A 72,089-nucleotide genomic window follows, 5' to 3' on the forward strand; every position below is an offset into this window, starting at 1 on the left:
ACTTTGGTTAGAACACAAGCTGGAGCAATGCACAGAGTTTAGTTTTCTATATTTAAGGCAGGATTAACTTGCATTGAAGGTAATGCAGAAAAAGGTTACTCGGTTTATGCTTGTCATGAAGAGATTGGTATATCAAGAGAATTTGAGTAGATGTGCCTGGACATAGGAAATTAGAAGAATGGGATGTGGTCTTATTGAAACTTACATTCTGAGTGAATTATTACGGTAGATGTATTCTTCAAACTCCCCCTCATTAAGTTTCACACAAATACATTGCAGGTGTAATAAATGCAAGGGAGCCACACTTTTTAGCAGTGAGTGGAAAATCTGTCTGTTGATTATGAGAAAAGGAATCCTCTCCTGACACATTGCTGGTTTGTGAATGTAGCACAGAGCTCGGGATTTATTTACCCTACTGGTGGCCAAATAGTAAATGGAAAAGCCACCCTTAATGTTCTAGGTATGTTAACTCACATTATTTAATTGGTTTGAAAGTTAGCAGCATCAGCTCACACGGGAACAGTTTAATCTCCCTTCAAGTGGGGAATCACCTTCTGTGCTTTGGGATTTTTATGCAGAATCAAGTCATAAAATGCAAGACAATTGAAATAGTTAATGACCCAGCACAAGATTAAATTTCCAAATGACCTCACTATCAAATAACCCAATCAGAGTTTCTGCAGTTTGTCAGCATTTTAACATTTTGAGCCCTAAATGGAATAATATAATAATATATTTTATAATTCTGTCACTCTGGACATAAACATTTGCTGTTTGTTTCATTTTCATTTCACAGGCTTATTAATATTTGTCACTACATTTAGTATTTTGTGTATTTGTACTCCAAGATCATTTTGTTCCGCTACCCTATTTGGCTTTTCATTTTCCGAGCAATATGTGTCTTTTACTTGTTTATTACTGAATTGCAACCTCATCATTATGCTTGTTGACATTTATTTGTCAAGTATATGGTTACTCTGCACATTTGCTGCTGTCTTCTGGTAAACTTTTGCAACAGGATTATTACTTGAGCAAAATGCCAAATAGTGTAAAGACAAATTGATTGGGCTGATGTACAATTGGACAAAGGAGTTGCACTCCCAACAAGGTGAGCATCCCCAAATAAATAAAATACTAGAATAGGCCCCCAAATACATTCTCCTTCCAATCATTACTATAGATGACAAACAGCAATTAGTAAATTTGCAGATGACACCAAAATATAGGTGGTAGCATCGACAGTGAAGATGGTTATCAAGAATTACAATGGCATCTCGATATGCTGAGCAAGTACACAGAGGAATGGCTAATTGATAAGTGTGAAGTACTGCATATCAGGAAGACGACCAGAACCAAACCTTCTCAGTGAATGGTAGGGCCGTGGGGAGTGTTATAGAGCATAGGGATCTGAGAGTACGTACATATTTCCATGAAAATGTCACCATGGGTAGATAGAGTGGTGAAGCAGACAGTTGGCAAGTTGCCCCTTTAGAGTCAGGGAAATGGGTATGGAACTTGCAATGTTATGTTACAGTTGTAAAAGATGTTGGTGAGGTTGCACTTAGAGTATTAATTACCTTTCCAAGGAAAGATGCCGTCAAGCTGGAAAGGGTGCAAAAAATGTTTATGAGGATGTTGCCAGGACTTGAGGGCCTGAGCTATAGGGAAAGGTCGGAAGGAAAAGACAGTGTGAATACACAAATACCTTTACCCAGTGCAGGGAATCAAGAACTACTAGGTTTAAGGTAAGAGCGAAATGATTTAATAGGAACCAGAGGGGAAAAGGACAAGATGTGAGAACAGTGTGGTGGCAAGAGTTTCAATCGCATAATGAAAAAAAATTAGTTCAGGTCACATACAGTATTGTGATATAAATTGTTCAGCTGATTGGAATGCTAATTTTAACTTTTCCTATAAAAGTGTGATCAATTTGATCCTCGACTTCCTCATTCACAGCCACAGTCTGTCCATATTGGTGGAAATGTGTCATCCTCGATAACAATCAGCACAGGAGCACCTCAAGGCTGTTGCTCAGCCCCCTGCTCTACTCACTCTATACTCATGACAGCGTAGCCGGACATAGTGCGAACTCCATCATCAAGTTCGCCGATGACATCATGTGGGACGTATCTCTGATGGGGACGAGTCAGAGTATAGAAGTGAAATCAACCGATTGACCAAATGGTGCCAGCACAATAACCTGGCTCTCAACACCAGCAAAACCAAGGAACTGATTGTGGACTTCGGAAGGGGTAGGATGGGGACCCACAGTCCCGTTTATACCAACGGGTCGATGGTGGAAAGGGTCAAGAACTTCAAATTCCCGGCCGTGCATATTTCCGAAGATTTCTCCTGGTCCCAGAACACTGATGCAATCATAAATAAAGCACATCAACGCCTCTACTTCCTGAGAAGATTATGAAGAGTCGGTATGTCAAGGAGGACTCTCTCGAACTTCTACTGGTGTACAGTAGAGAGAATGCTGACCGGTTGCATCATGGCTTGGTACGGCAGCCTGAGCGTCCAGGAGTGGAAAAGTCTGCAAAACGTTGTAAACACTGCCTAGTCCATCATTGGCTCTTACCTCCCTAGCATCGAGGGGATTTATCGCAATCGCTGTCTCAAAAAGGCTGCCAGTATCATCAAGGACCCACACCATCTTGGCCACACTCATCTCTCCGCTGCCATCAGGTAGAAGGTACAGAAACCTGAAATCTGCAACATCCAGGTTTAGGAACAGCATCTTCCCCACAGCCATCAGATTATTAAACACAACTTCAAACAAATTCTGAACTATAACAGCCGATGCACATTATGTGTTTATTTATGTGTGTATATATATATTCTATGGCATATGGACTCACTGATCTGATCTGTATTCATGCCTACAATATTCTGTTGTGCTGCAGCAAGCAAGAATTCCATTGTCCTATCTGGGACACATGACAATAAACTCTCGTGACTTGACTTGACTTCAATTTGATAAGGTCCCACATAGGAGATTAGTGGGCAAAATTAGGGCACATGGTATTGGGGGTAGAGTGCTGACATGGATAGAAAATTGGTTGGCAGACAGGAAACAAAGAGTAGGGATTAACGGGTCCCTTTCAGAATGGCAGGCAGTGACTAGTGGGGTACCGCACGGCTCGGTGCTGGGACCGCAGCTATTTACAATACACATCAATGATTTAGATGAAGGGATTCAAAGTAACATTAGCAAATTTGCAGATGACACAAAGCTGGGTGGCAGTGTGAATTGTGAGGAGGATGCTATGAGAATGCAGGGTGACTTGGACAGGTTGGGGGAGTGGGCAGATGCATGGCAGATGAACTTTAATGCGGATAAATTTGAGGTTATCCACTTTGGTAGCAAAAACAGGAAGGCAGATTATCCACAGAGTCTGCGAGAGTGGGGGCGCAAGATGACTCATCGACTGACTACCCAGTAACCAACCTTGGAATGGACACGACATTGAATCAGGTAAGTGGCAAAACTCTTCAAAAACGAGCAGTTGGCACATTTTCAGACATGTAGGTGTGGCTGGACTAAATTAACATCGTGGTCTTAAAATTCATCAGGGACGGAAGAAATGCTTGAAAATCCCCAACCCAGGGCCCCGCATTGACCAGATTCTGTCAAGAGGAAGGTCAAATCAGTCGGATGAAACTCAGCGGCAGGAAGAAATCACAGTCCGCAGAGCATCAGCACCCTACAGGATGTGGCAGAAGTTTCAGGCAACAGTCCACGACGCAACCAGGCACATCATAAAGGGGATAACATGCAAGGACGTAAACCGTTGGTGAAATGGCCAAAGTCTAACAGCAAGGAGTGGGAAATCATCAATGCAGAGGTGAGCTTAATCTTAAGTGGAATCAAGGGATCAGCAGAAAAGAAGTTGGAGAAGATAAGTGATCTAGTCTACAGCTATGGAAACGAGAAATTTGGTGAGAAGGAACAACTCAGCAGAAAAGGTAGGCCTCCTCCCCCAAGTCCCGTCGACTCCAGGAAATCCAACCACTTGTTAAAGAAAGAAGAGGCCTGAGGAAGGTGTGGAAAAAAGCAACAGGAGAAGAAAGGGAGGGCATCAATCTCCTTCAAAAGGACCTAAAACAGAGGCTCTCAAAGCTGCGCAGAGCGGAGAATTTAAGGAAATTATGCAAAAAGAGGGAAAAAGCAAGAACTTCTACAAAGGTCCCATTATGTTTGTGAAAGGCATTTTCAGAAAAGAGAAAAGCGGTTCCCTGAAAGCATCAAAAAAGGAGGAAGGACACATCAGAACTATCTACACTGATGAGTTAAAAGATGAACTGATTTTTGTCCCCGCTGACATCCCAACAATCTCACCCCCACAACATCAATTTGGCAATGGAGCTCATTATCAGAGCATCAAAATGGGTTGTGGGAGAAAAACGGCGAAAGTGTGGTCAGCTATTGCCATCTACACAAGCCTATATGGACGATATAACAATATGTCCTCTGCACCATGAGACTTCTGGAAAAACTTCATCAAAACATCACATGCGCAAGGATGAAGATTAAACCCAGCAAGTGTAGAAGCATCTCCATTGTCAAAGGTCAAGTCCATGATCAAAGATTTCATATTGATGGAATAACTGTTCCAATGTTTCAGAAACGCCAGTGAAGAGTTTGAATCATTGAACAGAGGTAAAACTCAGTCTTCAGTGCAACTTGCTAATGATGATTCTAGTATTGCTTGCAAGATTCATTTCCTCCATGTGGTCAAGATTTTTCATCGAGCTGCAACAACCTCTAAGAAATATTGCATAATCACTCAATGCTTCCCCATCTTTTGGCTTGATACTTTTCCAAGCTTGGGCCTTCTCCGTGCATGCATTCGCAATCCTCTGTTCATTACCAAAACGTTCTTTAAGTAATCTTCTTGCCTCTTTATAGCTTTGGCTGTCAGGCACATTTTGACAACTTTCTACAAGTACCTGAACATCTCCGCTTGTGTACTTCATGAGAAATCATAAGCGCTCCTTTTCATCTGCACTTTTCATTTCTAATACTTCTTCTAATGCCCTTACGAAAGCTTCATACTGCAAAGGATCTCCATCATATGTAGGAATTTCCGCTGGTGGTAGAGTGAGAGAGGTATTTTGTCGAGCTATGATATGGTTGAATTCAGCTTGCCTTTTCGCCCATGCAAATAGTCCATCCTGATAACCTTGGCTTGGCACCAATGGACGATAGGCAGGCCTCTGTGACTCAAACTGGCTTGCTCGAGCCTGTGCATCAGGCCTTGGAAACGCATACTCAGCAGTTGGTTTGTCCCGAGCCTCTCCAGTGGCTCCATAAGTAGTTTGTTTCAATCTAGCACCCATTTGCTGAGATGATGTTTTACCCATCTTACTCTTTTGCAATGGGTGTTCAAAGCCATGAAATCTGGTGGACCTCGATTGTGGAATTTATCCAACTGCTGACGCACTTGGAGCAGTTTTTCCTCTTGGTCCAGAGTTCATTGACTTCGATGCTCTAGAGCTGCATCTTGTACCCTCACTTTCCAATTCAGAGACATCTGAATTTCTCCAGGCAGTGGAAAAACAATGTATTAGCTATCTTCCAAGCCAGCAGCACTAGCTTTCGGCATAAAGCTTCCCAACTTTAAAATTCAATGTACAATAGTCGATTTCTACTCATGATTTTCGTGATAATGTCTTCAATCTTCAGATAAGTCGTGTCACTGTCGATAAACCTCTAGGCCATCTATTGTCTTCAGTTCCTCTTCAGTAACCGGTCTTCTGGCCAAAACCTCTTTCTAAATCCCAGCCAAGTCCTTTGTCCCACTCTCTGGGACTGGCTCTCACCTCCTGTCAGAGGTATCCTTCGACTTTATGTAGCGGCAGATTTTTATATCATTCAAGAGATTACTCCCTCCAGCCACTAAAGAGACTACATGGTTTAAGGAGAATGTCGTAATACGCATGTGAGCTCTCCATGAGACCTTCAGAGCTTCTTCCCAGATAAATCTTCATAACTCAGTTTTTTGATTAATAGTTTCTTTATTGTTGAAGAAATACAATAAGAAACACATCCGACTTTCTTCTCCGAATCGTACACTTTAAACTTCGTCAAACTCCAGCATATTGCTTTAAATGTTAGAAAACCCCTCATGTCTTGGTTAATCTTCACATAGTCGAAGGGTATACCGCCATGTAAATCCGAGCTAAACTAAAAACTAAGCTTCTGCGTAAGAAACCCTTCTACGTAATAAATCCCACCCACATAATAATGGGCAGTCTAAAATTTAAAGACAAATGCCATAATTAAAGACACACAAAATAAGACTAATGGCCACTGCAGGCAGTGAAGAATGTGAATGGCATGTTGGCCTTTATAACAAGAGGAGTTGATTATAGGATCAAAGAGGTCCTTCTGCAGTTGTATAGGGCCTGAGTAAGTAAGTAAGTAAGTTTATTGGCCAAGTATTCACATACAAGGAAATTGCCTTGGTGCTCCACCCACAAGTAACAACATGACATACAGTAACAGTTACGAATGACTCAGAAAACACTAAACATTAATAATAATAAAACATTAATGATAAAACATCATTGATCAAGCATGTGAACCAGCAAAATACCAGATCAAAGGGAGGCTACAGATTTTTGGCTGTTGAGTAGAGCAACGACTCGTGAATAAAAGGTAGACAAAAGAGCTGGAGAAACTCAGTGGATGCAGCAGCATCTATGGAGCGAAGGAAATAGGCAACGTTTCGAGCCAAAATCCTTCTGTCGCACCTGGAACGACTGCTTGGGTCCTTGGATGGAGTCGAGGGGGGAGGTAAAGCAACAAGTGTAGCATCTCTTGCGGTTGCAAGGGAAAGTGCCCGGGGAGGGGGTGGTGCGGGAGGGAAGGGAAGAATTGACCAGGGAGTTACGGAGGGAGTGGTCTTTGCAGAAAGCAGACAGGGGAGGAGATGGGAAGATGTGGCGAGTGGTGGGGTCACGTTGGAGGTGGCGAAAATGACGGAGGACAATTTGTTGTATGTGATGGCTAGTGGGGTGAAAGGTGAGGACTAGGGAGACTCTGCCCTTGTTACGAGTGGGGGGATGGGGAGAGAGAGCAATGTTACGGGGTATGGAAGATACCCTGGTGAGAGCCTCATCTATAGTAGAGGAGGGGAACCCCCGTCCCCTGAAGAATGAGGACATTTCCGATGCCCTGGTGTGGAACACCTCATCCTGGGAGCAGGTGCGGCATAGACGGAGGAATTGGGAGTAGGGGACGGAGTTCTTACAGGAAGCAGGATGGGACAAAGAGTAGTCTAGATAGCCATGGGAGTCAGTGGGTTTATAGTGGATGTCGGTCAGAAGTCTATCACCTGCGATGGAGATAGTGAGGTCTAGAATTGGCAGGGAAATGTCGGAACTGGTCCAGGTGTATTTGAGTGCCGGATGGAAGTTAGTGGTGAAGTGGATGAAGTCAGTCAGTTGTGTGTGGGTGCAGGAGGTAGCACCGAAGCAATCGTCGATGCAGCAGTGTCTACCTTCGATTTTCCAGCATCTGCAGTTCCATCTTAAATCCTTAAATACTCGTGGATAAAAACTGTTTTTATGTCTGGCTATGGCAGCTTTGACAGTCCGGAGTTGCCTTCCAGAGGGAAGTGATTCAAAGAGTTTGTGGCCAGGGTGAGAGGGATCAGAGATGATCTTGCCCGTTTGCTTCCTGGCCCTTGCAGCGTACAGTTCATCAATGGAGGGAAGAGTGCAGCCAATAACCATCTCTGCTGATCGGACGATTTGCTGCAGCCTCCAGGTGTCGTGCTTGGTGGCTGAGCCAAACCAGACCATGATAGAGAAGGTGAGAACAGACTCTACGATGGCCGTATAGAATTGGACCATAATTGCCTGTGGCAGATTGTAGCTCTCCTAAAGTCTAAACCACACCTGCAGTATTGTATGCAGTTTTGGGTCCTCTAATTTGAGGAAGGACATTATTGCCATTGAGCGAGTGCAGCGTAGGTTTACAAGGTTAATTCCCAGGATGGCGGGACTGTCATATGCTGAGAGAATGGAGTGGCTGGGCTTGTATACTCTAAAGTTTAGAAGGATGAGAGGGCATCTTATTGAAACATATAAGATTATTAAGGGTTTGGACACACTAGAGGCAGGAAACATGTTCCCGATGTTGGGGGAGTCCAGAACCAGGTGCCACAGTTTAAGAATAAGGGGTAAGCCATTTAGAACAGACGAGGAAACACTTTTTCTCACAGAGAGTGGTGAGTCTGTGGATTTATCTGCCTCAGCGGTGGAGGCCGGTTCTCTGGATACTTTCAAGAGAGAGCTAGATAGGCGAGTCAGGGGATATGGGGAGAAGGCAGGAATAGGGTACTGAATGGGGTTGATCAGCCATGATCACATTGAACGGCGGTGCTGGCCATCGCCTCCTGCAGCCAACCTTGAGGGCGCAGAACAAAAGACCCCAATGGGGCTTCTTACCCGCCCCTTTGTGCAGCATCTGCGGCCATCTCCCTCAATCTTCATCACCACAGCTTCCCTCTTCGGGCAGGTTCCTGGTTCTGCGGTGGGCAAGCCAGGTCTGCCGTTGGTATATGGTCCTGGATCGCTGGGCTTCCCTTTCCATGTGTGCCCATCTCCGCGCAGGAAGGGCCTAGCCTGCCATCGGGATACGGCCATGGATCACTGGACTTCCCTCTCCAGCTGGGTTCCCGTCTCCATGGCAGACGGACCAGGCCGTGCCGTCGGGATGGGCTATGGCTCACTGGCAGCATCACAAGGGTCTCGACAAAGACAAGCACACAAAAATAAATTATACACAAATTACACAAAAATCTGAAAGAAAGAAGACTGCCAAAAAACAAGACATTAGTGCAAAAACATTATTAGAAAAACATGTCCATGGTAGTTCAAGGGGTGATCGTTGTTAAGGTAGGATTCATGTTGTGCATGTTGATGCCTCTTAAATGTTGTGCATTTCCAGATTGTGCATGTCCAGGTGCCTCTTAAATGTTCTGACTGTTCCTACCTCCACCACCCCACCTCTGGTTGCACATTCCAGATACCAGCCATGTAACCCTCAGATCTCATGTAAACCCTAAACCTCTCACATAACATTTCTTTAGATTTTTTTTGTCATTAAATTATTAGTGAACAGTGTGTGTGTGATATGTTCAAATTCAATGTTGGGCACAATAAAAGTTAACCATTGCAGCTACGAAGATTGCAGATTTTGACAAATTTTACTTCACCAGGATGAAACAAAATCTGAACTTTTTGGGGGCAAGATAAAGGTGAAAGCAGGTAGTTGTCAAAAAACTACCAATATGCCAAACCATACAAGGAACGATCCTTAATTATTGCATAAACCACTCAATTGATGAAAGGCATGAAGGAACTGGAAGAAAGAGATTATGAAAGTGCAAATAATTAAGTACATCGGGTAAGATATAAAAACGTTTTAAAAAGCATGAACTTCATAGGAAGAAGTTTGCATTTATGTAAAGTTGTACAATTATATTAGAAGTAAAATAATACTCAAGGGTAATATGGGAGCTTTGAAAAACAGATGGGATAATATTATAAATGATAGTATGAAATGGCAAACTTGTTGAATAATTACTTTATGAGAGTCTTCACAGCAGAAGAGTTGAATGATATACCTGACATTTTGGTATGAAAATATGGTTACTATACTTGGAAAATAAAATAAATCAAGGTCTGGAACTCAATAAGATCAATGTATATAACACAACTGAATTGAATAATACTGAATTGTTAGAAGTCCACAAATACAAAATACCAGATAATTTTTGTGCCGTAATTTCAAAGGGAAATATTGAGGAAACTGAAATGCTTTAGTCATAAATGTCCAAGGATTCGGGAGTTGGTTCTGGACATTACAAATACATCTTCATTATTTGAAATAGGTTTTGAGAATGGAACGTGGCAATTATAGATCTTTCAGCTGAGGAGGTTTAATTTAGAGAGTTTAGAGATACGGCATGCAAACATGCTCTTATACCCATCAAGTCCATGCAACCATTGATCACCCATTCACATAAGTTCTATGTTGTCCCACTTTCTCATCCACTCCTTATATACCAGGGGCAATTTTACAGAGGACAATTATCCTATAAACTCACATGACTTTGGGACGTGCGGTGATACTAGAGCACCCGGAGGAAACCTACGCAATCACAGGGAGAATGAGCAAATTCCAATGGACTGCACCCAAGGTCTGGACTGAACATGGGCCTCTGGTGCTTTTCTACCAGCTGTTCCACTGTGCTGCCCCCGTTAGGAGAATGTACAGTTAAAGTCAGAGAAACTGAGTGATGAGAGAAATCTGATATTATTAGAAAACACCAACATGGAATGGGTTTGTTGTGTTAAATGATACCAACATATTTTAAGAAAATAACTAGACGCAAAAGAGAATGGGAGTGGATATCATTCATTTGGGCTTCTGGATGGCGTTCAACAATTTACAGATCATGGAATCTATTTGTAATTATCAACCTGCTTTGAAAATTGGTCGGCAGTATTTGGTATAAAGGACAAGTAGCTTAATAGGAAGAAAGCAACTAAGGTGATATAATGGGATTAGGGTTGGACACCAAGCTGTTCTCCATCTTTATAATAACTGCTAATGCAAAAGAGAATCATCCATCAATTCATGGTCTAAAAAATAAATGTGCACAGAAGAGGAATCAATCAGTCTCTCAGTACACCAGAATTGAAGCAACTTTGAAATGTATCTGCATCAGCAGTCTGGAGTGTGGCGGCGCCTAATGGCAGTGGCTCGACTGCAGTCCATCTTTTTTTTATTTTTGTCTCGTTAAATGTATGTTTTTGATTCTAGTTTTAATTGTTTTTTAGCTGTGTATATGTTGGGGGTGGGGGTGGGGGTGGGGGAAATCGTTTAATATCTTCCCTGTACGGGGACACAACTTTTTCCCTGTCGGGTCTCCGATGTCGTTGGGCCTAACATCGTGGAGCCATCGGCGGCCTCCGGCCGGAACCAACCTGAGAGCTCCAGTCGTGGAGCCTGCGGACTCATCATTGTGGGGCTGGACGACTTTGGAACAGGAAGAGCTGTGGTGGCACAACCCGACTTCAGAACTTCGGAGGCTCCGGCCGCAGGCCCGATGGACAGGAACATCGGGAGCTCACAGGTCCCTGGTGGGAGACCGCTTTTCGGAGCTCCCATAACGGTAACTTCTCCCGCTGGAATCGCGGGGTTTAAATGACTCGGAGCGGGGGCCTAACATCGCCCGGCGCAGCTTAAATGGCCGCAGGACTTACCATCGCCCACCAGTCACCTCGATGTTGCAGTTGGACTGCTGGACCCCGGGAGAAGAACAAAGGGAAGAGATAAGACTTTTGCCTTCCATCACAGTGAGGAGGTGTTGGAGATTCACTGTGATGGATGGTTGTGTAAATTGTGTTAAGTGTGAGTCTTGGGTTTTATTGTAATGTTAAGACTGTAGAAATGCAATTTCGTTCAAACCAAGCTGTTTGAATGACAATAAAAGGCATTTTATTATATATTTTTATTTAATTTATTATCAAGATCAATTGACATTTAATGTTTTATTTGGACGAAAATATTACATGTTTAGGAACACTTAGTTTTTTTTAATGCTTGTTATTCATGATCTTTGCCATCTCCTTTGAGTAACAGAATGTCTGAAATACCTTCCTCACATATAATACAAAAGAAGTAGCATCCTGATGGTTTCTAAATGCCTGTAACAATATGTTTTCTCCCACAAATTGATTTTATTCTTCACTGTTCACTTGCCTCAATCCATCTCTGCTGCTGTACTTCAGTGGTATGGTGCTGAGTGCTGCCTATTAAAAAACAACACTAATTTCTCCCTATCGTCAAATCCTTTGGTGCAATGCAGGTTGAAATGGTATTTTAGCCGCAGTTAGTTGCCAACCTTGCTGTGAATTCCATCACGCTATCCACACACTGTGTGCACAGAGCAATGAATTCCACAGCTCGCATGTTTAACAGACATTGTGCAGATTGAGTGACTGCCTGTGCAGCAAAAAGAAATATTGATCCTCATGACTTCTGATGCATCTTTGCCTTCTTAAGTAGTGCATGTGGGCTGATTGAATAATCATTGGGATTACCCAGGGGGAATATACAGTACATCCCCTGATGCAGCCAGTCAGCAAAGAGGCTCACAACTTCAAAAGCAGTGTAACAGGGTTTTCAGTGTACAGGATTGCTCCAGGCAGAATAGCTACAGGCAAAGCAACCAAACGAGAAAACTACAGGGTTTTATTTAAGAAGTAACTAAGCATTCAAATCTATAAACAAAAATATTAAAAGCAGGTAGATATTTGTGAGAAGGGGCATTTTAACTGATTCTAGATGAATAGTAGTGTAATTTATATATCTGTGATCAGAAACAGTTGAATTTGAAGATGTTCCAACATATCGTCCAAGATTTAATTGCAGTATTTTTTGTTAAACAGAGAATAATTCTTCAAAGTATGTGGAAGAGAGAAATGTAATCAGGATAGGGATTGTTTGTGACTTTTCAAATAGATTTTCACCGGTTTTCATTCAGTAATGTTATGGGAATTTCATTTATTTTCTTCCAAAAATAAACGTATTCATAATTTTATGATATTTACAAAACAAGAAACAGTGCTAGAACTCTTCTGACAATCTCAGCGTTTATAGATTCATTGGTATTATATTCTGTAGGGTTCGCAAACTCTCCTTATAGCAAACACAATTGCCACTCATTTCACTTTCACTTGTTCAAGATGTGGCTCCACCAGACTTGCCTCCAATGTCCCACCATGAAAGGACCCTAGACTGGTTTTCCCCCACAGAACCTTGACATAGGATGCACCAAGCTTCAACGTGTTCCTCAGCATGTGCTACTGCAGTCTGTAATGGGCCAGTCGGCAACATTCCCTGACGAAATTATCCTGTATGCTATCTTGTAGCCTGTCTTTTATTGGTCTGTTTTGAAAACAGCCAATGACTCCTAGGCCTGATGCTCGTGTCACATTTGATACCCCATGACTCAGAGCTGCTGTGGATTTGGAAGCAACAGCAACAAAGAGCAGCAGGAGAAAACACTGATTGGCTCTAGCCCAAGTACGAGAAGTGAGTCAGAGGGGGGAAAACAGTTGAAAATGGAGGAATTTGGTTTGTAAATTGGTAAATTGGTAAATTAGGCAATTTATCAGTTAATACAAGCAAGACGGCTCTTAGCGAGCGGCAGTGAGTAAAGTGCCCTGTGAGTAAAGTGTGAGTCTTTGGCTCGAGAGTCTTCGGCGAGGAGAAGAGGCTACGCAAAACGCTGGAGAGGGAGAGACGAAAGAAGGAGATGTCAGGCAAGCTGATTCAGTGTGATGCTTGCAGTATGTGGGAGGTCAAGGACACTGCACAAGTCCTACAGTAAGATTGTTACACCTAAGGTACTGGAAGAGAGAAGGTGGGTGACGGTGAACAAGGGAGGGAAGCATGGAATGCAAACTTCCCCGGTTGTTGTACCTCTTGTGAACAGGTTCACCCACTCAGAAGCTGTCGGGTCAGAAGACGTTATCACACTGAGTGGCGGACTGGCTTGTGAAGCAAAAAGGGCTGTTGAGCCAAAACCAAAGAGGCCAACGTCAGGCAACGCCATTGTAGTGGGAGACTCCATTGTGAGAGGTACGGACAGGGGTTTCTGCGGCAACAGACGGGATTCGAGGATGGTGTGCTGCCTTCCTGATGCCAGGATCCAGGATGTCATGGACAGAGTGCAGAAAATCCTCAAGGGTGAAGGTGAACAGCCGGAAGTGGCAGTGCTTGTCGGCACAAACGATGTCGGAAAAAAGGGGATGAATATTCTGCAGCGTGACTTCAGAGAGCTCGGAAAAATGCTGAAAAGCAGGACCTCCAGGGTTGTTATCTCTGGTTTGCTTCCAGTTCCTCGTGCTAGCGAGAGCAGGAACAGGGAGATACCGGACCTGAATGTGTGGTTGAGGAACTGGTGCACGGGGCAGGGATTTAGATTCTTAGATCACTGGGATCTGTTTTGGAGTAAGGGGGAACTCTACAAAAGGGACGGATTGCATCTTAACAGGTGGGGGACCAGCATTCTGGCAGGCAGGTTTGCCACTGCTACACGGGTGGTTTTAAACTGAATAAGGGGGGTGGGGTTTCAAATGGGATAGTCGAGGATGGAGTTAAAGGGAAAGGGTTTCTTAAATGTGTGAGCATAGAAACAGAGGGGTGTAAAATGAGGGTAGAAGCAATAGGTAGCAAGGTGAAAAGTAAAAGTGTCAGGCAGGCAAATCCAGGGCAAAAATCAAAAAGGGCCACTTTACACCATAATTGTATAAGGGGTAAGAGTGTTGTAAAAACAAGCTTGAAGGCTTTGTGTCTCAATGCAAGGAGCATTCGTAATACGGTGGATGAGTTGAATGTGCAGATAGCTATTAATGACTATGATATAGTTGGGATCATGGAGACATGGCTCAAGGGTGACCAAGGCTGGGAGTTGAACATCCAGGGATATTCAATATTCAGGAGGGATAGACAGAAAGGAAAAGGAGGTGGGGTAGCGTTGCTGGTTAGAGAGGAGATTAACGCAATAGAAAGGAAGGACATTAGCTTGGAGGATGTGGAATCGATATGGGTAGAGCTGCGAAACACTAAGGGGCAGAAAACGCTAGTGGGAGTTGTGTACAGGCCACCTAACAGTAGTAGTGGAGTTGGGGATGGCATCAAACAGGAAATTAGAAATGCGTGCAACAAAGGTAAAACAGTTATAATGGGTGACTTCAATCTACAAATAGATTGGGTGAATCAAATTGGCAAGGGTGCTGAGGAAGAGGATTTCTTGGAATGTATGCGGGATAGTTTTCTAAACCAACATGTAGAGGAACCAACGAGAGAGCAGGCTATTCTAGACTGGGTATTGAGTAATGAGGAAGGGTTAGTTAGCAGTCTTGTTGTGCGTGGCCCCTTGGGCAAGAGTGACCATAATATGGTTGAGTTCTTCATTAGGATGGAGAGTGACATACTTAATTCAGAAACAAGGGTCCTGAACCTAAAGAAAGGTAACTTTGAGGGTATGAGACGTGAATTGGCTAAGATAGACTGGCAATATATTATTAAAGGGTTGACGGTGGATATGCAATGGAAGGCATTTAAAGACTGCATGGATGAGCTTCAACAATTGTTCATCCCAGTTTGGCAAAATAATAAATCAGGGAAGGTAGTGCATCCGTGGATAACAAGGGAAATCAGGGATAGTATCAAAACAAAAGATGAAGCATACACATTAGCCAGAAAAAGCAGCCTACCAGAGGACTGGGAGAAATTCAGAGTCCAGCAGTTGAGGACAAAGGGCTTAATTAGGAAAGGGAAAATAGATTATGAAAGAAAACTGGCAGGGAACATAAAAACTGACTGCAAATGTTTTTATAGATATGTGAAGAGAAAAAGATTAGTTAAAACAAATGTAGGTCCCTTGCAGTCAGAAACAGGTGAATTGATCATGGGGAACAAGGACATGGCAGACCAATTGAATAACTACTTTGGTTCAGTCTTCACTAAGGAAGACATAAATAATTTGCCAGAAATAGCGGGGGACCAGGGGTCAAATGAGATGGAGGAACTGAGTGAAATCCAGGTTAGCCGGGAAGTGGTGTTAGGTAAATTGAATGGATTAAAGGCCGATAAATCCCTTGGGCCAGATAGGCTGCATCCCAGAGTACTTAAGGAAGTAGCCCCAGAAAAAGTGGATGCATTAGTGATAATATTTCAAAACTCTTTAGAATCTGGAGTAGTTCCTGAGTATTGGAGGGTAGCTAATATAACCCCACTTTTTAAAAAAGGGAGGGAGAGAGAAAATGGGGAATTACAGACCAGTTAGTCTAACATCGGTAGTGGGGAAACTGCTAGAATCAGTTATTAAAGATGGGATAGCAGCACATTTGGAAAGTGGTGAAATCATTGGACAAAGTCAGCATGGATTTATGAAAGGTAAATCATGTCTGACGAATCTTATAGAATTTTTTGAGGATGTAACTAGTAGAGTGGATAAGGGAGAACCAGTGGATGTGTTATATCTGGACATTCAGAAGGCTTTCGACAAGGTCCCACACAAGAGATTTGTATACAAACTTAAAGCACATGGTATTGGGGGTTCAGTATTGATGTGGATAGAGAACTGGCTGGCAGACAGGAAGCAAAGAGTAGGAGTAAACGGGTCCTTTTCACAATGGCAGGCAGTGACTAGTGGGGTACCGCAAGGCTCAGTGCTGGGACCCCAGCTATTTACAATATATATTAATGAATTGGACGAGGGAATTGAATGCAACATCTCCAAGTTTGCGGATGACACGAATCTGGGGGGCAGTGTTAGCTGTGAGGAGGATGCTAGGAGGCTGCAAGGTGTCTTGGATAGGCTGGGTGAGTGGGCAAATGCATGGTAGATGCAGTATAATGTGGATAAATGTGAGGTTATCCACTTTGGTGGCAAAAACAGGAAAGCAGACTATTATCTGAATGGTGGCCGATTAGGAAAGGGGGAGATGCAACGAGACCTGGGTGTCATGGTACACCAGTCATTGAAAGTAGGCATGCAGGTTCAGCAGGCAGTGAAGAAAGCGAATGGTATGTTAGCATTCATAGCAAAAGGATTTGAGTATAGGAGCAGGGAGGTTCTACTGCAGTTGTACAGGGTCTTGGTGAGACCACACCTTGAGTATTGCGTACAGTTTTGGTCTCCTAATCTGAGGAAAGACATTCTTGCCATAGAGGGAGTACAGAGAAGGTTCACCAGACTGATTGCTGGGATGTCAGGACTTTCATATGAAGAAAGACTAGACCCGGCTTGTACTCGCTAGAATTTAGAAGATTGAGGGGGAATCTTATAGAAACTTACAACATTTTTAAGGGGTTGGACAGGCTAGATGCAGGAAGATTGTTCCCGATGTTGGGGAAGTCCAGAACAAGGGGTCACAGTTTAAGGATAAAGGGGAAATCTTTTAGGACTGAGATGAGAAAAAAAAATTTACACAGAGAGTGGTGAATCTCTGGAATGTTCTGCCACATAATGTAGTTGAGGCCAGTTCATTGGCTATATTTAAGAGGGAGTTAGATGTGGCCCTTGTGGCTAAAGAGGTCAGGAGGTATGGAGAGAAAGCAGGTACAGGATACTGAGTTGGATGATCAGCCATGATCATATTGAATGGCGGTGCAGGCTCGAAGGGCCGAATGGCCTACTCCTGCACCTATTTTCTATTTTTCTATGTTTCTATGATATATGCTTTTCATAAGGAACCTGCTTCATTGTGGTCACCAATGTAGAAAATATGATTCTCTTCATGCTACAATTCTCTCAGCCGACATAATTCACCAATATACAGCCAATACAGCCCAAATGACACATGTTAATATTTTACATTCTCCTTTGCTGGGCCACATGCACAAATCATCTCACATCAGTAAGCAAATCCCAGATCTCATTATTGAAGTGGTGGGGCACAGCTGTTTTCAGTGGTGTGCAGCTTATCCTGACATATCTTGAGAGGACACAACATTTATTTCTGCATTGCTTGAATGAATGGGGATTTTCACACCTGGAGGAGACAGCTGGAACCCTCCTCAGATTGGTGATAAGCAAATATTCTGCAGTTGCGTTCAGTTGAGTGTGGTTCCGTCCGGTGGATAAGAAGCAACTGAAGGTCAAGGCTAAATAGAAAACCCATGATTGAAGAATAAATGCAAGTTGGCAAATGTGCAGAAGATTTAGAAACGTGCACGATACAAAGATCACCTTCCAGACGGCCCCTCTGTGAACAGTAACACCCTTTGATAATAAAGATCTATAACGTAACCTTGAACAACGTGGGACAGTTCCCAATTTTTAGGTGTCCTCTGTCAACAGAGCGAGAGATTGATTATGAAATTAATTAAATTTACCATCAACTTCAATAGGCCAACACAGCTTTGGCAATCTGAGAAAGAGAGAGTTTGAAAATCAAGATCTCAAAACCAGCACTAAACACAGTCTACCCTAGAAGTGAGCCTGGCCTCCTGTAAGATTCAAAGGCATGAACCCTTGAGTGGGAAAAATGCACACTAGGTTTGTCCAAATAATCATCCAAATTCTTTGAGGAACAAGGGTAAAAATGTCACCATTCTCTCAAGGACCCACAGAACTCTAAAAACAAGTGTTTTTTTTTTTTGGAAACCACCATTCTATATTTTAGTATTTTTCTGGGGTCAACCAATTAAAGCCATGAAAAAACTATTTGCCCATTATTTTTTCTTTAATGTGATGGAAATAAATAAATCTTGATTTGAGGCAATAATATACACCTGTGATAGCACTGAATTAACTGATCTGTAATTTAACCCCTTTAAATGCCTTTGATATCTCTGAAGGCATGTCAAATAAAGATTTATTAACCTATTGCAGGTGCCAGAGTAGTAGCTTCTATGTTACAATCTGTTGGAGAATATTCAGGAGTTATAGAATTATGTGTCAGAGAGTCATACAGTGTGGAAACAGGCAGTTTGTCCCAACTTGCCCATGCTGACCAAAGTGCCCCATCTATACTCGTCCCAGCTGCCTTTGTTTGGCCTTATCCCTCCAAACATATCCTATCCATGTACCTGTCTAAATGTTTCTTAAACATTGTGGTAGTACCTGCCTCGACTACCTCCTCCGGAAGCTCGTTCCATTACCTACCACCCTCTGTATAAAAATATTGCCTCTTGACTTCCTTAAATCTTTCCCTCCCACCTCTGTGGATAGGAGAGATATATTAAAATAAGAACCAATCTTTAAAATCCCAAAACAATCTGTTCTTCAAGTTAACATGAAAGGATACTTTAAAGATATTGATACCAATTATCAGGTGTGGGGCATGCTGATCAGTACCATTGTGGACAATAAATTAATGAACAAATTAATTGGCCCTTGTAGAAGCTTCATGATGAGATGAGTAAAAACATTATGTTGCCATCTCATGTATGAACATATGATTAAAAGCATAACCCTGTTACTCAAGGCAGTTTAACTGGTCATTTAAAATTCTGCTGTTTGTATATCAAGGGAGGTCCCTCAATAATATAACAGAAAATCATATTTTGGGTGCTTAGGTTCTGTCCTCAGAAGCTTATTAACCATCTATTTGAATTAGTTTGTCCCTCAAAGGTGTTTGAATATTTAGAAGTGTATTGACAGCTATAGTATGCTCCCACTGTAAATATATAATTCTGCAAAGTTATCTGCCTGCACTGAAAATGTTAAAGCTAAGAAGGTAATCATAGCCATTGAAAATGTAGTTGTTTATTGTTGTTTTTAGCATTAAAAAAATATATAAAACTTAATGCACATTGAGTTTGGAGAATCTACCAAGAGGGTCTCCAGTAATGTTTGTTTCTCCTGAAGAATAAATACTCCTAATGAAGCAGTTTCTGAACTTAGTTGACAAGTCACATCATAGTCCTTGGAATTTCAATGCTGCTGATCCTACTGTTAGCCTTTGCCAGGTAAAGTAATATAATTCTGCACAAAATTTGGAATAGAACATAACTTGGGTGAATGGATGAATGGATATTAGGCCAAATATCAATATCCCATGAGACCCAGTTTAACAGCCATCGTGTCTCATTATCATCTCGTTAAAATCATCTGACATGCTTTATATGTATGCCCTATGCTAACAGTGGCCATTCTGATCTAAGATCTAGCCAGTGGCTTAGTGATTATTTTTACAGGCAGAATGGACAATGTGGCTACTTAACCACTTCAGAAGGCTTTCAATTCTGCAAACATCTCTAAATATCAGACATACAGGTGCACAACCTTTTATCCGAAAGCCTTGGGACCAGACACTTTTCGTAATTCAGAATTTGTCGGTCTTCGGAATGGAATTTGTTTAGCGTAGATTTTAATGGCTGGCTCAGTGGTAGAGTGCTCGGCTCATATCCGCAAGGTCGCGAGTTTGCGCCTTGATCCTGGCAGTTACTCGATCGCGAGTTTGAGTCTTCAATGTCGTTTTTTCTTGCAGAATAAATGTTTGTATGAAATACAGTGTAGGAGAAGTGTACTGACTGTGTGGGCAGAACTTTGGAAGTGATTGCCCACCAGTCTAAAAAGCCGCTGTGTCTCCCTGTCCCTGGGATAGCAGGGGGCGATCAAACAGCACAATACCCCCCTCCCCCTCCAACTCCAGAGGAATCCGCTCCCCGATGGGCCGCTACCAAAGATCATAGAGGAGCTCCTCTATGATCTTTGGCCGCTACAGCGACAAGTGGCAGTTCGCCCACAGCCCGAGCTGCGCCCCCTCATCCGCCACCCCAAGAACAAGACGTACCTTGCACACCATCAGCTTCTGCCCCTACGTGTTCCTCTGGAGTTGGAGCGGGGCTGGGCTGGAGTTGCTGCTGGCTGTGGGTCTCTGGGATCTCCGTGCTTGCAGTGGGCCTGGGGGTCGGTGGGAGCTGTGGACCTACGGACCTACCTCCGTGGAGCTAGCCAGCTTCGGAGCGTGGAGCGTTGCGGGGGCGAGCTGCTGCGACCCGACTCCGGTGGATGGTGACAACGGGAGCTCGCGGGTCTCCGGTGGGAGACTGCTTTGCGGGGCACCGGCAGCGGCGACTTCTCCCGCCCGAATTACGGGGTTGAGAGCAAACATCATAGAGGTTGAGAGTGACCTGGAGGGGGGCCTTACAACGCCCGGCGCGGCTGTAAATTGCCGCGGACTTGCTAGCGCCCGCCGGGGGCTCCAACATCAAGGCCGGGGCAGGGCCCTACATCTCCCGGCGTGGCTTTGAGTGGCCGCTCCCCGATGGGCCCCTACGACGCCCCGAGCTGCGCCCCGTCATCCGCAACCCAGGTTCCTCTGTAGTTGGAGCGGGGCTGGGCTGGGCTGCTGTTGGCTGTGGGTCTCTGGGATCTCCGTGCTTGCGGTGGGCCTGGTGGTCGGTGTCCAATTGGTCCTGACACGGTCCTGCGAAATCGCCGACGTGAAGACAGTGCAAAGCCCCCGTGCCGGTGCAATGGGCGGGGAGCTGGAGAGGGGAGGGAAGGGGTCACACACATGGCCGGGAAGCAGAGGGGTGTAGGTGGGGTGATACTGAAGCGAGCGACAATCTGCTGCTGCCTGCCCCGCTGAGTTAAAAAGTTCCCACGCAAGACTCACGAAACACTGTATATCGTGAGTCTACCGTGGGAACTTTTTAATTCAGCGGGCAGGCAGCAGCATATTGTCAATTATTAACCCTCCCGCGCAATATACCCTCATCTTCTCTTTTATGAATGGGGATTTAGTTCCCCTTTCTTCGAGGACCGACCGGAGGTTCTGCTGTCACCTCTGCGGGCCGCCCTCGGTGAACGTTTTCAAGGACCTTTCTTCAAGGACCGAAAAAATGGCCGCTATTCGGAGGTTTTCGTTATTTGGATCTTCGGATAAAAGGTTGTGCACCTGTATTTAGTAAACAAAAGGACACAAAATGCTGGAGTATCTCAACAGGCCAGGCGCTATCCCTGGAGAACATGGATAAGGTGATGTTTTGGGTCAATACCCTTCTCCAGACTGATTTTATGGAAGGAGAAGAAAGCTGAAAAAGGGGAGAGGCCGGTCAGTGCGTGGCAGGTAATAGGTTGACAAAGGCGAGCGTGTCATTTTGACAAGGGGATAATTGGTACAAAAGCCTGTGATAAGAACAGGAGGTGTGAGACATGTTTGAAGAGTTGCAAATAATGAAGCTGGGGGATGAAAGTAATAGGAGGGGGTTGGGAGGTGGGGGTGCATGGGAGAAATAGGTAGGCGTCCAGGTGGGGCTCATGGGAGAGAAGGGAGGGAAGAGAGGGGGGAGTGTGGGGAAGAACAGAGGGGAGCACAGTTACTTAAAGGTTACCTAGAATTGGAGAATTCAACATTCATACATTGGCTTGTAAGATACCCAAGCATAATATTTAGTAACTGTTCCGACCTCTTGTGCATTTCATGCTTCATGCTGCATTGAGAGATAAGGATAAGGGGCTCTCTGCTCTTACAAGTTAATATTTACTTATTAATCAATGTTACCTTAAATTATTGAACATCCCTAAACCTGCAGATGCTGGAAACACTCAGGAACTTGCTGTGAAAAGATCTCTGCCCTTAATCTATCACATATAATCCGTCAATTCTATTCACCCTTCCCACATCTCTACAACTTAAATCTTACTTGTTTTCTCTCTTTCCTAGTTCAATTGAATGCTTTTCGACTTGAAACATAACTTTGTTTTTCTTTCCACTGATGCTGATTTACCTGCTTATGTTTCCAACATCATCCATTCTTATTACAAACAGTTAATTTGATTAGATTATTATCATGGCTGTCAGCATATATCACAGAAACTTAATCAAATATTTGTTAACTGACTGGAAATTAAAATGCTCTCATCTGCCCTCATCTGCACCTCCTCCATTTCCCGCCTTCTCCAGACAAAATAGAGAAAGAGTGCCCTGGGTCTCACATTTCCCCCCCATTATTTTCACATCCAATATATCAATCTTTGACCCTTCTGCCAGCTACAATTCCACCACCTGTCACATCTTTCCCTCCCCACCACTTTATGCTTTCTACAAGGACTATTTCTCCCCAAACCTCCCTGGTTTGCCCATCACTCCCCACCCTGCCTTTGTCTCCCCAGGCACTTTCCCCTGCAACCTCCATCCTCATCAGCATCCAGTGGTCCAAACATTATAATAATATTAAAAATATTATTTAAGTTCAGAGGAAAGGTCTCAGTCTGAAATATAGACCGCCCATTTCTCTCCAAAGATGCTGCCTGACTCATTGATATCCTCCAGCAGATTATGTTTTGTTCAAGATTCCAGTATATCTGCAGCCTGTTGTGTCAATATATCCATACAGAGCATTTTCAAATTTTTTTTACATTTGAAGGACAGTCTTTGAAGAAGAAATTGAAATTCTATAACAGAATGTAATGTTTTTGTCGACTGCTGTAAAATAATGTTTACCAGAAAACAGATAGCAAAGAATGATCAGCAACACTGACTGTGAGAAACAATATTGCTGTTTTACATGCATATGATTTAGTTATTGGTGATGACCTTTGGGTGGGCAACAGTGACCTCAATCAATGTGCAATGTACGATTTACATCAGACACAAGAAGGTAAGAAATATCATGAATATGGAATGTTAGAGCAGATCTTCTTTGGAATATGAACGTCTGCTTCAATGTGAGTTAAAGGGCTAGAATCCCTTTAAACCACTGCCAAAGAGTATAACAGCAAATAAACCTTACGTGACAAGCATCAGTGATAAAGGCTAATTACTTGCAATGGGAAGTTTAAAATAAAAACCTATCCTTCTTGTAATGGATTGATGTGGAAGCAAATGTGTTACTTTGAGAGTTGTTGGTGGAGGGAATGGGGACATAACTTCCACCAGTTGAGGGAAGATCTGAGACGGACACCTGGAGCTGGTGCTGCAGGATTCACAGTGCTCACCCCTCTCCACATAGCAAATAGGATTCATCCATTAGATTGAAATTGTGGAAATGTGGATAGTTCAATGCAAATCAGCTCAGGCAGGGATGTCCACTTCAGCCTTGCCTGGGGCAGGATTTACCACTTCAGTTAACACCACCTCTTGCTTTCAGGACTTTCACCTCTCCTTTAAGTGCAAGGAATGCCATAATATTGCAGCAATTGTATTATACACCATCTGCTATTCCATTTCAAGTTACTGTTGCACTCTCAGATGCCATTATATTTAAGCGCATCATGCCCCTGGAGGGCTCTGAAACAACTCCCTACAATGGGTTATGCACATCCTGAGTTACTGCTTGTTTTCAGCAGTCAGTTTACAGATAAAAGAAAAAATATGTTGCACAGCAGATAAAAATGTAGTATTACAAATTAGAATTTGAGTCCAGTTTCCTAGAACCTCTTCAAAGGCAGTCACTTTGAAAACGTGGTTGTGAGAGCAGTGATGAATAATGTCAGGTAGTCAGTAGACTTAAACCCAAGTGACCTAACAAAATGTCCTAAAAACTTAAGTGCATTAAGTAATGTTTCAACATTCTTTGTGGTAGAATTGTGTAACTAATGTGATCACTAAATGAGAATGATACCAGCGGTGTACTTTTCGGTAATGAGAAAAAACTGCAGATGCTGGTTTGTACCAAAGATAGAGACAAAGTGCTGGAGTAACTCAACGGGTCAGACAGCATCTCTGAAAAAAAAATGGATAGCTGCTGTTTTGGGTCAGGATCCTTCTTCCTTTAAAAAACTCCATTGAGTCACTGCAACTTTGGTATTTTTTTGGATCATGTGCAGAGGTAAACTTGTTGTGCTCTACCTGATGAGCACATTTTGTACAAATTACTAAACAGAGTTGATACAATGTTCAAACAGGCATACACGTAACTGTAACTATGAAAACAGTCTATAAAATGCAAAGGAAGTTTGGCCAATGCATGATATTTATTCATCAACAGCAGGAATAATGGCTCAAGCTCTGATTCAAAGTGCAACTAATGTGATGATGAGTGGATTGAAAAATGCAGATTCTATGACATGGGGAAACATTTGACACAATTGTGTAACTTCAGGGCAGCAAGATGTTATAGAAAGTAAGATCACACATGGCTAAACAGAGCATAACAGCAAGCCAAAGTAGAAGCAAACAATCAGTTTCCAAACAGATGAGGAACAATAACAGGAGATGTAGTAGGCCAGTTCCATAGGCCATGTCTAATGTCTATGATGGGAAGAGGTAAATCAGACAGTACCCTAGCTTATGGAAGGACTATTCAGAAGCCTGATAAAGAAGACGCTTTTGAAGCAATATAAAGACATGTGTAATGATTTCAAAGGTTCAAAGGTTTCTTTATTAGTCATGTTAGGGGGCGCCGTCCTGTATGGTATGGCTGCCCAGCCTGCAGCTGTCCGTTTTTTCATCTCTTTTTTTATTTTTAGTTAGTTAAAGTGATTTGTTCTGGAGTTCTAGTCCTTTTTATGTGGGGGATGGGGTGGAGGGCGGCGGGGGGGGGGGGGGGGTTAGGGGGAAACTACTTTTCAGGGTCCCTACCTGGTCGGAGAGGCAGCTTTTCTCGGGGCTGCAATTTCGATCCGTCCTCGCGGCCTACCAGTGGGCCTGGAGTGGCGTTTCATGAGGGGACCGGCCAGAACCTCGGCTTCGGCAGCGCCACAGCGCTGGTGCGCTATCGCGGAGCGGGCAATGCCTTGCCCGAGTCGCTGCGCTGGAACTCCGGTGAGCTGGGACCGCCGATGAAACATTGCGGAGCTGCGGGTCTGTGGAGTGGCCAGCTGCGGGTGGCGGCGCTGATTTTAACATCGGGAGCCTGGGATCTCTCGCCGAGATCGCCAGTGGTGGAACTCCAGCCAGCGCGGCCTGTCGGCTTCGGCAGCCGCGGTCTCGAGTAAGGAGGTGGCCGTTCCAGGTGTCCAATGCCGCTGAGAGGATTCTCCCAACGCACCATCATCCGGCGAGAACGGCCTGGAACATCAGGCCTCCGTAGCGGCGACTGCGGAGGCATCAATAGGCCTGACTATGGGTGGACATGGGGATGGGACTGGACTTAGTGCCTTTTCTCATAATGGAAAAATTGTGGGGGGATGTTTTTTATGTTTCAATTTCTTTATTATTGTCATGTTTGTATTCTTTTTTTAATGTGCTGCATTGGCAACAAGCATGTTTACACATACACATTAAAGGACGCCAAGCAAACTAAAATCCAATACTTGACCAATAACACATTCAGTAAAATTGAGGTGGAAAAAGACAAATAACTGCAATGATGCACATGCAAGATATTATTGGAATAATACAGAATGTCATAGTCATAGAGAGAGTGATAGTGACATAGAGCACCAAAACAGTCCCTTCAGCCCCCATCTACCAAGAATCCACTTACACAAATCCTACATAATTCTTCATTTTTATTCTCCTCATATTCTTACACTCACCTACTTAATGGGACCAATCTATAGCAGCCACTTAATGTACATTATGTTTTTTGGGGAGATGCAGGAGAAAACCAGAGCACCTAGAAGGAACCTACAGTACGTGATCATTATTTATCAGTCGTTTGCCATCTCTCTGCCCTCAAGAATTCTCTTCACCGGGCCTGCCCCTAATTGTTTCCCAACCACCCCCATTCCTACGTTCCTTCTCAATCAGCACACTGCATCCACCCAAACATCTACTCTGAAGTTTTCACTTTCTTCCCTGTGACTTTTTCCCTATTATTCCAAAATTGATTTCCTGTCTCATTTCCTCATTGCATTCCTGTCTTTGCAAAGGCATAAGCTCAGGATCAAAGATCTCTGTGCAAGATTTAGAGGGTAAGTTCTGTTTAATTGTGCATGATTGTCTTATGCTTTATGTACAGTGGAATAAAAATGCAGTGGAATCTTGGGAAAACGTTTATGAGGCCATCTATGTAGTGGCTCAAATTCCTCGGCCATTAACGTTATAGTTTGTGCAGCAATATTGCATGTACTAAAGATCGACACAAAAAGCTGGAGTAACTCAGCGGGACAGGCAGCATCCCTGAGAGAAGGAATAGATTACATTTCGGGTCGAGACATGCAGTCTGAAGAAGGGTCTCGACCCGAAACGTCACCTATTCCTTCTCTCCAGAGATGCGACCTGTCCCGCTGAGTTACTCCAGCTTTTTGTGTCTATCTTCGGTTTAAACCAGCATCTGCAGTTCTTTCCTGCACAATATTGTGTGTACATTTATTACCATGATTTCTTACATTCCAAAACAGCTGAATTATTCTGAATTTGCATTAGATGAGCAGCAAACACAGATACATATTTTGCTCTTCCATCCTTCCTTCTCCTCCATCAATTCCATCCCAAGACTGGCTTCTAACCTATGCATAACAATGTTTTGGTCAGCACCAAAAGTCTGTAACAGATTAACTATTGCCCTGAATGCCACCAGGAATCTTCAAAAAACATCTATGCTATGTGTATTTTTATTGGTTTTGTTGGCATGACAGCGTTTCCTGACCAAGCAGTCACCATAACAGCGAGAAACAAACAAGAAGATATTTCCAATGATCGAGTAGATGTGCAGTGCCATTAAAATTCCAACAATGCCAACTAGACATATAATATGTTGATGTACATCTAGCCAGGTAATTATTTTGGAGAAGTGATTATTGTTGTTATGTAGGTAAGTAGAAATCTTTCTGTGCCCAAATGCCATTGAGATGAATGACTAATTAACCTACTTTTGATTAAAATGGTTGAGCGAGAAAACATGACACCAGGAGAACTCCAGACTTATAATATTTTACTGTGTACATGGACTGTTTTGAATTTATCACCTGTGAAGTGTCTTGGAATATTTTACAATGTTTTTGTTGAATATTATACAGATTAATCATCAGGCAGAATAAAGTATTCCTCTGTTGCATATGTATTCACAATAGATTTTTGGAATGTAAGCAAGGGAAGGATTATAGGATGTGGCCAAATATGACATTTGTCAAGATCTTATTGAATGGCAGAACAGGCTTAAGTCTCTGTATGATCTGCCCTATTCTTAGCAATAGAATACGTTCATAAAAATACATAGAGGCAAGGAGTTGGGTTGTAGAGAGAGAAAGTATAAAATAGTAATGAAGTTGCCATGATTGGGATTTTCATGTAGAACTGTTATTATATCCACCTGAAGTAATCAAGATCCCCATGGCATTTGGTTGACTGGCATAAAGCATGAGCTATCTACTGAGGATTATGCAGTGCCAATGACAGATAATAAACCTTTAATCATAGCTCCTTTACATTAATATATTCTCGTTCTTCATCTATGCATCAGTTAACCATCTAGTACTGAAATGAATGATGATTTTTATGGAATGTTTGGAAATAATGTAACACTAATTTTAATTAATATTTATGTGCATTCATAGCATACATCAGCAATACTGTGAAACCATCTTTGAGATTGAAATCGGTGATTAAATTTGGATTATCTTACAAGAATGCAGAAAGGATTGAAGACATCAATGTCTTCCAACTGATTAAACAGGAACAATTCATCTTGTGCTACTTCTCTCAACTTTACAGAAGACAGAGGCACAAGCTACAGATAACTTTGATATTAATCATCTGCATTCGTGTCAGATAATATATATTTTCCAAGCAGTGTTTATTTTTAACCTTTTGAAAGTTTGTATTTGATCTTGAGGCCTTGCGGGAAAAAAACAATTGTTATCTGGTTGTCTGCCAAGTAAAAATGGTGATGTTGACTGTAACAAACTTTCCATGTCATATGCTACAACAGACAACTAATTCTCAGCTGTGTTCAACCAGTTGTGTTCAACTGAACAACCTGTTCAGAATGTAATATCTTTGCACTGCTTCTAGTTCTACAGATAGCATTCAGATAGAAATAACTATTATAGCAGCACTGTCCACCGTTCCCCCTCACATTGCTGCAAAAGATGACCAATGTTAAATCAAAAGACAGGTGACAATGCTGGAAATCTGAATTTATAACATAAAATGTTTAACAAGCAACATCTGTGGAAAGAGTAAAACATGGTTCTCCCTCCACCATGCTATTCTCTCATAGAAACTGTTGTGTATTTGGGTGCTTTGAACAGACTTGAAATAAGGCTCAGACACGGGAGTAATCATACAAGCTTTTTTACTGCAGGACGCCACCTTGAGTCTCCCCGTGCACATGCGTACTTGCACAAGACATCACACGACATCACACAACATCACTAGACACTAATTACATATGCTAATTATCACATACATAACACTCCTCCCCCTTCAACTTGGAGGCAGGAAACACAATTTCTATTACATACCTAATACTCCTCCCCCTTTAAGTCCATTTCACCTGTACGGTATATGCTCTTTTCCTACCTATCATTGAATAATACACTGTTGCACAATGGTATTATACTTAAACCAATTACATTACCCCTTGCTTAATGAGTTACCATTTATACAGGACGCAATCCCCAAATCTGTTGGGTGGTCTTTTTATCCTCTCCGACCTGCGTCTCTCTGGCTGTGTCGGACTTTGTCGGTTATCTGAGACTCCGGCTCTGGCTGTGATGATGTACTATCACTAAGGGCTAGAGGTTCCCCGCTCTCCGACTTTCCTTCAGGATCTACCCTAGCTGTGGGAGCAGTCAAAACTATCAGCGGCTTTTCGATTGGTTGACCCTCTTCTCTTGGCTGGATGTTCACGTGCTCCTTACTGTCTGGCCAGTATGCTCTTATTTGATCGACATGACGACGCACGACTCTTCCGTCATTCAACTTTACATTGTACATTACCTCACCGATGACTTCTTCTATCATTCCATAAAGCCAAGTAGGGCCGGAAGTAAAGTTCTTGACCATGACATGGTCATTCACTTCAAAGACTCGTCCCTTGCTTCCTCGATCTGCTGTCTGTTTCATTGAAGCTTGCTTCCTTCGAACAAATTTGCTGAGATCGGGTCGCAGACTGTCTAGTTTAGTGCGTATTTTCCGTCTGAACATCAGTTCACTAGGTGACTTTCCCGTCGTTTCTTGAGGTGTGACTGTACATCAATAAGAACCTCTGGAGCTTTATTTCCAGATCCGATCCTTTCCCTTTTTTCACACCTGATTTCACCGTCTGTACACTTCTTTCGGCTAGTCCGTTGCTGGACGGGTGTTTAGGTGATGTTTGGATATGGCAGATGTTGTTACTGCTGAGGAACCGGGCAAACTCCTCCGACACGAACTGCATACCATTGTCTGTGACCACCGTTTCCGGTAGCCCATGAGTTGCAAACAACCGTCTCATGGCTCTTACTGTGGCTGCTGATGTTGCGTGTCTCACCCGAATGGCTTCAATTCATTTGCTGTGAGCATCGACCACAATCAGCAAATTCTCCTCGTCCAGGCTTGCATAGTCACAGTGAATCCTACTCCAGGGTTTCTCCGGGAACGCCCACGGGTGGATTTGGGCTGCCACTGGATTATGTTGACTCTGCTGACAGCCGGGACAACTTCTTACTTGTTCCAACTCTTTGTTGATCCCTGGCCACCAGGCATATGACCTGGCCAAGGCCTTCATTTTCACGATGCCCGGGTGCGTACTGTGCAGCTCTTCCAGGATCCTAGTCCGCATCTCCACGTTATCCGGTATTACCACTCGTGATCCCCACAGGATAACGTCATTCCACCGACAGCTCCTCTCTCCTGCTGGCAAAGGGCCTCACTTCCTCTGGTAGATTCCTTGACCCTGGCCACCCCTGCATGATGTGGCTCCTTACCCTTGAGAGGACTCTGTCCTTTCTGGTAGCCCTTCTCACTTCCCGTGCCTCAACGGGACGCGTGTCCAGATCGGTGAGCAAGTTGATGCATGCCTCTGGTGCTTCATAGAGCTCCGCAAGCTCAGGGTGGTTCCAAGAAGAGTCCTCTTTGTGGATTGGCAAGCGCGACAACGCGTCGGCATTCTGGTGTTTCCTGCCTTCCCGATGGACAATCTTATAACTGTAGGCAGACAGGATCATATGCCATCTTGCTACCCGGGCCGATGCCATTGGGCTTGCAGGCTTGTGGCCTCCAAATAGTCCCATCAGAGGCTTATGATCAGTTACAATGGTGAAAAACCTCCCATGTAGCTGCTTGTGGAACTTTTTTAGTCCGAAGATGATAGATAAACCCTCCTTCTCATATTGTGCGTAATTCACTTCGCTGGGCTTGAGAGTGCGTGAGGCAAATGCTATTGGACGTTCCTGTCCCTCTGCATCCACATGGCTTATCACAGCACCCAAGCCATAGGGGCTTGCATCTGTTTGGAGCAGGATTGTTTTGGCTGGATCATAATGCGTCAGCACACTGCCACTCTGCAGGAAACGCTTCGATCTCTGGAATGCCTGCTCTTGTTCCTTTCCCCATTTGAACCGGGGATCGGGCTTGACGCTTCTCTTCCCACTCTTTGACTCCGCTGACCGGTACTCTTCCTTTAGCATTAGAATCAACGGTGCAATCTGCTGTGACAGGTTGGGAATAAACTTCCTGTAATATCCCAGTAATCCCAGGTATGCCTGCAGTTGGCTTTGGTTCACCGGTCCCTTGGCTTCCCGCACCGCCTCAACTTTGTCTTGAAGCGGACGAAGGCCTTTCCGATTCAGTCAATGTCCGAGATAGTCGACGGACTCCTGCATCAGTGCACACTTCTCCCTCTTCAGGCGCAACCCACTGGTTTCTAGTCTTGATAGGGCCGTTTCCAGGTTCTTGAGGTGCTCTTCGTCAGTCCTTCCGTTGATGATGATATCATCCAGATAGGGCTTGCACATGGGAATGTCTGCTAGCAGGCTCTCCATTGTTCTTTGGAACATGGCTGGTGCGCTAGATATCCCAAAAGGTAATCTAGTATACTCAAAGAGTCCTTTGTGTGTATTAATGGTGGTGTACCTCCGAACGTCTGTGTCCAACTCTATCTGATGATAGGCATGGGAGAGGTCTAGTTTAGAGAACTTCTCTCCTCCTTCTAGTTCCTGCAGGAGATCCTCCAATGTTGGAAGTGGATACTGTTGTAACGGGTATAGCTTGGGCCCAATAGCAGCACAGAATCAGGCAGGTATAGTTGGTAACAAACTTTATTACGATACTGTAACACAGAGTAGTAACACAGGAATGGGTACACCGTACTCACACAGAGGCTCAGGATTGAGCGAGGGTTCCAAAGAGGGGCAGGCAGGAGACGTAGTCGGGGTAGCGGAAGGTCCGGTCACCAGGAGATCCAACACACGGTGCAAACAAACCAGCGAGGGACAGACGAAAGGAGAGTTGAAGCCAGGCAGGAAGTCGGGAAATCGCTGGAGAGTCTTGCACAACAATCTGGCATTGTGTGAACGGTGAGGAGAGTCTGTATACCGGGTTAATTGGTGATCAGAGGCAACTGAGTGCAACAGGTGAGGAGAGTTGGGCTGATGAGAGGGGAGTGGCAGGCAGGTGAAGTGGATGAGAATGATGAGAGGGCAGACTGTGACAACTGTTCCACTTTCAGCACCTTGTTTGCTGTGAGCTTATAATTTCCACAGATTCTCATGGCCCCATTCGGTTTCTTAACAGCTATGATAGGGCATACAACATCCGCAGTCTTCACTGGCTTGATAATGCCCTCCTGCAGCAAGTCATCTAATGTGGCATCTATTTGCTTCCTAGCTGCATATGACACCGGCACTGCTTTGTAAAATTTGGCCCCACTGTTTCCGTCTTGTGGGTACACTTTGGCTTGGTTCCCCTTCAGTACTCCATGGGTGCTGTTATCAAACAGCTTGGCGTGCTTGTTTAGTACTGAGCCCAAAGCCTCTCGCAAATTGTATATCCTACTTGGTGGCCTTAGACTTGAACCCGGCATCTGCTGGCTGGCCATATTTGACAGCACTTCAGGGTACCTCCCCAACCAATCTCTTCCCATTAGGCTTGCCCCTTTCTTGACCACCACTATGGTCAGCATTTCTGGCTTCCTGTGAGGATAGAGCCGTACCTGTACCGCTGCTTCCCCGATAATGTCCACCTTCTCTCCTGTGTAGGATTTTAGTTTAAGGCTACAGGCATCCAGTCTGGGTTTCGGACAGAGTTCTTTGAAGGCTTCCTCTGGTACTATAGTCTATGGACTTCCCGTGTCCACTTCCATTTGTACATCCTTGCCGTTTATTATCACCGTGGTCGTATACGGTTCAGCGTTCGACAATTTGTTAATTGATTCATCGTACAAGTGGCCTATATCATACTCTGATGAATCCGACTCAGTCTCCTCCAAGCGGTTTGCCTTTTTCCATAACCGTCTTCTCCCCTGCTGGAAGGCTCTAACAGCATCACACTGCCTTTTGGTGTGACCCATTCCCGAGCACCTGAAGCACCTACTATCTCGGAACCTACACATTGCCGGCTCATTGCTACCGCCACATCTCCAGCACCTCTTGGAGTTGGGAATCTTGTCTTCAGATGCCCTTGGTGGACTCCATGTCTTCTTCCGTCTTAGCCCCTTGTCTCTGGATGCCCTTGGAGGACTCCTTGTCCCTTTTAGTCTAGGTTCCTTCCTTTGGATCTGATGGACAGGATTAAAATCATCCTGGGACCTTCCAATCTTCCTGATTTGCTCGACATCCTGTCCCGCGACCTCCATTGCCGTCGCAATAGTGACTGCGGTCTCGAAGGTCAGATTCGTGGTACCCAACAGTTTCCTCTGGATGTTACTATCTGCACATCCTACCACCAACCTATCCCTTAGCATCTTTTCCAATTCCTGAAAATTACACCCCTCACTTAACTGACGAAGCTTTGCTAGGAATTGCGGGATAGTTTCACTTGCTTGTGTGCAGGTATAAAACCGATACCTTTGCACGATTTCTGTTGGTTTAGGTGAGAAGTGAGCAATTAATGCCTCTTTACATTCCTCTTACGTTTTAGTCGTGGGCTTTGCTGGCTGCAGCAACGCACGTAAGGTGTGATAACCCTTGCTTCCTAAGCCTGTGAGGAAAATTGCTCATTTCTTCTCTGCCGTAGTGACATCACTTGAACTGAACCAAGCCTCGAACACTTCAGTCCATTCATTAAAGTTTTGATCTGGATCAAACAGGGGCACATTCCCATACACTGTAGTAGCCATGGTATCTGTTGCTATCCAGGTGCACTTTTCAGGTGCTAACACTGATTACCTCAAGATAATAAAACACATATCTCCTGTACAGACAAAACACTGACTTTTCCAGGATAACAGTTACACTGTATTAATTAGCTTTAGCAACAATCACTGTCTCTTACTTAATCTTATAATAATAGATTTATACTATTAACTAACCCTTTTATATTCCTATTCCTTCTAGGCACACAGATTTACTTAAATTATTGTTAACAGTGACCCATACATTAAATCCAAACAGTCCTGCTTTTACTGTGACAATCTATTACATTCACAGAGGATTTTTATTATGAAGGCTTTCACTGCTCCAGCTTGCGGCCTGTGGACTGGTGCCTCCTCCACCCCTCGAGGTGTCCCCACCAGTACTTCTGCTGACGGCCTCACCGGACCTCCACTGCTGCTTTAGCTGGCACAGCCGTTACTGTTGCCTCCGCTGGCTCCACAGCCCTCCCGGCTGCTACTGGACCCGCTGCTCGGCTCCCGTGGACACCCTGCGGAAGGTGAGTCGCTACTAATTTCTGCTGCTGGTCCCCGCTGCTCCAAGCGTCAGGACTGTGCCTCTCTCGTGGTCGGCTTTCTCCACTCTCTTCCCCCGACTGTGCTGACTGTTCCCGGTTGGGCTGAAGACTCAGCTTCTGTCGGTGGCTCTCTGGACCTGTCTGTGGCCTACACGGCATGAAGCCCTCACCCAATGTCTGGCCCTGAAACGTTCCAGGTAAGCTGACACCGTCGCTCCTACCTGTGCTCGGTGAGCCTTACTGCCCTGCTTGTTTTCCTTCACTCTTCCCTGAGCTATTGCTTCCCGTTCCCCTTTTTTTTTCTTTTTGGCGCCAATTCAAAACCTTTTGGCTTGGTGCTGTTTCCAACTTGTTTCCAAATACTACTATTTTTAAACTTGTTTTCAATTCTTCTTGCTGGCCTTGTTCTTATCTTCGTTCTTTTATCCTCGTCGCCAATTGTTGTGTATTTGGGTGCTTTGAACAGACTTGAAATAAGGCTCGGACACGGGGCTAATCATGCAAGCTTCTTTTATGCAGGACGCCACCTTGAGTCTCCCCGTGCACATGCATACTTGCACCAGACATCACCAGACATCACCAGACATCACCAGACATCACCAGACATCACCAGACACTAATTACATATGCTAATTATCACATACCTAACAGAAACATAGAAAATAGGTGCAGCAGTAGGCCATTTGGCCCTTCGAGCCTGCACCGCCATTCAATATGATCATGGCTGATCATCCAACCCAGTATCCTGTACCTGCCTTCTCTCCATACCCTCTGATCCCTTTAGCCACAAAGGCCACATCTAACTCCCTCTTAAATATAGCCAATGAACTGGCCTCAACTACCTTCTGTGGCAGAGAATTCCACAGATTCACTTAAATTTCCCTGTGTGAAAAATGTTTTTCTCATCTCGGTCCTAAAAGACTTCCCCCTTATCCTTAAACTGTGACCCCTTGTTCTGGACTTCCCCAACATCGGGAACAATCTTCCTGCATCTTGCCTGTCCAACCCCTTAAGAATTTTGTAAGTTTCTATAAGACCCACCCTCAATCTTCTAAATTCTAGCGAGCACAAGCCGAATCTATCCAGTCTTTCTTCATATGAAAGTCCTGCCATCCCAGGAATCAGTCTGGTGAACCTTCTATGTACTCCCTCTATGGCAAGAATGTCTTTCCTCAGATTAGGAGACCAAAACTGCACACAATACTCCAGGTGTGGTCTCACCAAGGCCCTGTACAACTGCAGTAGAACCTCCCTGCTCCTGTACTAAAATCCTTTTGCTATGAATGCTAACATACCATTCACTTTCTTCACTGCCTGCTGCACCTGCATGCCTACTTTCAATGACTGGTGTACCATGACACCCAGGTCTCGTTACATCTCCCCTTTTCCTAATCGGCCACCATTCAGATAATAGTCTACTTTCCTGTTCTTGCCACCAAAGTGGATAACCTCACATTTATCCACATTATACTGCATCTGCCATGCATTTGCCCACTCACACAACCTATCCAAGTCACCTGGCAGCCTCCTAGCATCCTCCTCACAGCTAACACTGCCCCCCAGCTTTGTGTCATCTGCAAACTTGGAGATGTTGCATTCAATTCCCTCGTCCAAATCATTAATATATATTGTAAATAGCTGGGGTCCCAGCACTGAGCCTTGCGGTACCCCACTAGTCACGGCATCTCCATCATGGTTGATGGGGATCTCAATTGTATTCACTCTATTTCCTGTAGTTTTGCTCTCACTTTTGTTCCTCTCACCAATATCCACCCTTTCTCAATGCAATTTCCCATGTGACAGTGAGAAATGCAACAAATGCCCTATTTGCTTTTCATTTCCAGATTCTTCCAATTTTGTATCTCTAAATTTTACAATATGTACTTGTCTTCATTGGAGAAATCAAATGCAGATTACATGACCTACTTACAGATCACCCACTCAGTTGATAAGCATGCCCTTGAGCCTCCAGTTGCGTATTACTTTGACTCTTCATCCCATTCCCACTCTGACCTCTCTGACCTTACCCTCTTAGGTTGCTCCAATAAGACCCAGTGCAAACTTGTGGGATGGCATCTCATCTTCTGAGTAGCCATGTTACAGCACTCAGTGAATCAACATTGAATTCAATAGTTTCAGATAACCAACAACATTATTTTTTTCTCCAGAGATGCTGCCTGCTGAGTTACTCCAGCATTTTGTGTAGGTCTTCGGTATAAACCAGCATCTGCAGTTTCATTGTTTCAACATTTTCAACTCCCAGTTGCAGCATTGTTTTTTCTATCTTTCACTCACCTTTGTCCTAATTCATCTCATTCATCTCCTGCAGATGAATCAGCTGAAGTTTACCAGCCGTCATCAACTTCGGCTTGCGTCATGAAATCTTTCCTGGTCTTCATCACAGACATTTCCCCTTCTCTGCAACTTAAAACATATTTGATTTCTAGAAGTTGTAGTGCTGATGAAAGTTCTCCACGGATGTTGCCGGACCTGCTGAATATTTCAAGCATATTCAGTTTTATTTAAAATTAAAATAATTTTTAAATTAATTTTCTGTCCATGTTAGAAAAACAAAACAAATCCTCAATCATAAACTAGTGTTTGATGATTGTTGAGATATTTGAATGCCACTAATTCTGTGACAACTAGGGGTTTTAACCAGATTAATATACATAGTATAGTAAACAAGCATTGTGACAAGCATTTATATCTATCTTTATTGCTTCTACAAGTTATGTCACGTGTAGCATGCCTGTCTTGAACGTGAATTATGCAGAAACTGTGAGGGCAATTCCTGAAATTGCCATAATGTTTACTTTTAAATCAACATCACATCACAAGTTTAGGCTCATTAGGCACTCATTATTTTATGTTTGACGGTACTATTAACAGAGTGGGCTCTCACTTTCAATTCACTAATATATGCAGATATTTCTGATAACTTAAATTGAGTAGTGTTTTAAGTGTTTCCCAGATTGTTTATGCCATTTGATTGTCAATGAAGGTTGTCCACGGTCTTGGCACATTTATCTCAACAGTATGTATAGGTCTTCATTTTCCTTGCACTTAAATCTCTCATGTGGCAGGCACCACAATTAACCTTTGTAATTCACAACCATAGATGTACATTGGTTTAGATGTGGGATACCCTAAAAAATATTCGAAGCGTTGTACACACCAAATCAGTAAAGATTGGGATGCCTACATTTGATTCATTTCCTTCAAATAATTTACTATACCATGCTGATGCACATCAATCAATGTGATATTCTCCATTTGGGTTAAAGGAGAAAACTAACAGAGAAAAAAATACATTAAATTCTTCCATCTGATTCATTACTGGGCACTGTCAAATATTTTGTACCATTGCATAAACTATTTTGCTAATGGACAGCATCACACTTTTCGTCATTAACCTCTGCTATAATATTCTGTGGCCATTTACTGTGTTCATTGAGGGAAGCAGAATCCAGGTAAATCATGTAGGGAGGATCTGAAGATGCTTGTTTAAACTGAAGACAGACACAAAAAGCCAGAATAACTCAGTGGGTCAGGCAGCATCTCTGGGGAAATGTGTAGGTGATATTTCAGGTATAAACGTTGTGAGCAAATGCAATCACTGGAGAACAAGAAAAAAAATGGATGGAAGTTATACTGCAACCACACACACACCTGGGAAACTATGTACAGTTCTGAGCATCAGAATTTAAGTCAAGTCAAGAATGTTTGATATGCACTGGGAGCAGAATAATGAAATTCATCAAAGATTATATTATGAGACAAGAATTTACACACCACTGGTACTCATTTTCTGTTAAATTGTTAAATGAACTACATTCAAACTTCTTGAGAATGAATATTGACTGTACCTTTTGGGTGGAAGATTGCAACCTTCACGTGGTCCGCCCTGTTTCGACGAATACAATCAACCCGGCGTGCACAATCAAATAAGATCAAATAGAACAAATGGTCCTACAACTTTAGGCTGTGCACGCCATACGCAAGAAGAAGAAGGCTATACCTTTCATGAATAGACAGATAATCCACGACACTTAATTGCGCAGTCCAAAAATCTATCAATAGCCATGAACTTATTCAAGACAAGAGCATCCACGGCTCGAGATAAACAATTGTATTGTAGCGGGGACTCGCAAAGAATTAAACAGGACACAAAGTTGCGTGATCAAATGGTATTTAATAGGTTAACAGTGCTGCTCCATATTCCTCTCTGGGCACGGGCGTTGCCCGACATTAAATACCCCCCAAGGATAAACCCCGTGACCTACGCCTCCCACACCGACACTTAACTCCTCCCTCCAGAACCAAGGGTTCGCTCTGCCTGTGCCGTCACAGTATAGACTATAGATATTCATCTCAGTCTCAAAGTGACCAATGTCTTTTTGTATCTTTACAATAAGTCTGACAGAAAGTGCTTATCCAAATCTTAAACATATCTTTCTCTATCTGTTATCTTTTCTCATTTGTGTATTTCCCATTTCCTTTCTCTCAGTGTTTTAGTTTTGTTTAGTTTAGTTCAGTTTCATTTAGTACAGTTTGGTTTAGTTTAATTGAGTGATACTGCATTGAAATTGGCCCTTCGGTCCATGTCCACGCTGACAATCAATCACCCGTTCATGATTGATCCTGGCTGGATTTTAACTTCTGGTCATGCGAGGGATTGAGTGGGATTGGCAGAGGATAGGAACCTCAATATTTCTATGGCAAATTTCTGCAGACAGTTTGCCCAACCACAGGGGACAATCTCTCACCAAGTACTTTTGCAATCCTATGTATTACAATAAGATCACACTTCATTCTTCTGAATACAAATTGAACGTAGACAAATTTTGATTACCAACTCTAGACAAAACAAGTTCCAAAATTAAAGGTAGACAAAAAATGCTGGAGAAGATTCAAGAGATTCAAGATTCAAGAGAGTTTATTGTCATGTGTCCCAGATAGGACAATGAAATTCTTGCTTTGCTTCAGCACAACAGAATATAGTAAGCATAAATAAATACAGAACAGAATTGATCAGTGTGACCGTATACCAATGAATATACATATACACACACATAAATAAACAAATAACGTGCAATGGGCTATCAATGATCAGAGTTTTGTTTGAGTTGAGTTTAATAGCTTGATGGCTGTGGGGAAGCAGCTATTCCTGAACCTGGGTGTTGCAGATTTCAGGCTCCTGTACCTTCTACCTGAAGGCAGCGGGGAGATGAGTGAGTGGCCAGGATGGTGTGGGTCCTTGATGATGCTGGCAGCCTTTTTGAGGCAGCAACTGCGATAGATTCTCTCGATGAGAAACTCAGCAGTTGAGGCAGCATCTATGGAGAAAAGGAGTAGGCGACATTTCGGGTCTAGAACCTTCTTCAGACTGATGTCGGGGTGGGGTGGGAAAAAGAAAAGAAGAGGTGGAGACATTAGGCTAAGTTGGAGAGCTGGGAAGGGGGAGGGGAAGGAGGGAGAAAGCAAGGACTACCTGAAATTCGAGAAGTCAATGTTCATACCGCTGGGGTGTAAACTACCCAAGCGAAATATGAGGTGTTATCCCTCCAATTTACACTGGGCCTCACTCTGGCAATGGAGGAGGCCGAGGACAGAAAGGTCAGATTCAGAATGGCAGGGAGAGTTGAAATGCTGGGCAACTGGGAGATCAGGTTGACCAGTACGGACTGAGCGGAGGTGTTCAGCGAAGCGGTCAGCGAGCCTGCGCTTGGTCTCGCCGATGTAGGGAAAGTGACACCTATGACAGTGGATGCAGTAGAGGAGGTTGGAGGAGGTGCAGGTGAACCTCTGCCTCACCTGGAAAGACTGTTTGGGTCCTTGGATGGAGTCGAGGGGGGAGGTAAAGCGACAAGTGTGGTATTTCCTGTGGTTGCAGGGGAAAGTACCAGGGGAGCAGGTGGCCTGGGTGGGAAGGGACGAATTGACCAGGGAGTTACAGAGGGAAAGGTCTCTATGGAAAGCAGAAAGGTGAGGAGATGGGAAGATGTGGCCAGTGGTAGATCTCGCTGGAGGTGGCGAAAGTGTTGGAGGATTATATTTTGTATGCGTCGGCTGATGGGGTGGAAAGTGAGGACAAGGGGGACTCTGTCCTTGTTACGAGTAGGGGGATGGGGAGTAAGAGCGGAGCTGCGGGATATAGAGGAGACATTAGTGAAAGCCTCATCTATAATAGAAGAGGGGAACCCACGTTTCCTGAAGAATGAGGACATCTCCGACGCCCTAACCATATAACCATATAACAATTACAGCACGGAAACAGGCCATCTCGACCCTTCTAGTCCGTGCCGAACACATAATCTCCCCTAGTCCCATATACCTGCGCTCAGACCACAACCCTCCATTCCTTTCCCATCCATATAACTATCCAATTTATTTTTAAATGATAAAAACGAACCTGCCTCCACCACCTTCACTGGAAGCTCATTCCACACAGCTACCACTCTCTGAGTAAAGAAGTTCCCCCTCATGTTACCCCTAAACTTCAGTCCCTTAATTCTCAAGTCATGTCCCCTTGTTTGAATCTTCCCTGCTCTCAGTGGGAAAAGCTTTTCCACGTCAACTCTGTCTATCCCTCTCATCATTTTAAAAACCTCTATCAAGTCCCCCCTTAACCTTCTGCGCTCCAAAGAATAAAGCCCTAACTTGTTCAACCTTTCTCTGTAACTTAGTTGCTGAAACCCAGGCAACATTCTAGTAAATCTCCTCTGTACTCTCTCTATTTTGTTGACATCCTTCCTATAATTAGGCGACCAAAATTGTACACCATACTCCAGAATTGGCCTCACCAATGCCTTGTACAATTTTAACATTACATCCCAACTTCTATACTCAATGCTCTGATTTATAAAGGCCAGCACACCAAAAGCTTTCTTTACCACCCTATCTACATGAGATTCCACTTTCAGGGAACTGTGCACAGTTATTCCCAAATCCCTCTGTTCACCTACATTCTTCAATTCCCTACCATTTACCATGTACGTCCTATTTTGATTTGTCCTGCCAAGATGTAGCACCTCACACTTATCAGCATTAAACTCCATCTGCCATCTTTCAGCCCACTCTTCCAACTGGCATAAATCTCTCTGTAGACTTTGAAACTCTACTTCATTACCCGCAACCCCACCTATCTTAGTATCATCTGCATACTTACTAATCCAATTTACCACACCATCGTCCAGATCATTGATGTACATGACAAACAACAGTGGACCCAACACAGATCCCTGTGGCACCCCACTCGTCACTGGCCTCCAACCTGACAAACAACCATCCACCATTACTCTCTGGCATCTCCCATTCAGCCACTGTTGAATCCATCTTGCTACTCCACCATTAATACCCAACCATTGAACCTTCTTAACCAACCTTCTATGAGGAACCTTGTCAAAGGCCTTACTGAAGTCCATATACACAACATCCACTGCTTTACCCTCATCAATTTCCCGAGTAACATCTTCAAAAAATTCAAGAAGATTAGTTAAACATGACCTTCCAGGCACAAATCCATGTTGACTGTTCCTAATCAGACCCTGTTTATCCAGATGCTTATATATATTATCTCTAAGTATTCTTTCCATTAATTTGCCCACCACTGACGTCAAACTAACAGGTCTATAATTGCTAGGTTTACTCTTAGACTCCTTTTTAAACAATGGAACAACATGCGCAGTACGCCAATCCTCCGGCACTATTCCCGTTTCTAATGACATTTGAAATATTTCTGCCATAGCCCCTGCTATTTCTACACTAACTTCCCTCAATGTCCTAGGGAATATCCTGTCCGGACCTGGAGACTTATCCACTTTTATATTTCTCAAAAGTGTCAGTACTTCCTCTTCTTTGATCCTCATAGTTTCCATAGCTACTCTACTTGTTTCCCTTACCTCACATAATTCAATATCCTTCTCCTTGGTGAATACCGAAGAAAAGAAACTGTTCAATATCTCCCCCATCTCTTTTGGCTCTGCAGATAGTTGGCCACTCTGACTCTCTAATGGACCAATTTTATCCCTCGTTATCCTTTTGCTATTAATATAGCGGTAGAAACCCTTCGGATTTACTTTTACCTTACTTGCCAAATGTGGCATAGACGAAGGAATTGGGAGTCCTTACAGGGAGTAGGGTGGGAAGAAGTGTAATCAAGATAACTGTGGGAGTCAGTGGTTTGTAGTAGATGTCAGTCAGTAGTCTGTTACCTGCGATGGAGATGGTGAGATCAAGGAACGGTAGGGAGATTTTGGATATGGTCCAGGTGAATTTGAGTGCCGGATGGAAATTGGTGGTGAAATGGATGGTCAGTGAGTTCTGCATGGGTGCAGGAGGTAGCCCCAATGCAGTTGTCAATGTGAAAATTACCAAAATTAAATTGTGTAATTGCTACTATAGTATCTACAAACCACATACATTCTTCCCCGCCTATGAAGATCAAAATTGGGTTCATACTCAAGGTGTGTCTCACCACAACCATATGTACAATTGCAGAAATTATTTTATTTAAATACCTCTATCGCTTTGCAATAAAGGTTGACACATACAAATAGTCTTTCCTAATTGCTATCTTTGAAAATGTTCAGTTCTTCTTATTAACATACACAATCTCATAGTTCCCCATATTTTCTGCCTTCTTGCACAATCACAACCTGTTGATATAATTTTTCAAACACTTTAATTCACCTTTATGTCTCACTTTTTATTAGCAGCATCCTTGGTTATGATACAGTGGCTTGCAAAAGTTTTCATACCCCTTGAACTTTTCCACATTTTATCACGTTACAACCACAAACGTAAATGTATTTTATTGGGATTTTATGTGATAGACCAACACAAAGTGGTGCATAATTGTGAAGTGGAAAGAAAATGATACATGGTTTTCAAATTTTTTACAAATAAAAAACTGAAAAGTGTGGCGTGCAAAAGTATTCAGCCCCCCTGAGTCAATACTTTGTAGAACCACCTTTCGCTGCAATTACAGCTGCAAGTCTTTTGGGGTATGTCTCTACCAGCTTTGCACATCTAGAGACTGAAATTTTTGCCCATTCTTCTTTGCAAAATAGCTCAGTCAGATTGGATGGAGAGCGTCTGTTAACAGCAATTTTCAAGTCTTGCCAGAGATTCTCAATTGGATTTAGGTCTGGACTTTGACTGGGCCATTTTAGCACATGAATATGCTTTGATCTAAACCATTCCATTGTAGCTCTGGCTGTATGTTTAGGGTCGTTGTCCTGCTGGAAGGTGAACCTCCGCCCCAGTCTCAAGTCTTTTGCAGAATCTAACAGGTTTTCTTCCAAGATTGCCCTGTATTTGGCTCCATCCATCTTCCCATCAACTCTGACCAGCTTCCCTGTCCCTGCTGAAGAAAAGCATCCCCACAGCATGTTGCTGCCACCACCATGTTTCACAGTGGGGATGGTGTGTTCAGGGTGATGTGCAGTGTTAGTTTTCCGCCACTCATAGCGTTTTGCATTTAGGCCAAAAACTTCAATTTTGGTCCCATCTGACTAGAGCACCTTCCTCCACATTTTTGCTGTGTCCCCCACATGGCTTGTGGCAAACTGCAAACGGGACTTCTTATGGCTTTTTTTCAACAATGGCTTTCTTCTTGCCACTCTTCCATAAAGGCCCGATTTATGGAGTGCACGACTAATAGTTGTCCTGTGGACAGATTCTCCCACCTGAGCTGTGGATCTCTGCAGCTGCTCCAGAGTTACCATGGGCCTCTTGGCTGCTTCTCTGATTAATGCTCTCCTTGCCCGGCCTGTCAGTTTAGGTGGACGGCCATGTCTTGGTAGGTTTGCAGTTGTGCCATACTCTTTCCATTTTCGGATGATGGATTGAACAGTGCTCCGTGAGATGTTCAAAGCTTGGGATATTTTTTTATAACCTAACCCTGCTTTAAACTTCTCCACAACTTTATCCCTGACCTGTCTGGTGTGTTCCTTGGGCTTCATGATGCTGTTTGTTCACTAATGTTCTCTAACAAACCTCTGAGGCCTTCACAGAACAGCTGTATTTATACTGAGATTAGATTACACACAAGTGGACTCTATTTACTAATTAGGTGACTTCTGAAGGCAATTGGTTGCACTGGATTTTATTCAGGGGTTCAGAGTAAAGGGGGCTGAATACTTTTGCACGCCTCACTTTTCAGTTTTTTATTTGTAAAAAAATTTGAAAACTATGTATCATTTTCCTTCCACTTCACAATTATGCACCACTTTGTGTTGGTCTATCACATTAAATCCCAATAAAATACATTTACGTTTGTGGTTGTAACGTGACAAAATGTGGAAACGTTCAAGGGGTATGAATACTTTTGCAAGCCACTGTACATGCAGCTCTTTTATTGAAATAATTAATATAGATTGCAGATAACTAATACCCAAATACATCCATGTGGGATCTTAACAGTGAAACCTGCCAATATGAAAGTGAATAATGAGTGATTTATTCCAAATATCTGGATTCTATCCTTTCACCAAACCTCTAACCCATATTAATCCATTGGGCCAAATATTAATGACTATGGCAGACGGATCTTCAATGGACACTGGCATTAAACCACATAATCTGAAATTAATCCCAGATTTGCACACATATCCCCTGAATCTGTTTTTTCCCCAGTAGATATAGTGGGCTAAATCTAGTGTGGGATTCTATGTTTAGATCCTATTTCACATCAGACCTTGTGCTGAGTCAAAGGCCCTGCTGCTTTCAGCTAGGTTTCTTGGCTTGTCGACTCAAAGCTAAATGGGAAGCTATAGAGTTATACAGTCATAGAGTCATACATCATGGAAACAGGCTATTTTGGTCCAACTCGTTCATGCTGACCAAGGTGTCCCATCTACGCAAGTCCCATTTTCCCATGTTTGGCCCTATCCCTCTGAACGTTCCCTATCCATGTACCTATCCAAATGTAGTTGAAATTTTGTCATTGAACCTGACTCAACTCCTGCCTCTGACAGCTCGTTCCACATGCCCACATGTGTAAAACATTTTAAGGTTCCTATTAAATCTTTCCCTTCTCACCTTAAACCTTTGCCCTCCAGTTCTTGATTTCTTGATCCTGGGGAAAATACTCTGTGCATTCAATTTACCTGTAAACCTAATGAGTTTATGTACCTCTGTAAGGTCATTCCCACAGTCCTCTGTGAACCAAGGATTAAAGTCCTAGCCTGACCAACCTCTAGAACTCAGGGAGTAATTGAGTCCTGGTGAGATGCTCATCTATTGTTTCTCCACTCTTTCCAGTTTAATAGCATCTTTCCTATAGCCAGGTGACAAAAACTGAACACAATATTCCAAGTGCAACCTCACCAATGTATCATACAACAGCGTCCTAACTTCTTTACTCAATGCCCTGACTATGAAAAGCCTTTTTCTTAGCACCCTCTCCTCCAGCGAATCATTTTCAGGGAACTGTGTACTTTTACTCCTGGGTTCTGTTCAACAACACTGACCAGGTCCCAACTATTCATTGTGAAAGTCCTATCTTGGTTTTACTTCACAAACGGCAGTCAGAGAGTCATAGTCAGAGTCACACAGTGTGGAAACAGGCTCTTTGGTCCAAATTGCCCACCGACCAATGTGGCTCCTCTACACTTATCCCACTTGTCTGTAAAGGACCCCTATCCCTCTACTCTATGCCTATACCAACTACACTGAACGTATACTAGAGAGCATGCTGTCAGAAAGAATTGCAGATGGTTGTTTAAATTGAAGGTAGACACAAAATACAGGCAAAAAAAAATAGCATTTTGGGTCTACCTAGAAAGCATGCTGGTTGGTTGCATCATGGCCTGTTTTAGAAATTAGAAGTTTCAGGCATGAAGGAGCCTGAAATGTTCGACATTGCCCAGGTACTGACCTCCCCAGTATTGAAGTGATCTACAGGAAATGTTGCCTCAAGAAGGCGAGTGACATGATAAAAGGCACACACCACATTGGCCACACACTCTTCTTGCTGCTGCCATCAGGAAGAAGGTACAGGAGCCTGAGAACACTTACCTTTCGGTAGTAGAATAGCTTTTTCCCTTCTACCATCAGTTTTTATATAACTGTGCACAACTCTATATCAGCATTGAAACAATACCGGCCTTGTACAACTATGGTTGCTTTATGTAGTTTCGTTTTTGATTCAACGATAATTCATAAATGAATCATCCAAGTTATTTTGATAATTTATCATCTATTTATTGTTGTTTTGCCCTAAAAAACATTTCCATCGACAGCAATTAGATAATGAGGAGATAATTCGTCCTGTGATATTGATTGAGAAAGAAGCACTGTTCAGGAAAATTGCCAAAGTCTCCTTTATGACTGCTTGGAAGGGAAGTTTTATAATAGACAGCAATTCCCATAGTGCAGTAATTCCTGCGCTGCAAATTATGTCTACAAATCTTTCAGTTGATGGTTGAACCCACAATTCTAATCAGAGACAGAACTAAAATATACCAAATGTTTCTGGCTATTGTGAAGATTGTGAACAGAAAAGGGACAAAATAATTTCTTTCAGATGATGGTATTTGTCCTTGTTCAAAGATCAGTGGAATCAGTGAAAGACACAAATTTCAAAGATCAGTTGAAACAGAATATTTGAGTATGTTTAAGGCAGAGGGAGATATAACCTTGATATGTAAGGGGGTCAGATATTAAAATGGGTAACAGGAATGGTGAGTTGAAGTTACAATCAGATCAGCCATCATTTTATTGAAAGGCAGAGAGGCTGAAGGAGAGACTGATGGCCTATCCTGATTCTAATTTGTCTAAAGAAGGATCCTGATCTGGGAACGTCATTTGTCTATTCCATGTCAGACGCTGTCCGACCTGCTGAATTCCTCCAGCACTTTGTGTTTTGTTGTAATTTGCATGTATGCAAAACTGGAGTGCACACTTGCACATTGTTGTACAAGCAATATCTTGGTTTAAAATCAGGGTAAAATTTCTGTGTACAAATTCTATCCCATTATAAAGTCCTTCCTCTAATCTTACATTTTCTTTTCAATATCCATAATAATAATATATTTTATTGTCATTGCACATCAGTGCAACGAGATTTAGTATGCAGCTTCCAACCGATGTAAAAGAAAAGTAAAATAAATAAATAAGATGTGTGACGTGACCATCCGAGGGAGACAGTCCAGAGGGGATGGGGGGGCACTCTGCAGGGCCGTTTCAGAGCCGCTATAGCTCTGGGAATAAAGCTGTTTCTGAGTCTGGAGGTTCGGGCGTAGAAGGCCTTGTAACGTCTGCCGGAGGGTAGTCCGAACAGTCCGTTACAAGGGTGTGAGGTGTCTTTATGGATGCTGACGGCCTTCCTGAGGCACCATGTGTGGTAGATGCCCTCCAAGGCTGGTAGCTGTGTCCCAATAATACCATAGGAAAAATATTCTATCTAACCAATCTATGCCTCTTACAATTACATATAGATCTATTGGGTCACCACTCAGCCTCCTTTACTCCAGGGAAAACAAACCCAAATTGTCCAATCTCTACTCATAACTAAAGTCCTCCAAATGAGGTAACATCCTGGTGAATCTCTTCTGTGCTTTTCCCAGCATTACCTCCTCCTTCCCTGTGTGACTCAAACAGAACTGCAGACTGTACTCCAAGTTTGGTCAACTTTTGTAAAGTTGAAACACAATATCCTAATTATTTTATTGTATGCCCTGACCTGTGCTCCATACCCGTCTCAGGGAACTGTGGTATTTGACCCCTCAGCCTCTCCGTTCATCAGTATTCTCCAGTGTTATATAATTTACTAAATATGTCCTACCCCTATTTAGCTTCACAAAATACATCTTCCAACACTTGTTGGGATTAAATTCCATCGGCCACTGCTCCCAAATTTCCATCTGACTTACATATATATTGCTACAGCCTTGGACAAGCCTCCTTAATATTCGGAACGCCATGAGCTTTCATGTCATCCACATACTTAGTAATCATACCTTCTATAGTCACATCAGACCTCAGTAATTCGTAGTGTCATACCCTTTAAATATTTAGTTCATAATTCATTGCATTCATAGCTATACCATTTTCATGGTGATGGTTGATTTTACTCATTTATGGGTAAAAGACAGGAAATCCCACTCTGCATTGACCTATAATGCAAGATTCAGACTTGTATTCTTGTAAAAGACTAGTCACAGCAAAGGGAACAAATCATAGGAAAAATAACCTGCCGAGAAAAGAAGAACCTGAATATCACAATGATAATAGTTTCACGATGAAACATGGCATAATATATCTTATAACCGAGTAACAGTATTAAAAGTGGATGCTTTGACATTCATCCCAGTTGATAGAGTTAAATGTATATATTGTAGCATTAGTGTTGCCAGTCTGGATATTCATTCTAGATTATATTGCATTTTAGCCCACGATTCAATAGAGAGCAAGCTGCAGTGCAGTGATTGGCTCTTCTTTCTGCCCAGCAAACACAATTCTAGCATTTATATCAAGAGGGCTTGTATACAAAACCAGGCATTATAAGGCGCTGGGTAAGGCTGCATTTGGAATATTGTGAGCTATTTTGGGCACCATATCTGAGGATGGATGTCTTGGCGCTGGAGAGGGTCCAGACGAGGTTTACAAGAATGACCCCAGGAATGAGTAGGTTAACAAATGATGAGCGTTTGACAGCACTGGGCCTGTATTCACTGGAGTTTCAAAGAATGAGGAGGGGGATCTCATTGAAACTTACCGAACAGTGAAAGATTTGGATAGAGTGGATGTAGAGAGGATGTTTCCACTAGTGGAATAGTCTAGGACTAAAGGTCATAGCCTAAGAATTAAAGGACGTTCTTTTTAAGAAGGAGAAGAGGAGGAATTTATTTAGTCAGAGGGTGGTGAATCTGTGGAATTCTTTGCCACACAAGGCTGCAGAGGGCAAGTCAGTGGATATTTTTAAGAGGCAAAGATAGATAGATTCTTGATTAGTAGGAGTGGCAGAGGTTATGGGGAGAAGGCAGGAGATTGGGGTTAGGAGGGAGTGATAGATCAACCATGATTGAATGGCAGAGTAGATTGATGGGCCAAATGGCCTAATTCTGCCCCAATTACATGATTTTATGATGACTTCCACACCTGCATGTTGCAGCTGGGAAATCAGGGATAAGCTGGTGGTCTGATACCAGTGAGCCTGATTTCCTCCACTGCCCTTCGACTCAGCACTCAAGCAAGGTGCAGAGCCTAGATGTGCTGCACATTAATCATACTGACTTTTGAACAAGCCCTCATTCCTATTACCTTGTTGCTAACAATGTTTTCATTGTTTCATCTCAATGATTTTTAAAAATAATTTCTATCATTTAAATCTTCTATTAAGTGAATTTTGTTTCCCTTTTTGAATATTTTCTTTGGTTTAATCATACAGCGTGGAAACAAATCCTTCAGTCCAATTTGCCCACGCCAACCAACATGCCCCATCTACACTAGTCCCACCTGCCTTTGTTTGACCCATATCCTTCCAAACCTTTCCTATCCATGTACCTGTCAAAATGCTTCTTAAATATTGTGATAATACCTGCTGCAACTGCCCCCTCTGACAACTTCTTCTATATACCTACCACTCATTATGTTAAAAAAAAACTTTCCCCTCAGGTACCTATCTTTCACCCTCTCAACTTAAACCTATGTCATCTGGTTCTTGATTCCCTTGCTCTGGGTAAACGACTGGCTGAAATAAAGATAACAGCTCGCTCTCTGCATAAATCATTAGGCAACATAATTAATTACTTGTAAAATTAATTTTTTAAAGTATTAGAAGTATTCATGTAATTAAATCTATCATCTTTCAAGAAAGAAGCATGACCTGACTTTGGTAAATTACCACAATGAAGCAAAAAATCAATATTACTATTCTGCAATATCATTTACGTTTTCAACAACTTTATCACAATTTTTTGAAATTCATCCTGCAATGTAGGACGGGCTTAGTGATCCTTAAAATAAGTGGCTGCGTTCCTCTCCGAAGGAAACTGGAACCTTGTTAGATCAATCACATTCCTAATATATGGGTAGGGTTAATATATGTTAGTGTCCCGGTATAGCATGGAGAACAAATGTTTGCCTCAAACTGAAAGCAGCCAAGCTAACACCTTTTCTGATTATCGGTAAGAATTTGAGAAACTGGCAACAGTGCGCTGCAAATCAAAAATCAGAAGTGCCAGTTAAATTATTTATTTCAAGTGAGTCTGACCATGAACATATTGTAGTCTTCTTGAATGCAATGGTGGAATCATTCTACTTTCCATTTATTTTTTGAACTTCAAAAATCACCTCTGACATTTCAATTACAATTTCCTGTGTCTGTGCGTATAAACAAGGTTTATTTCATTCTTCATCCAAATCATTATTTTTTCATTCCTCTGCGCTAATCAGCATAGAATTAAAGTTTCTGCTTAGAATAAAGAGCTCACTTTGCAAAAAGAAAAATATTCTTCATGTAAAATTATTTTCACAAAAAAAGTATTTCAAAGCATATGATTTCATCACCCTGCCAGTTATCCTTTCTGTTTTTACTTGCAAACAAAGCTTGTGCAGATATTTATAGATTAATGATCATACAGATGCCAGGAGTTCATTATGGTTTACACTACGATGGCTCAACAGCTGAACATCTGCGACATTCGAAACGACCAGATGCAAGATGTCTGAAACTTCTTGCATCAATTTCTGTCATAGATCTGATCTGCTTCAATAATATGGAATTATCTTCTGTCACAAGAGAATGAAAATAAAATATTATTTACAATCTGTTGCACTGTTGCATCAAAAATTGCTATCCTTTGCAAAATTCTGATATGCACATTGATGTCCCTTAAAATATATTTCATCGTGAAAAATAAATACACTACATTGATGGGACAGACTGAAGACTCATGATAAATATTTATTGAGAATGAATCTTGCAAGGCCTGCCTGTGATCAGCATTACATAAGATTTTTATGTTTACTTTAATGCTGATAGAATATTTTATCATCCTAAAAATAGACCCGGTCTAACTGAAGTTATGCAGAAATCAATAATAACTAATGATAAAATATTGTCATTGTTTATAGTAGGCTGTGAAATAAACTGAAGACTGTTCTTGTTTTATATAGTATCATGTTAATAGAATGTAGAATAGTACAGCACAGGAATGGGCCCATCAGCACACAATGTTCATGTCGAAGATCATGCCAAGTTAATCTCCTTTCCCTGCACGTGTTTCATATTAGTCCATTCTCTGCACTTCGGTCCTGTTCAAAACCCTCTAAAATGCCGCTAACATGTCAGCCTCCACCACCACTATTAGCAGTGCGTTCCAGGCACCTAGCACTCTGCAACAAACGTACTCTGCACCTTCAAATATTGCTCCTCTGACCTTAAAGCTATGCTCTTTAGTCTTTGCTATTTTGACCCCAGAGGAAAGGTTCTGACTGTCTACCCTACGTACACCTCACATAATTTATTATACTTTCATCAGGTCTCTCCTCAACCTTTGACTGTCCAGAAAAAACAAGCCAAGTTTGTCCCAACTCCTCCTTATTCCTAATACCCTATAATCCAGGCATTATTCTCATAAACCTCTCCTGTACCTTCTTTAAAGCCTCACTGGTCACTGCTATCTTCTCTCTCGCCTCCCTCAATAACCTGAGATAGATCCTCACAGGCCCTGGTAATTTTCCACTTTAATAATCTTCAAGAGCCCCAACACTATCTCCATCTTGATCTCAAATTGTCCTAGCACATTAGTATTCCCCACAGTGCTCTCACTGTCCACCTTGCCTTTCTCCTTGGTTAATACAGATGGAAAACACTCATTTAGTACTTTACCAACATCCTCAACATCCTCCTTTATCCTTGAGTGTCCCTATCATCTCCCTACCTTCTCTCTGGTTACTTTCTTCCTTTCAATGAAGGTATAAAAAGTATTGGAATTGTCTTTAATCACACTCACCAATTACATTTCCGACCCTTCTTTGGCCCTAGAGTTTCTTCTTGCTTGCTTTATGTTCCTCAAAGGCACGGCCTGACTTATCATCGTAATCATTACATACACTTCGTTACATGTATGGCTAAAAGTAAATGGTGGAAGAATATGATAGGTAAAAGCCTCTCACTGTAATAATGCCTAATATATGTAATAACATACTGTTCATGGCAAGAAAGCACATATTCACATGATACTCCACAGCTTACAGTCTTTATGAAGATTTTACAAAAGTCATAATACATTAGAACTTTACAATATCTGTAAAATAAATGTAGCATTTAAAGAATTTCACTTTACTCGAGATTGACTGACAGGCTAACAATAAATCAAAAGACTTTAACTGGAGTAAAGATGAATCAGTATTTGAAAATGAATGCAAATAATTTGGATAGTGCTGCCGAACTTGAACGGTAGTTACAATTGAATGTTACCCTGCCTCCAAGCATTTCAATGCAGAATGTACTCTTATTCTGTACTGGCAAGTTATTTCCAAGATGTTAAAATAAACTACACCGACAGTGCACCTTCATGGGGCACACTTTTACATGGTTAGCACATTCGTTGGTGGAGACTAAATAGAGCTGCCTGCAACTGCCTGAGACTGAAGAAGGTCCATCTGTCTCCTCAGATCCTGGTGAACTTCTACCACTGCACCATCGAGAGCATCCTTACCAACTGCATCACAGTATGGCATGGCCACTGCTCTGTCTCCGACCGGAAGGCATTGCAGAGGGTGGTGAAAATTGCCCAACGCATCACCGGTTCCACTCTCCCCTCCATTGAGTCTGTCCAAAGCAAGCGTTGTCTGCGGTGGGCGCTCAGCATCGCCAAGGACTGCTCTCACCCCAACCATGGACTGTTTACCCTCCTACCATCCGGGAGGCGCTACAGGTCTCTCCATTGCCGAACCAGCAGGTCCAGGAACAGCTTCTTCCCGGCGGCTGTCACTCTACTCAACAACGTACCTCGGTGACTGCCAATCACCCCCCCCCCCCCCGGACACTTATTATTATTTATTCAAATCATTTGCTATGTCGCTCTTCCAGGGAGATGCTAAATGCATTTCGTTGAATCTGAACTTTCAAGGAGACAGTATTTTGTGGATTGTGCAAATGGTGGAAGTCATTCTGCAGATATTTGGAAAATGGTAGACCAAGTCCAAGCTTCCTGGATAGCAAATTCCTCACGTGTCAGTTGAGAAGTTCAACGGGTGTCCAATGGTAGAAGGCTGTTGGTATATGAAATGGGTAATGCATAAGAAATGTGTACAACTGCAAGAAGAATAAGGAAGCCACCCTTCCCAGACCACCTGCTCATATCAGTCACTCGAGTAAATGCTTGAAAAGCTTAGAACAAGGCTGCTGTTTTAAGGTGAGATCAGAGACTGCTGTGTTTTTTGTTTCACTGAAACTTGGCTCACACCTGACCTTGGTAATACAGCCTGAGGATTTCTCCATTTATTGTATGCACTGTACGGAATCCTCAGGCAAGAAGAAAGGTGGTGACATCTGTGTTATGATCAAACTTCATGGTGCAAACCTTTAATTCCAAAGAGGGGCAGAAGGACTTAAAAAAAACATTTACATTTGAATGCAGACTCAAATCCACATCAGTTATATGGTCAGGCAAGCAAACCACATCTGAAATAGTGGAGGGGGGGGGGTGCATAGGATGGGGCTATAGTGAGGCTGCAAACCTCAGAGTTAACAACTCTGTTAAACTATTATCCTGACTATTTATGATTCCAGAACCTTATAGAACCTGTCACTTGAAGATTCAGGGGGTAAATTAAGAATGATTTGCTAATTTTTCCTGTTTTGATTTAATTTCGTGATTTCCAGCGTTAGCAGTATTTTGCCTTTCAATTTTGCTTATTTAAATCTAATTCAATCAAGTCACCTCCTTCACATACTTCCAAAGTTGGACAGATAATGGTGAAGACACAACAGACTGCAGATACTGGGACATTGAGCAAAACACAAAGTGCTGGAGGCACTCAGCAGGCCTCAGTTTATTCTGACCTCCCCACAAATGCTAATTTCAATCTTTCCTTTGGATTCCAATCCTAGAGCAAGAAAAACTGAACTCTTCTGCCTCCAGTTGCTGGATGTAGTTGATTGATTTTCAAAAGTCAGAATGCCTCTCGACATATCTTCAAGTTCATAAATTCATAAGTTGTAGCAGCAGAATTAGGTAATTCAGCTCATCAAGTGCACTCCACCATTCAATCATGGCTTCAAAGAGCTGCATATTTCCTGACCCATTCTCAATGATTCAAAATGGACCAGATACTCCAAGGAAGATTGATACTTGAGACTCCTGGGATTATATCATGCTCCAGCACATGGTAGTTACCTTAGACCTGTGCCATTAATAGAGAATTATTTTTGTCTTTGAAAAGTGTTTAGAATTACTTTAATCTGATCTGAGAGATTTGAGTTATGTAAATTCATCACAATTACATGATGAATATATTGTGCCAGATTTCACTGTTAACTGGAGACTAATGTTTTATTAAAACACATTGAGTAGAAAATGTTCCTCTCTAGAAGTCTTTCAAACTTAATTCTATTATATATGTACTTTAGATGCACATATCTGTTAACTGAACTTTCTTAATTAACCTCTTGGTCCCTCCTCTGCCATCTTTAAGATGAATTTCTCCATTTTAACCTTCTTTCGTTGCTCTCTACTGGTATTTTATGTGACATTAATTTGTTTTCTTTGTTGTCTGCAATTTAAGATTGCAGTTGGCCAGTTTAAGATGAAACCATGAAGTAAAACTGAATGTGTAGAAAAGAATTGCAAATGCTGATTTAAATCGAAGGTGGACACAAAATGCTGGAGTAACTTAACGGGACAGGCAGCATCTCTGGAGAGAAGGAATGGGTGACGTTTCGGGTCGAGACCCTTCTTCAGACTGATGTCATGGCAGTGGGTGGTACAGAGATAAAATGTAATCGGAGACAGTAAAACTGGTATGAGAACTGTGAAGGGAGAGGGGATGGAGAGAGAGGGAAAGCAAGAGCTACTTGAAGGTAGAGAAGTCAATGTTCATGTCACTGAGGTGCAAGGAACCCAAGCAAAATATGAGGTGCTGTTCCTCCAATTTTCACTGGGCCTAACTCTGACAATGGAGAAGGCCAAGGACAGAAAGGTCAGTGTGGGAATGGGAGGGAAAGTGTTGAGCAACCGTGAGATCAGGTAGGTTTAGGTGGACTGAGCGGAGATGTTCAGCGAAACGATCGCCGAGCCTGCGATTGGTCTCGCCGATATAGAGGTGTCCACATCTAGAACAGTGGATACAGTAGATGAGGTTGTAAGAGGTGCAAGTGAACCTCTGCCTCACCTGAAAAGACCGTCGGGGTCCTTGGATCAGGGCCGGCCTTAGGAGGTACTGGGCCCAATTGGGAACAATTTTGGTGAACCCCAGGTTCCCAGCCGAGGTCTGTCAGCCCTGTTATTTAGTATATATTATGAAACTATACACTAAGGTGCTATGGATATTATACTGTCTTAGCCTCTCCTGGTCTCTTCTGACTGTCTGCATCTCCACTGGTTTTCAACCTTTACCGTAGCTGCTAATTACCATTTAACTGCAATATGTGATTGGACACAATGCCCTTGGAGACAGCGGCTGATTGGATGGGAGGAGACTGATTTGTTGATTGGACGAATTTTATGGGAATCTGGTTGGTGATTTGTCACAACGCCCCTCGGAGAATGTGTCTGATTGGCCGCTGAGTGACCAGCGCATTATCTGATTTGACACAATGCCCTTGGAGTCAGCAGCTGATTGGGCGGGAGGAGACCGATTTGTTGATTGGACAGGAATTTAAAGGGAAGCTGGTCGGTGATTGGACGCAACCCCCTTAGAGACAGTGGTTGATTGGCCGTCAAATAATCGGGCACAAAAAATTGACACAAAAAATTGCTGGAGAACTCAGCAGGTCAGGCTCGATCTATGGAGGGTCCGAAGAAGGGTCTAGACCCAAAATGTCACCTATTCCTTCTCTCCAGAGATGCTGTCTGACCCGCTGAGTTACTCCAGCATTTTGTGTCTATCCATAGACGGAATGGCTAGGCGGCGTTTAGAGTCAGGCCCCTTCTTCAGGTATTTTTTAAGGGGTTGGGAAAGGTCGAAAACTTCACGTATTTAAATATGTTGTTACGAATATAACTAGTAGTGTAGGAGAAAATTCCATGAACCTTAATTGCCACATACATACCCAAAAGTTGAAATGTAGAAAGTTACAGTGTGTAAAAAAATAGATATTACGAGCTTTATAGTCTACTTGTACAAATCAAATGCCAAATTCAAAATTCTATATTTTGAAAATGGGCAAAGCAAAAAGTAGCATGTTCTCTAGAAAGGCTTATCCTAAAATAATTGATCGGATTTTCAGTCAGGATGTCTGAATCATTTAGTCAGTGAGCTTGCAGTCCGGGGCCCTTCTCTATTACCCCTCTACATAAAAACAAAGTGTCAATGCCTCTTCAAGGTCTACTAATCCACCCGTAGCCTCAGTTGCAGGTATAGCTGAAGGGACTTAGAGCTTGGGCAACACTATGAATTTATACGAATGAAAAATATCTGATACGTTTAAATTGTTCATAAACTACAACCACAACGTAATAAATAACACTAAAAAAAAATGACGCAAATAAAGGCAAACAGAAGAACTTAACTTGAAGGAGAGAGAGAAAACAACACACATATTTTTTAATTCATATACCATCCCTAAATGATGGGTACAAATTACTAAATAACATGGGTGGACAAAAATGCTGGAGAAACTCAGCGGGTGGGATGCTGCCTCACCTGCTGAGTTTCTCCAGCATTTTTGTTTACCTTCGATTGTTCCAGCAATTGCAGTTTCTTCTTAAAATAATGTGGGCAAATGACTGTACCTGCACAGAAGAAGCCCGTGCTCGCGGTCCGGTGCTCTTAATGATAGTAAGTTTTAAGAAAATCTGCCGCGAATTTTATTCAAAGGAATGTGGCGTCATTAATACTTGGTTAAATCACAATTATATTGACTGAGGAATGCAGATCGATGTATTGGTGACACATTGTATAACTATGTGTTAACTACTGGCTGTGAACAAGTGTTAACAGTGGCAGTTAACAAATTGTTTTTGTGTCAGATGAACCAAGTGATAAACAACTGCAATCTTTCTGCAGTACTCATTAAACCCGAGCTGGAAACTGAAAAGTAGGGGAACGCCGTCCCCCTGCGTACCCCCCCCCCCCCCCCATTTCCATCACTGGTGCCGGTGACAGTATTGAGAGTTAACCGCGGGGCTGTGTTGTTGTCGGTGAGGAATTTCACCTACTGGGGTCGCTGCTGAGCGGAAGGAGCGTGTTTCCCACCAACCTAGCGCAGGGCCCTCTTAGGCGCAGGGCCCAATTGGGAGCAATTGGTCCAATTGGCTTAAGGCCGTCCCTGCCTTGGTTGGAGTAGAGGGGGGGAGGTATAGGGACAGGTTTTGCATCTCCTGTGGTTGCAGGGGAAAGTACCTGGGGAGTGGGTGGTTTGGGTGGGAAGGGACGAGTTGACCAGGGAATTGCGAAGGGAACAGTCTCTGCAGGAAACAGAAAGCGGTGGAGATGGGAAGATGTGGCTAGTAGTGGGATCCCATTGGAGGTGGCGAAAATATAAAACTAAATGTTGACCTACTTCACCTGCACTGGTGGGGAGTTTAAATTAGCCAAAGATTATTTCTTAAACTGAAGAGGTAACCTAAAGAGTTAGTTTACAAAAACACATGAAGTTCAAATTGGACAAATCTATAAAATGTATTTATCATCAGATTATCAAGTAAATGAATACATTCTGATAATTGGATTGAAATATGTACTGTAAGAATTATTTTATAATATAATGTTTCTATCCACAACATCTTTCTGTTTTAATTCAACCAGTTTTAAAATCTTTCCAATATTTTAATATTTAAAAAGATTGTTGTAAAACTCTGCTGAGTTCACTAATATCATTCATTTGTCATCCTTACCCATTCTCAACTATATGTGACTCCAGGCCTACCACACTCCTAACTATTAATTCAGTACATGATGTCAATTACGGATGGACTATAAAGTCAGGTCTTCCCGGATGTCTCACCTTCTGCAACAAATTAAACAAAAAACCTTGTGCGTAAGTTATTTAATCACAGCTATTCGAGTAACTAATTTAAAAACAAATTACCGAGATGTGGCAGGCATCTTCAGAATTGTGCCAAAGCACAGGTTCACTACCCAGGGAGAATGGAAGGGATTGAAATAATACAGATGTTTTGTCATTCATAACTGCGAATACAGACCAGTGTACTACCTTCAATGATGTAATCAGTATTTTAGTGGTGTTAATATTAGAAACTTTACAATTCTTTTTTCTGTTGAAATGTTCACTGTCACTAATAGACATTATAGACAAAGGACGAATAAATGAATTCACAGATGCAAACACTGAGTACCAATTTGATTTCAGGTATGATAGCTACATTCTTGCAATCCAGCTGTCTTTAATATTTAGACACATTTAAAAAAAATTAAATTAATCTAAAATATTATTTATCTGCTATTTTTACTCAATCTGATTTATGCCTGATGCCAGACTCACAAGACTATTGATTCAGTTCAAGGCACAATTAGGAATGGATGATAAAGGCTGTTCTTACCACATGGTCCATTCTAACCATTGTTATATTTTAGTAGATTACGTTTGACAAAGTGCCAACGTGGCATTATTTTGGATTGCTGCTGACACATGAAAATAGAGAGAATAATTATTTTGCTACTTATGAAAGATGCTCCCACTTGCATTTTCAGATTGATCCACAAGAAGATATTATAAGTGAGAATCCCATTTTGATGAAATGAATTAATTGCCTTAGCTTTTGTTCTTTGCATAGCTATAATGGTTTTTGAAATACACTAGGACTTAGGTGGCATTCAAATGAGTTTATTTTGCACACATTTGTGGTCAGTCTGAGAAATATTTCTGAAGAATCATCCTGATTCCTACTTACTCATCTACTGAGACGAGTGAATTATAAATTAAAAAACTGAAAAAGCATTGTTTTCTGTGCCCATTATCTGTTTGAGCAACACAGTGGTGCAGCCGGTAGAGCTGCTGCCTCACAGAGACAGAGACTCAGGTTCGAACATGTTCACGGGTACTATAGTTTGCATGTTATCCCTGTGACCACATTGCTTTCCTCCAGGTGCTCCGGTTTCCTTCCACATCCCAAATGAGCATCCCACATAAAGTGCAAGTGAAATGAATTTGCCAGCAGCGGTACAATGAAAAAGAACACAATAAAGCACACTAAAAATTTAACGCAAACATCCACCACAGCATTCATCACTGTGGTGGAAGGCACAAAATTTGGCCAGTCCTCCTCCCGTCGCTGCGGGCGTCCAGATGTGCAGACAAGGTAAAAAGTCCAAGTAAGTCCTGAATCGGTGCCTCCCCTCCGGAGACCGCGGCTTCAGGTTGGTGTAGGCCGCAGGCCGGCGGTCGGAGATTTAAAGTTCCCGCCGCGCCGCAGCCAGAAGCACCGCAGACTGCAGGGCCGGCAGTCGAAGCTCACCTCCAGGGATCCCTGGCGAAGGACCCTGCTCCTGATGGTAAGTCCACGCCGTGCCCATGGTAGAAGTTGGCCGCGGTCCGGCAGTCGGAGCTTCTTCTTCTCCCGGGTCCCCAACGAGGAATCCCAGGCTGCGGACGCCACGCCGGCCGGAGCTCCGCAGACCGCGGCTTCAGGCTGCCATGGGCCAGAGAATGGAGCGCTCCCCTCCGGTGAGCCCCAGTGATGGCTCACCCGCTCCACGCCGAAAGTCCACGCTGCACCCGCCGCTGAAGCCTCGGGCACGTCTCCGGGAAAGGCCGCACCGATCCGCTGTTAGGCCACGGGGGAGGCGACATGGAAAAAGTCGCCTCTCCGTGGAGGAGGCAACCAAAGCGGTTTCCCCCTTACCCCCCCACACCACCACACAAGACACACAGAGGAACATTAAAAACCCACATTAGGACATACTAAAAAAAGTAGAAAGAACTGACACGCTGCTGGCATGGCTGCTGGCTTGCAGCGCCCCCACCGACCAAGATAAAATCGAACTTGCGTGAAAGGGTGATCGATGGCCAGTGTGGACTCAGTGGGCCTATTTCCATGCTGTATCTCTAAACTAAACTTCAAGCCACTGCGAATTAAAGAAAACACCAGATAGTTGTAACCTTAGATAAAGTCTCAGTAAAATATGGATAACTAAATACGTGTATGTGTTTCAGTCCAAACATTAAATTCAACTGTTAACCAGCATACTTTATAGTCGTGGACAAAAAGTGTTTGAATTGCAGAACAATGGTTGAGGCTCAAGAAAACAATGAATTCCTTAGTAACTATTCTATCCCAATGATACTTTCTCCTCATACTTATTGGGTGGTGTAATTAGTCTCAGCTCGTTACAAGCAACCATCACTTTGTGAAATTTCACTTTCTTTGAATTGTCTGCACTGCACAGATATTTTTATTGAACTAAGTTCCAATGCGCGACACGTCAAACGTTTTTTTAAAGACAAGTTTCTGAAGAAATTGGAACCTTGAGCTCAGCACAAATTGCTGGTGGAACAACAGGTCAGGCTGCATTTGTGGAGGGAATGAACAGGCCACATTCCGGTGAGTTTGTTAGAAATTATGCTTATATTGTTCAGGATAATGCTGCTTTATGCATGATCTTAATTGATTAATTGACACTGACACTTACTAATGGCATAGTGCCTAGCCTATTGTGCTTACATTTGTACTCAGTCTCTGAGAAATGTTTCTTTTTTTTTTTATTTTTTATTTTTTTTTTTTTTTTTATTGGAGATAGGTACATAACCAAAATACATCATTACAGTCTTACATTTTTAAATTGATAATATTGTCAATTATTATTACATTGTCTCCAATACTTTTTGCCTTTTTTTTTTTTTTAAACTAGATAGAACTAAAGAGATAGATGAAGTAAAGAAAGAAAAGAAAGAGAAGAAAAACAAAAAACAAAAACAACAAAAAAAAAAAAAAAAGGTAGTTAAAGAAGAATGGAAAAATTTGTTAAAATAAAAAAGACTTCATTCGAGATATATTCGTACATTTCAGAGTATAGTATTTCATCCATTCTTTAGCCCGCGTGCTAGTCAGGTTCCTGTGCTGAACCATTCTGACCCTTTAAGTAATCAATAAAAGGAGACCATGTTCCAACGAATAATTCCTGTTTGTCCAACAGGGAAAATCTGATTCTTTCCACGTTTAAGGTCTCCGTCATTTCTATAATCCACATTTTGATTGTGGGGGCCGTAGGGCCTTTCCAAAATTTTAGAATTAATTTTTTTCCTGTTATTAAACTATAATCAATAAAGTTTCTTTGTGTTGTTCTAAGTGTTTGATTTAATTCTAATATTCCGAGTATTATTAATTTTGGATCTGGGTCCAATTGTGTGCTGGTTACTTTAGATATTATACTAAAAATATTTACCCAGAATTTTTTAATTTTTATACAGTTTGCAAACATATGAGATAATGTAGCTTCTAAATGTTGACATTTATCACATATAGGTGAGATATGTTGAAAATTTTTATGTAGTTTTGTTTTTGAATAATGTAACCTATGTATTACTTTAAATTGTATTAGAGAATGTCTGGCGTTTAGTGAACACTGATGTATGTGTTGCAAACTTTCTTCCCAAGTATCTTTCGTTATTACTTGATTTAATTCTTTTTCCCATGTTTGTCTGTGTAAGTCCGTCGAGGGAATGTCACTGTCTAATAAGATATTGTATATATAAGATATTAATTTTTCTGTATTAGGATGTTTGTTCCAACATTCATCAAGAATTTCTGAATTTCTAATTCGAAAATTTTGGGAGTTCGATTTTACATAATCTCTAAGTTGAAGATATCTGAAATAATCATTTCCTCGAAGTCCATAAGTCTGTTGCAATTCCTGAAATGTCAGAAAAGTGCCTTCCTTGTAAAGTTGTCCCATATTTTTAATTCCATAATTCTTCCATTGTGTAAAACCCCCGTCCAACCATGAAGGCTTAAACAAAGGATTATTCACAATTGGAAGAAAAAGTGATAAATTATCTAATTTTAATGTCTTTTTTAATTGTTTCCAGATTCGTATAGCACTAAATATTATAGGGTTTTCCCTATAAATTTTTTTGTTTAATTTAGACGTAGCAAATAATATCGAACCGATATCAAAAGGTAAACAATCTTCCTTTTCCATTTTTAACCAGTCTGGTTGATGATCTATATCTTCCAACCAGAAATTCATATTTTTAATGTTAACTGCCCAGAAATAAAACAAAAAATTGGGTAAAACCAAGCCTCCATTTATTTTTGATTTACACAAGTGTCTTTTGTTTATCCTATGATTCTTATAATCCCAGATAAAATCATTAACAATAGAGTCCAATTTTTTTAAAAAGTTTTTTGCCAGATATATCGGAATTGTCTGAAAAAGATATAATATTTGCGGTAAAAAAATCATTTTTATGGCATTGATTTTGCCTACCATTGAGATAGGAAGTGTTTTCCAGTATTGAATATTCTTATGTAGTTTGTTCAGTAATGGGGGGAAATTTGCTTTAAATAATGATGTATATATCTTAGTTACATAAATACCTAGATATTTAAATTTTTCATTTACTATTTTAAATGGAAATTGTTGTATTGTCTGTTTGTTATGTTCCCTTATTGGCATAATTTCACTTTTATTCCAATTTATTCTGTATCCTGAAAGTGAACCAAATTGGGTTATTAGCTTTAATAAGTTTGGAATACTAATTTCTGGTTTTGTAATGTAAATTAATACATCATCTGCGTATAGAGAAATTTTATTCACTGTGTCCTTTGTGTTATACCCATGTATTTCCGGATGCCCCCTAACTCTTTCTGCCAGTGGCTCAATAGCAAGCGCAAATAATAATGGAGATAATGGGCATCCTTGTCTACAACCTCTAGATAGGCTAAATTTAGGTGACAACCTTTGGTTTGTAAATATTCTAGCCGTGGGATTTGTATATAACAGTTTTATCCATGTACAGAATTTCTCCCCTAGCTGCATATTTTCCATCACCGAAAATAAATAAGGCCATTCGACCTGATCAAATGCTTTTTCAGCGTCAAGTGAAATTATTGCTAGATCTTCATTAATAATTCTCTTAGAATATATAATATTAAATAATCTTCTTAGATTATAATATGAGTACCGTTTCTGAATAAAGCCTGTTTGGTCAGGGTGTATTAATTTATTCATCACTGTACTTAATCTATGCGCTAGTATTTTAGTTAAAATTTTCTGATCTGTATTTAAAAGTGCAATTGCTCTGTATGATCCCGGGTCTTCCAGATCTTTATCAGCTTTAGGAATAAGTGTTATTATTGATTCATTTAAAGTGTCTGGAAGTTTCTGTTGAGTATATATATACTCATACAGTCTTTGTAAACGTGGGCTAAGCAAATCATAAAATTTTTTATAAAATTCGGAACCTAAACCATCTGGTCCTACTGCTTTACCATTTTTTAAAGAGCCAATAGACTCCTCAATATCCTTTATCGTAATCTCCCTTTCTAATAATTCTCTATCGTTTGAATCTAAACCTTTTAAATTACATTTTATTAAAAAATCTGCTATTTTTTAGCAGAATCATTCTGATTATTATTAATTTGTCCAATGAAACTGGTGAATTATAAATTTTAAGATAGAAAACAACATTATTCTCCGTGCCACATTCATTCCATCTACCATTGCCATTAAAGCTGTATTTTAAACAATGTAGGTATGTTACAATACTTACCTTTAGCGGCGCTGCAATTCTGCCACTGGCCATGTGCGCGATTTTGGCGCGTTTGAGGTGGGGGCGGGGTTAAAACGCGGTTTTCTCCTACCTTGTCCTGGATTATATTTTTGTTGGAGTGCAAGCTTTTGCTGAAGAATCGTTCCGACGGCCGTTCTGTGTCTTTTTAAAAAAAATTCACCCAACAAGTTCATCGCTGGAGTGATTTTAAAATCAGCTTCTGAAGCCGTCAACGCCTAAAACGGGGACGGATTTTACGTAGGGGACAGGTAAAAGAAAGTTGTTTATTTTTATGTATAAAAGTGTTTCTTAAGATGCCTTTAATTCACATTTAAGTTGCGAAACGGTAATTTTTTTCCCCGTACGAACCGGCAGTATTTTTGCTGCTGATACGGGTTTAAATCCACCGCAACCACAACATTCCAATTGATCGCCTTCCAGAAAAACCCACTCACAAGTTGATTTAAATGTCCATTAATTTACAGGTAGTAAACATTAAATTCCTTCCATTTGGCCTATAAACCCATGACAATGAGATTTAAACATTATGTTATATTGTGAATTATTGTGTGAATGTTATTTGGACACTTAGGCTATTTAAAAATGTTAATCGATTCTTAAGAAATGGATAGATGTATTAAAACAGAATTCCTCCTCATAGGCTCTAAATCCACACTCAGCAAAATCAATAACCCCATCTCACCATCAACGGCACCACTGTCTCCCCATCTCCCCAGGCCCGCAACCTTGGCGTGATCTTTGATTCCACCCTCTCCCTTGAGCCTCACATCCGCCATGTCATTAAAACCTCCTTCTTTCACCTCCGCAACATCGCCAAAATCAGACCCTCTCTCGCACCTCCCTCTGTTGAAAGACTCATCCATGCCTTCATCTCCTCCCGACTGGACTACTGCAACTCACTTCTCCTTGGCATCAGCTCCACCTACATCAACCAACTCCAACTGGTCCAGAACGCAGCCGCCCGACTCATCACCCACACCAAATCCTGGCATCACATCACTCCAGTCCTCAAATAACTTCACTGGCTTCCCATCTCCCACCGGATCACCTACAAAATCTTGGTCCTCACCCACAAAGCCCTCCACCATCTGCCCCCCCGATGTCTCACTGACCTCCTCTCCCCCTACCAACCCTCACGGTCCCTCAGATCCACATCAGCCGGTCTCCTCTCCATCCACAAATCCAACCTCCGCAGTTTTGGGGACAGAGCCTTCTCCAGGGCAGCTCCCAGGCTCTGGAACTCCCTCCCCCAACTGATCCGCAATTCCGTGTCCCTCACCACCTTCCAGTCCCGCCTCAAGACCCATCTCTTCACCTCTGCCTATCCTTAGCCCCACGTCCCCCTCCCTTTTCATCTGTGCTTGAATTGCCTCATATTGTGTTTTGAATTGAATTCTGTCTTTAATTTGCGTACTAGTCATGTCTCTACTATTTATTTCATTCCGCTTACATGTTTTTCCTCTTTGCTAAATTTTTGTAAGGTGTCCTTGAGACTCTTGAAAGGCGCCCATAAATAAAATCTATTATTATTATTATTATTATTAGATCTAGTAATTGAATTTTGTAATTAGCTACAATTAGGTAACTAACAAATTATATGATTTAATTTCAAGTCATCTAAGTAGATTGTTTCATATTTGTTTCAGAATGCTTCAATCTATAATAACTGAAAATGTCTTTCAGTTCTCTTAATTTTTAAGTAAGTTATGGGTTTTTGACTGTTCTCGATCACAGCTTTGTGTTAAGTCAATGGAAAGTTATGTCCATCTTGGCCATAATTTTTTAATACTGAAGATATGAAAGTGAATTAGTTGTCAAATTAAACTTCTTTTTATGCTTTATCTGATGGGATAAATTACAGACTTGATTTTTAAAATCTCAAAATTTTGTAACATTGCTGAACAATGCATGATGACCAATTGAGGGTCTCCTCAATAGCAAGGCAATCAAGATCAAGGCCCAATAGTTTTCCTCCAGCAAACCTGACTATCACGTGATAATGCATAGAACAGAGTGCTGGAGTAACTAGGTGGATCTGGCAACATCTCTGGAGGACATGGATAGGTGACATTTCAGGTTGGGGGATTTCTTCGGACCATATGACTTACTGAATGGGCACTTTACTCTGCTCAGGTCTTGGAATCGGGTGAAGGATCTAAGCCCTGGGATCCAGTGCCTGAGACCATCAGAGGTTGAAAAGATCCAGAGGTTTGGAAGATCATGCGCTCAGGGCTTTGGGACTGAGATCTGAGAGCTAGGGCACCTGAAATTTTAGAGTCAAATCAGCAATCAGTGTGGCAGACATCTTGGGGTTCAGAGATTCATGGCTAGGCCTTGGGTGTTTCAGGGAAGCAAAGTTGATGGGGTAAGTAGGATGTAACATCACTGGGCCTTTCAATGCTACTGGATCTAAATCCTGGTGACTTCCCGACTGAACAATACTCAGGATATACTTCAATTAGAGAAACCACAGTGGTTCAAGAAGGCAGTTCATTGCTAGCTTCCCAAAGGCAACTACATCTCAAGCATTGTCCTCAGTAGGAGTTCATATATCCACATCTGAATGAAGAAATCTTAAATGCTCTCTTGTAACTAATTAATGTCTTGAAAAGCAATTAACTTCCTTAATCATTCCTATCAGTTGTAATGCATATCCCCTTTAAAAGATTTAGGCTGTTTAAATAGCAACAGCTTCCGGCATTATCAACCCACTTTCTATGTATATGTAAGTAGTAATCAGTGTGGCTTGCGCTTGCTGTATTTTCCAACTGTGTTCTGTTTTTCCTCAAACTTATTTTCTTTGGATGTTACTGCCAAAACCAATAGAAAATATTTCATATGTTTTGCAGATTACATTTGTGAAAAGCAGTGGTCAATGGATAATTTTAAAGTTTAATACAACCATAGCCTGCTAATAGAGGAATGCACATCATTAGTATTTGACCAAAATGATTTAGCTCCTCTTCTGGGTACTTCAACAGGCTCAACAGTGAAATGTCACCTGAAACATTTTGTGCCTTGTGTTCTCTGTGTAAGATGGTTACTGTGTTATTGCTTCATTATTCGTCAAATATTCTTAATTTTACACTCTTCATTTGGTCACATTCTCATTTTCTGAAGACATCGCATAGAAGTTAGAGATCACAGTGATTCAGTTCTATGTCATGCCTTTTGCATCATAAAGTTCAAATGAAGTTGCCCTGACCTACCGAAGGAGCCAACCAATTGTAAAGGCACTTCAATCAAACATATCCACTTTTGCCTCTTCCCCTACCCACAAACCTCTAATAGTCACAAGTCATCATGACTATGCCACATCCTTACAACTACAATAACCATGTATGGATTATTGTTGATATTTCTCACAATTCCAACAAACAAGATCTCTGCAGAACAAATATAGAATACGTGCTGGAAGCTAACTTTACAAAATCTTACATGGCAGCCCGAAGATCAAAGATCAAAGACCTACGGCATGGAATCTTGGTAGCATTTACATGTAGTCCACACTTGATTACTTGGACTTAGTTATTTGTTCTGGTAGCAGCGATTTGATAGCTAGAAATACAAAAGAAACCCAAGCCACACACACCTTAAATTATTTTAGTTTATTGTCACGTGTACGAAGGTACAGAGAAAAGCTTTTTTGTTGTGTGCTATCTAGTCAGCGGAAAGGCCATACAGTGTGCTGATACAGGATAAAGGGAATAATGCTTAGTGTAAGGTAAAGTCTGATTAAAGATAGGTCTGAGAGTCTCCATTGAGGTAGATGGTAGGTCAAGAATGCTATCTAGTTGGTGATAGGATGGTTCAATTGTTGATAACAGCTGGGAAGAAACTGTCCCTGAATCTGGTGGAATGCATTTTCAAATTTCTCTTGCCTGAAGGAGAGGGGAGAAGTGGGAGTGTCCGAGGTGAGACTCGTTCTTGATTGTGCTGGTGGCCTTGCCGTGGCATCGTGAAGTGTGGATGGACTCAATGGGAGGAAGGTTGGTTTGTGTGAGGGTCTGGGCTGCATCCTCTGCAATTTTTTTGTGGTCTTGGATGAACCTTTTCCCAAATCATGCTGTGATGCATTCTAATAAAACACTTTCTACGGTGTATCTGTCGAAGTTGGTGAGAGTTGTTGGAAACTTCTTAAATCATCTAAGAAAGTAAAGGCTTTTGTGTGCTTTCCTGGCCATTACTTTGATGTGGCTGGTCCAGGAGAAGTTGCTGGTGATATTTACTCCGAGGAACTTGAAGTTTTCAACCATCTAGAAATGTTAGGTTTACCACTGGCAACAGTAAATGTTTTTATATCATCTTCTTACTCTTGCAGATTTCTTTCTTGTACATTTTTGCATTGAACATCTGTGTTTACTTATTTATTGTCGTACTGTAGACAGAAGTGTGAATATACTCATATGTGCTGATGTATGCAATCAGGTATGTGCTAAATGAGCTGTGGTATCAAAAAGCATCTGTTGCTAAAATATTTATTAAACATAACTTCAGAAAATATGTGAATTTACCTTTAACCTTTCTTTTGCATATTTGAATATCTAATGCTGTCATAAATAAAACTGTAGCCAATACAGCAGCACAACCAAATCATATTGTGAACAAGGGAAAGATTCAGCCATATAAACAAGATGTTTAATAAAATCTGTATAAAACAATCCACATTCTTAGTTGATGCCAGTATAACTTCTGAGTGACAGGGTGACATTGAATTTCAATAAGCACATGTGTGGCCATGATTTGGCTCATTAGGTTTGCTGCTTCCCGGTTACCAATTACCTTGTGCTTGTGAAGAAAACAAATCTTCTTCTTGAATAAACTGATTGTATTTAACAGTGCAATGCAGGACAAAACCATGAAAGAAATGCATTTGATGTGTATTTTTGCAGGTCTAGATATTACGTAGAATCCCACTATGCCATTTGATTTAATCTCAACAACAACGTTAAGGGCCTGCCCCACGAGCATTTGACTCCATGCGGCAAGCGCGACATAAAGGGCCGGTCCCATCAGCATGCGCCTGTATGCGGAAGCGCGACCAAACCAGAAGCGGGTGCCGCGCGGAGGTCGAGTGAGTGACATGAACTTCCGGTGGCGCTGGCGTCAGCTGCCTCCACCTACAGCCCGGTATCTTTTTGTTTTTTTGTTTATTTAGTTATGTAAAAGTGTGTTTTTTTGTGGGTTTTTTTGTGTTTTGATGTGGGGGAAGAGGGTACGGTGCGGGGGATACCGTCCTTCAGCCGCTTCCTGGTGAAGACGCAACTTTTATTCGAGTCGCGTCCTCCCCCCCCCCCCCCCCCCCCACCACCAGCGGCCTACCTACTGGATTGGCGTGGACTTTCCTGCGACCAGAGCTCCAGCAGCGGCGGGACAGCGCTTTAACATCGCGAGGCTGGCGATGCCTTACCGGGGATCGCCGTCTGGAGCCCGGAGTGCTGGACCTGCTGCACCGACATCCTGGAGCTGAGGTTTGCGGAGCTCCCAACGCGGGCGGCGCGGATGGACAGCGCGGGGTCCTGTGACTCTGCCCAGCTCGGCCTGCGGACTCGGGAGCTGCGTACTCCGGCTGCGGGAGGCGGCTGTTCAGGAGGTCCGGGCCGCTGAGGAGGAGGATGTTCACCGTCGGGGTTCGGCGTCGGCGTTCCACCAGCCCGGCGTGAGGGCCTGAACATCGGGCCACCCGGGGCGGCGACTGCGGGTGCTAGGAAGGCCTCGACCACGAGTGAAAATCTGGGAAGAACGGAGTGGAGGCTGGCTGGACTATGGTGCCTTCCTCACCTTGGTGCCACTGTGTTATGTTGTGTCGTGGACTTTCAGTGTTTGTGCTTTTTTTTAAAATTCTATTTTATTTTTAATATGTTTTATTATTTATTATTATTTATTTATTTTTATTTTTATGATACTGCCTGTAAGGGAAATTCATTTCGTTGTCTCTAACTGAGACAATGACAATAAATTTGAATACAATACAATACAATACAATGAAGTTCGAGCGAAGTCCGCGGGAAGTTCGCACGTGATGTACGGCGTCGAGGCGGCTGCGGGCCGGCAGGCCGTAGCCGCACGGAATTTTTGGACAGTGTTCAGTTTTTCGAAGCCCTGTGCGATGTCGGGACCAGCTCCGTACAACTCCATACGGTTCCGGCGATCGAAGTGGGACCGGGTCCGCGAGGCCGTACGGCTCAAGCGACCAGGTTAGGTCGCGCTTGCCGCATGCAGGCGCATGCTGGTGGGACCAGCCCTTTAGGTCGCGCTTGCTGCATGGAGTCGCATGCTCGTGGGACAGGCCCTTTACAATGAAAAAAAAAACACCACACAGAAAAGGGATGTTTGCCAATGTAAGCATAATTTGTGGATACTGTCTTAATTTCAGCACATTCAATTTAATCCTTCACTTAAACAGTTTATAAAGATAGGTAAATTAATCCTGTCCTGCTTGATTATAAAGTTATTTCTTTATTTCTTTGGTCATCTTATGCTACGCCTTTACAAACACTTAATGTAATGCAACCCAAGAACAAAATTCTTGGAACATTAATTTCAATCTAAAGTGAAATATGCAGTCAATGATAAGTAAATTAAATAATAACTGTTGGTAGCAAGCGGAAATACATATGTAGTCTAACCCTTATCATAAACTGCATGCTTCATTGTAATTGCAATAAGATTAATCCAATGATTTGGTTTTTGATCAAACAGAATTGGTTGCGATAGTTCACTGTCAACGAGAGTATGGACCAAACTAGATCACATGGACTTGTAAAAACTGACTACTATTTGGATATTAATGGTAGTTATTGTTGGCAGCAATTAATCTGCTGAATTTTGCAGTATATAATCTCCAAAAGTAAAAATGTTTATAGAAATAATGTGGATCTTTTAGTGCCATTGTTTATGTTTGTCTTGTAATAATGCTTAACTTTCCAAATACAGTGTAACTCTGTTGTAGAAATTCGTCCATACAGAATTCACATATAGCTACCAAAACATGTGAGGCACAGTAAAAAATCAATTTTACAAAATTTTGTAAATAAATGAACACAAAACCTATACACAAAACTGAATTAATTTACCAGGGGAAATTATCACAGGTTGCTAGTTCACTAAAGGGGCTATCCCACTTGGGCGACCTAAGCAGCGAGTTTAGAAGAGATTGCCCTGGGCTCAAACTCACAGCATGGTCGGCACGAGGTCCGAGGAGGTCATATGAGGTGGCTGGAACTCCTTCATGCTCAAGGGAGGATCGCGTCTATTCGCAGCCTCAGCTAGGTCGCGGAAGAATTTTCAGCATATTGAACCATTTTCCATGAGTAAAATCTGGTCGGCATGGGTCTTTTTCACTTGTAGTGCAGTGGAATGGGGTCGCTATTTACTTACAGGCACTCGAGGGGAGCCGCAGGCCATCTCCTTTGCTGTCCAGCCATTTCGATTGGCTCATTGAAGTTTCACAACCTAGGAAGACCTACCAGTAGGTAAAATGCCCGCTATCTTTATTAAACTTCTTAAAAGTAGCTCCACTCTTTCTCCCCCCCTTCTCTTCCCTTCTCTTCCCTTCTCTTCCCTTCTCTTCCCTTCTCTTCCCTTCTCTTCCCTTCTCTTCCCTTCTCTTCCCTTCTCTCCCCTTCTCCTCCCCTCTCTTCCCCCTCTCCTCCCCTTCTCCTCCCCTTCTCCTCCCCTTCTCCTCCCCTTCTCTCCCCTTCTCTCCCCTTCTCTCCCCTTCTCTCCCCTTCTCTCCCCGTCTCTCCCCTTCTCTCCCCTTCTCTCCCCTTCTCTCTCCCCTTCTCTCTCTCCTTCTCTCTCCCCTTCTCTCCCCTTCTCTCCCCTTCTCTCTCCCCTTCTCACACTCCCCTTCTCTCTCACCCTCTCTCTCCCCTTCTGTCTCCCTTCTGTCTCCCTTCTGTCTCCCTTCTGTCTCCCTTCTGTCTCCCTTCTGTCTCCCTTCTGTCTCCCTTCTGTCTCCTGCTCTCCCCTTTTCTTCCCTTCTCTCCACCCCCCCACCCCCACCTCCCCCCAC

General features: G+C 42.3%; 1 pseudogene; it reads right to left on the reverse strand.

Moving 5' to 3' along the window:
• Positions 1-29,028: 29,028 nt before the first annotated feature.
• On the reverse strand, positions 29,029-32,407 carry LOC116979292 (annotated as a pseudogene).
• Positions 32,408-72,089: the final 39,682 nt, after the last annotated feature.

This window comes from Amblyraja radiata, chromosome 12, assembly GCF_010909765.2.
Source record: "Amblyraja radiata isolate CabotCenter1 chromosome 12, sAmbRad1.1.pri, whole genome shotgun sequence".
NCBI lineage: Eukaryota > Metazoa > Chordata > Chondrichthyes > Rajiformes > Rajidae > Amblyraja > Amblyraja radiata.